Here is a 71,046-nt window from a genome sequence, read left to right as displayed (position 1 = left end):
TTGTTGCTTTCACTTTTTTCATTAGTTGCTTATTTCAGTCTATATTTTTTTTGCATTTCAAAAACATATTTCATTAATTGTTATAACCAACAGATGTAAATTCAAAACATTTCCAATTTGATTTTTCTAATGGCAAACAGCATTGTTACATACAGACGTATGTTGTTAAATTTGTAGGCTCACCGTGGATTGGTCACCCAAACCATGGGAAGTATAAACCGCTGACATTGGCCGACTGATCTGCTGGAGCTCCTTAAAGTGCGAGCTACGGCAGCCTAGCTGGCAGAGCGTATTACCTTGCTTTGCCAATAAAAAGTGCTGAAACTCACTTGCACCTCTTGCCTGCTAGTTCCGCGCCAATCTAACACTGGCAATGAAGGACAAAGGGACCTGAGAACCCCCTTGTGGATCACACAGCCATTTTGCAACAAGGACAAAGACCCTGAATCACCAATGCGAGATGGCATCTCAAGCATCCCCAGCACCAGTAATCTTCGACCCACAAATGGAGGACTGACACACAAACATGGGACTATTCAGAATGTTCCTGGAAGCTAACGACTACCAGGACTGGCCAGACAACAGGAAGCGAGCGTTGTTCCTCATGTAGTGTGGTACCAAGATCTACAAGATGGCACAGACACTGATTGCCCCAGCAGATGTGGAGACCTTCACATGGACGACCCTGAAACACACCCACTATGTGCCATCTGCTGTGAGCCAAAATGAGTTCTACCACTGGCGCCAATGGGAGGGAGAGACAGTTAACAATTTCGTTGCCAGTCTCAGAGAACTCGCCACAAGGTGCAAATTCATAAACCCAGATGACATGATGAAAGACCGAATAATCTTGGGCATGAGAGACCTCTCCCTACAAAAGAAACTGCTAATCAGGAGAGGGGTCTCATTTAAGGACGTGGTCAAAGATGCTAGAGCTGAGGAACCATCAGACAACTTGGCGGCGAACGTAAGAAAGACCAGCGGGTGCACCACACATAGAGGGAGCCCGACTGGTCAACAGAAGTCTGGAACTATGAGGAATAGTGGGACGATGCTGACGCTATCCACCATTTGTACCTGGAGAGGCAGCAGAATCCCAAGGACATGGAAGGTAGGCAGCCCTGTGGTCCAGGCTGCATGGGGTTCCACACAAAGGCGGCTTGCCGTTTCCGGGACGCAACTTGCCGCTGATGCCAGAAGAAGGGCCACATCACTGAGGCCTGCAGAGCATCCCACCCCACCCTGTTCCAGTCTAAGCCCACGGCACCACCAGGAAGACCAAACAACCCGAGAGCCAGTCAACAGTGGAGTAGATGGAGAGAGGATCACTTCCAAGCCTCCAGGGAGATAAAACCACACCACAGTAGGGCACTCAAATGCCTATGAGGGGGAGAAATACCATGCCACCATCCCCATCGAAGAGGGCCCCTGCAAAATGGAGCTGGACACAGGGTCATACTTCACCATTGTGTCCTGGCAAAGAATCAAGAAATTAAACCCCGCCGCCACCAGGGAGCTCCTCAAGCCACCAAAATCCAACTGAATGACTACCAGGGGAACTGGATTCAGGTACTGGGCAGAATGGAGATCACAGTGGTGTTCCACAAGTTCTGGGGCCGCCTACCCCTCACGGTCATCACCAGCAACCAATCATCCCTGCTAGGAGTGGAATGGTTCAAGTCCCTTAGACTAGACATCACCGGCTTACACCGAATAACAAACTATGATCTGGATCGGCTACTGGCGGAATTCACGGATGTTTTTGACAGGGGCCTAGGTAAATATACGGAGAAACCCATTTCATTTAACATAGACCCCCATGTAACCTCCATCAGGCTCAAACCCCATTTGCTCTATGTCCCAAGGTGGATGAGCAACTAGACAAGCTAATCGCTCAGGGAATCCTAGTGCCAACCGACCACGCGGCATGGGAGACTCCCATAGTCACCTCCGTGAAGCCAGATAGTTCCGTCTGCCTCTGTGCGGATTACAAGTGCATACTGAATAAAGGCCTCCAGCAAAGTGCGTATCTGAGGCCAGTGGTGCAACATCTGTTGCATTTCCTAGGAAGCGGGAAAGTATTCGCCAAACTGGATCTGGCCCAAGCATACCAGCTTTTGCTGGTGGATGAAGCCACCACTGAAGCACAGACAATACTGACCCATAGGGGGGCTTTCAAATGTACTAGGCTGCAGTTTGGGGTCAGTGTAGTCCCAGGACTTTTTCAATGCCTAATGGAGCGGCTGTTGTAAGGGATCCCGGGGGTGGTGCCATACTTCAATGACGTATTCATCTTGGGGGAATTCATAGACCAATTGATGGAATGCATGCGCGAGACATTAGGGAGGTTCCAGGAAAAGGGACTCAAAGTAAACCCACACAAATGCAAAATCGGTGTAAGGCAGGTAGAATTTCTAGGCTACTTAATATATGGGTCGGGCATCCACCCCACCAATAGCAAGGTGAAAGCGATAAAGAATGCTCCCACACCGAAAAACAAGACAGAACTGCAAGCCTTCTTGGGACTGTTGAACTTTCATAGTATTTTTTTACAACAGAAGGCCACCATTGCTGAGCCGCTCCACAAACTCCTGGGGAAGACGACACTGTGGACCTGGGGACAGAAGGAAGCCCGAGCTTTTGTGGCAGTAAAAGAACTCCTATCCACAGACATTCAGTTCAAACACACATTGCCAGTCCTGATCACCTGTGTCACCTCCCCCTCCAAAGTCGGTGCCGTCCTCAGCCACCACCTGCCAGATGGTTCGGAAGACCCAATACCTACTACTCCAAGACCTTGTCCCCAGCTGAGTGGAACTAAAGCCAAATCTATAAGGAAGCCTTGGCCACCGTAGCAGGGATCAAGCGATTCCACGAGTATGTGTATGGAAGGCGTGTTGAACTTGTCACCGACCATAAGCTCTTGCTGGAACTCCTCACTGGCGACCAACAAACCCCTCCCTACATGTCACCTAGAATGACCAAATGGGCCGTTTTTCTCACAGCTTACAACTACAAGCTGGTCCACCGACCTGGGAAAGACATCAGCCACGCCGACGCCCTCAGCCGATGTCCATTGCCAGAATTTGTGGAAGACCCTGCCCCCACCGCCCAAGTGCTGCTGATTGACATCGACCCAGCCAGCCTGGTCACTGCCAGAGACATTGCCAAGCACACACAAAAAGACAAACAGCTGCGCAAAATTCTGAACTGGGTATTGAGGGTGTGGCCGCAGGAGAAGCTGGGGGAAGAGTACCAGAGCTACCAAAGTAAGGAAGCCAAACTACATATCTACCATTAAGGGCTGCTTACTGTGGGGAGAGAGAGTTATCATACCCCAAAAGCTACGGAGGCAAGCCATGGATGCCCTACATGTGGGACACCCATGAATAGTGAGGATGAAGGCACTTTCCCGGAGCTACATCTGGTGGCCCAATATGGACAAGAACATTGCCAAGTAGATGACCACTTGCAGGCCCTGCCAGGAGACGCGACCAGCCCTGCCATGGGCATCCACTCAGGAATGGGAGGCAGCCAAGGGCCCGTGTCATGCATACATATCGACTTCGTGGGGCCAGTGGAGGGGAAGATGTTCCTGATCGTTGTGGATGCCTATTCCAAATGGCTGGAGGTCATTATCATGCCAACTACCATAGCAGAAGCCACCATCTGAGCCCTCCGATGACTCTTTGTCACCCATAGCCTACCCGACATCCTAGTCTCCGACAATGGGCCGCAGCTAACAGCCCAAACCATGGAGGCATTCCTCACAGAACAAGAAACCCACCATGTACTCATCGCAGCCTTCAACCCAGCGAGCAATGGACAAGCCGAGCGGATGATGAGATTAACCAAGGAGACCCTCACCCAGATGGGCCCCGGCAACTGGCAGTTCCTCCTTGCCCAACACATCACACACCACCCCCACGCAACCACCAACAAGAGCCTAGCCAAACTGTTGATGGGGAGAAGACTGAAGTCCAGGCTCGACTGGTACCACCCAGATTACCTCCCTGAGACCCCCCTGGACTCGGCTCAGCTGACCTGAGCATTCAGCATAAATGACTGAGTGTTTGCCCACAACTATGCTGGGTATCCAACCTGGCTGGCAGGCCAGGTTGTGGCCATCACCAGGCCGAAGTCATACCAAGTGGAGCTGGAGGAATCTGGAGGAGGCACATAGACTAGTTCAGACACTGCCTGGGGGACACTGAGCTAAGGAACCAAGATGATTGGGCCACACCAGTGAGTTCAGAGCAACCCCCTGAACAACCAAGGTCTCCATCCTGAGGAGCGTGCTCAACCGCAGGCCAGGAAATAGATGAGCAGGAGCCGGCCCAACCAAGTGGCCAAAAGGGGGAATTGCATTCCAACCCGAGCTGCGACCACTTATCTTGAGTCGAAGATGTCCAGCGGAAGGTTGGAGTCTCAGGGGCCGAGGGAACCAAGCCAGAGCTCGACTCGCGGGCCAAGGAGATCCAGAAGGTTCCCTCCCAAGCAGCCAGAGGAGCAACAGGTCCGACCGCATCGGATAAAGTCCCAGGAACAAGTCAGCTGTGCAGGTCCAGTAGGAAGCCAGCATGCCCCACCTACCTGAGGGACTATGTCACATACGTAGGCAGGGGATTGGACACTGTTCATTCTGGGAGGGGAGGGGTGTTACGTACAAACGTACGTTGTTAAATTTGCATGTTCACAGTGGATTGGTCATCCAAACCGCAGGAAGTTTAAACTGCTGTTATTGGCCGGCTGGTCTGCCGGAGCTCCTTAAGAGCCGAGGTGGCGCAGTGGTTAAAATGCAGCACTGCAGTTCAGCAGTTTGGCTGTTCAAATCCCACCAGGCTCAAGGTTGACTCAGCCTTCCATCCTTCCGAGGTGGGTAAAATGAGGACCCAGATTGTTGTTGGGGGCAATATGCTGACTCTGTAAACCGCTTAGAGAGGGCTGAAAGCCCTATGAAGCGGTATATAAGCCTAACTATTGCTATTGCTATTAAAGAGCGAGCTCTGGCATTCTAGCCGTCAGAGTGTATTACTTTGCCTTGCCAATAAAAAGTGCTGAAACTCACTCGCGCCTCTCGCCTGCTGCTTCCGCGCCGATCTAACAAGCATAGACATGTTTTACTTCAAATCAATGAAATATCAACTGTTTATGCCTTGTAGACATCATGGAAGGGCATTTCTATATAGGGAATCCCCAAATACTGCATTGCTTACTCTGGATTGCATTATAGTCCTCAAAAACTCATGATAATAATGTGATGTTCTGCATAAAGGGAAAGTTTGGGAACTATTCTTGTAAGGAAAGGAAATCATGACCAAATTCTTCTTTTAGGTTCAGGAATTAGGAGTCTCCAAAAAGAATGGAAAATTCACAATGCTGACAGGATTTAGCCTAGCAAAAGTCGCAATCAGGATAATAGCATCAGTTCAAATTCTCATCAAAAGAAAACAGTAACAACTTCAGAAGAAGCCTTTTCACAGGGGAACAAAACCTCTGACATATTAAGGGACAGAGTTGACACAAGATGTGTGTTAGCCAGGGCAAGCTAATCATGTTTGAGAAAAAAAGGTCTGATCATCAGTTTTGGGTGTGGAAATTCTTTAATTTACAGCCTTGTGTACTAGTGTGTCACCAAGATATGTTACATGTTTATTATGAAAAAGAGAAAAAACACAATGAAAAGTACCTTAAGAATAACAAATAAAGAACATTTCTGTTGAATCTTGAAATGCAGCTTCGAACTATGGGTTTAGTTCTTCTTCATTAGTCTGCGGAGAGCTTTATGCACCTCTTTGTTCCTCAGAGTGTAGATCAGTGGGTTAAGCATGGTGGTGACAAAGGTGTAGAAAAGGGAAATCATCTTGCGTCGATCACGGGAGGAGATGGACAGAGGCTGGAAATAATTGAAAATGGCTGTGCCATAGAAGAGCCAGACCACCATCAAGTGGGAGGAACAAGTGTTGAAGGCCCTCTTCCTTCCCTCAGCTGAGTGGATCCTCAGCACTGCAGCAGCTATATAGCCATAAGAGACTGTGATGAGACTAACTGGTACTAGGAGGAACAATACACTAGTAGAAAACTTTACAACCTCATTAAGTGAAGTGTCAACACAAGCCAATTGAAGAAAGGCAGGGAGCTCACAAAAGAAATGATCTATCCGATTCTGTCCACACAGAGGAAGCTTAATAATCATCACTGTATGAAGTAGTGAGACGCTGAAGCCACTTACCCAGGAGACGGCAGCCATCATGAAACACAGAGAGTGGCTCATAATCAAAGTGTAGCGCAGTGGATGACAGATGGCAGCGTAGCGATCATAGGCCATGACAGCTAACAAAGTACACTCTGTGGAGCCCAGAGCAAGGGAGATGTAGAGCTCAGCCACACAGCCACCATAAGTGATAGTCTTGCTTTTTCTCCAGAAATTCAACAGCATGTGGGGCCCAAGGCTGGTGGTGAAGCAGATGTCAAGGAAGGAAAGATTGCTGAGGAAGAAATACATGGGGGTATGGAGCCCTGGATCTAGTCTTGACACAACAATGATAGTAGTGTTACCCAGGAGGGTCATCATGTAGCAAACAAGAACAAGGGCAAAGAGCAACATCTCCAAGTGTGGCCAGTCAGCCACCCCCAGCAGGATGAATTCTCCTTGGTAGCTTTGGTTTTCCCATGAGATTTCCTTGTTCATTGTCTAAAATCATTAGAACAAGAAATGACACACAAAAGGAATCTGGTTCTAACAACTGACAGTGATCCAGCATGATCAATTGATTCCCATATTTGAAGGGGAGCTTGAATTTTGACTCCAGTAATCTGAATTAAATTTAATTAGTGCACTCTATGAAAATTATTGGAGGTGCATATTCATTGGCACTGCTTTCTCAACCATCTCATGCTTTAACAACCATAAGGGAATTATAATGTATGGTTGGAGCCTAAAAAGTTTACTCCATTTACTTTCTTGCTTCTTGCTTGTTCTTTATCAAAAAGATAGCTAATATAAGGTCATACCTGAGAGTTGCTACAATAATCAATATAAATACTAAACATCAAACAGTTTTCCAGTCCCAGAATGGATAGGGTCAAAAAAAATTTGGTGATTATATTTAAAGGCTATTTTGAAAGATGAAACTCAAATTGTCACCCCAAGTCATTGTTCTTATGCCTGGATCTCCTTCATCATAAGATCAGTGGCTTAAAGGAACTTATCCTTTAAAAAGCCCTTAAAATTAAAATATAAATAAGACCACAGTAGCCCAGTTTGTGAACCTAAGAATTTCAACAAGAAGACAGACAAAGAATGTTTATCTCATCCCTACCTAATTTGCAAGATTCTTGCAGATGCTGTTTTTCCTTTAAATGATCATTCTGATTGTGCACATTTCCAAACTGCGTAAAGGAGTATAACAATATTTAGATCTTCCTTTGAAAACAATCTCCTCCATCCATGAAAATTAAGGATAGTATTGTATTTATGTCTGCTGTTCTCCTCGTGGATACAGTCTATGAATTCCCAGATCGTCAGATACCAATCATAACACTGAGCAGTGCTGACCTTGTTTGAGACAGGACTAAACAGATTGGCAAGTGTGGTTGAGTTGGGAGTCCAATTTTGTGCAATGGGGCTGAGATTTCTTGAGATGGTGGAAGATCAAAACCCTAAGCCTCACTCTGACCTACCCTCAAGAATCCAAGGTGATGGAAGTTGCCCATCTCTTCTTGTAACTGAGCGGGCAAGGATGACTATCCTGATTAATCAATTAGTTGATTGATTGTATGCCATCCAGGGATTCTCAGTCTTAGGGATCATATAGATTTTCTACATAGGATGCTACAAAATACCTTTTTTTAAAAAATTGGTTGAAAGAGATCAATAAGAAGATGTAACAAGTCAGGGAAGGGAACACTTTCCAACCATTTCAGATGACTCTAAGACTACAAACAAGCATATAAATCTCTGTCTGCCTTTTCTTCAGCTTCCTGGACATGATCCCCAATTCTGGAAGCCATGGATGAATCTCAGCACCCTTTAGATTTTATTAGGATTTCAGGCATTAAGTATACTAAAACTCTGTGAGTCAACCACATCCTTAATTTCCATCACCATCTCCAAGACACCATCATCTGTCTTGTACACGTAGGTTTTTGTAGAAGCCGCCTTCAAATTTCTATATAACAATAAAAAAGATGTCCCAGTTAGGTCTGTTCTGCTGGATCTTCTCCCCACCTGCAACACATTTATTCCTCTGTTCAGTTATTCATTTATTTAATCACATTCATCCCATGCTAAAATCTGGAGACTCAGAGGTTGAAACAAAAATGCTTGCTGAAGTGCTTCTTGGCCAATGAAGGAAAGTTTCAGGAAAAGAGAAGACAAGATGTCATCTCCTACCCCATAATAATCACATCCACAAGGAATTAAGGAACAGGATTAGGAAATTGACAGCTAGGAGAATTAGGAAATTGACAGCTAGGAACAAGTTCCTGCAGGTTTAAAAGTGAAGGAATTCTAGCAGGTACAGAATTAAAAAAAGAGAAAACTGAAGCAAATTTTAGTGTGCATCATATAATTGTTACTGTTCACCTTTTTTTTTTCAAAATATATAGATTCCTATACAGTTTCCCCTTAAAATCCATATTTATATAAACATGCTTGTGTATGTATGGGCATAATTAGAAACCACAGTTTGTAGATTTCATTATGTATTTGCATTCCTTAATTGGGGATGAGTATTTCACAAATCAATACAAATTAAACAAATGTCTTCCTTATTTCTAGGACTATTATCAGGGCTTGTCATGAAATGTGTCTAATATAAAGTGACGATTCATGATGAACAGACACATTCAACCATCACCTTAGCAACTTTGAGTGGGTTCTAGCAGAGATTCGAACACAGGCCTCTGACTGAAGAACTGGGATGTTTAATGAATTTGGCTATAACCAATGAACATTTACATGCAACACACAGTATTTCATGATCAAATGAAACAATCAAAAACATTCAAGGGAGTTCTAAACAGAATAAAATCTATACCTTCACCTTGGCTCTTCCAGATCAGTGGTGTTCCAGAATATTTGCAGATACTGTATCTCCCAAACACATAATAATCAACCTGATAAGGGGAGAGGTGCAGTAGGATGGTAGAATCATAGGGCTGGAAGGGATCTTGGAGGTCTTCTCATCCAACTTCCTGCACAAGACAGGAGTTCTTTTTCCATCCCAGATAAACCGTTGTCCAATTTGTTCTTGAAAACCTCCAGCAACAGAGCAGTCCCAACTCCAGGAGGTAAGCTGTTCATTGATTCGTTGTTCTCCCTGTCAGATTTTATAAATATTTTCAAGGACAAGGAGGAAGACAGATTATCTCTGCCCACCTCTAACCACTTTGTGAAAGTTGTTGTAATGTTGTCACAGACTCGTGATGGAACAATTAGGAGCAAACAAAGACATCATTCCCCAGAGTCCAGCAAAGCCCAAGAACGCCTTCTTTTTGCAAATCTCACCCAAGAAGGAATAGATAACATCAGAGAAGTGGTAGGAGCAAAGTTCCTGAAAGGGAAGGAAAAAACCTGCAAATGTTTGGCTTGGGTCACAGTGATGGACTTCTCAAATGGTATCAGAAAATTGTATTTGCTATTTGCAGGAATATTATGATGGGATGTGTATACAGCCTTTGTAGCACAAAATGCTATATTGACAGTTGTAAACAACACATCCCCATAGACATTTTAATTGCTCTCTTATGTTTGTATTACATTTATGCCCACATATTTACATGCAATTACGGGTAACACATTTCTAGAAGCATGCTGACACAGTAATTCGAAAGATGGTGCAAGAAAGTGAAGGCAAGCTAAATGAATTTTATTTTTCAGCCTAGGAAAAACAACAACAACAAGGACTTAGAGGAGTCCTGATAGCCATGTTCAGATACATTAAAGGGAATCATAAAGAAGATGGTCAAGAACTATTTTCCAATGCCACAAAAACTAAAACCAGAAATAATGGATACAAGTTGCAACTATACATTTCATTCAAATACAAGTCTGTCTTTTCCCAAACAGTCGTTTTGCAGTATGCTATATAGCAGGGGTGTCAATTTTTTAATGTAATCGTTCCTTCTCTGGTTTTTTTGAAAACTTCATCTCTCGTTGTTGTTTTTTAGCAAATCTTATGTGCATTTTTTTTGGGAGTCTATGTCTTCTGGCATAATTAGTATGCACACGGTAAGCTTCATCGATGTCCCCTCTCAAGTCTTGTTCTTTTCTCTGTAAAATTTCAGTGAAGATTTCAATCATTTTTCCTTTCAGGTCTTCCTCCTTCTCTTCCGGTATGGAAGAGGTATAGGTAGAATGCAGCTCTTTCATTTTCAAGTCGGATTATTGATAGCTCTAATTCTTTATTAACTTGTTTATATTTGAGCTCCACTTTTTCCATCTTCTGATCTGTTTGTTCTATTTTTATTTCGATGTTCTGGATTTTCTGTTCATTGATTGCTAAGGCATTCTGTATCCTTTCAATTTTGTCATCCACATTTTTGATAGTTCCTTTCAATTCTCCCATTTCATTTTTCATTTCTTCATGATTTCTCCTTGTCTCTTCATGATTTGTAGTTGTCACTTCTTGGTTTTTCGTCAATGTCTCTTGTACCATCTGGAGCATCAATTGCATACTCTGCATTGTTGGTGCTGGTCCCGTTGTTCCTGCCATCGTTCCATTTTTCTCCAGCCCCAATGTGCTCTCAATTGATCTTTGATTTGAGGAGTGAGGTGTTGCTGAAATCATATTGGGTGTAGTTTCTTTCATTAACTTTACTGAAGTTGCCATTTTTATCCCCCTATTTATCCTTGCTCACAATTGCATATAAATTCTACTTTACTTCTACTTTATCAGCAATATCAATGGTATAAATAATTGTATATCTCAATATTTAACAATAATTAACCTTCCTTAATATCACGTTTCAATATCTAAACATTCCTATGTAGTATTCTATTCTGTTTTTGATCCTAAATTAATATATATCATAGATATATATTAATATAGATATCATAGCAGGGGTGTCAAACTCAAGACCCGTGGGCCAGATCCAGCCCACAGGGAGCCTGGATCTGGCCTATGGCCCACCCTGGAAACAGTGAAGGACCGGCTTGCGGTGCCTCTGACAGCAAAAATGAAGATTGGGAGGGCTGTATACAGCCCTTCCAAGTTCCATTTTTGGCTGCAACAGCCTCCTGCAACCCTCTGCCAGTGAAAATGGAGATCAGGAGAGCTGTGTGCAGCCCTCCCACACTCCGTTTTCTCTGGCAGAGGGCTGCAAAAGGCCATTGCAGCTGAAACTGGAGCCTGGGAGGGTCATGTGCGGGCTGCAGGATGTTGAGCTGGCCATACCCACCCAAGCCATGCCACTCCCCAGGGGTGGGTTCCTACCAGTTCTAACCTCTTCTATAGAAGAGGTTCCACAAATCTACAGTGCCGTTTAGAACTGGTTCCAGCTTCCTCCCCCCGTCCATCCGCACATCATCAAGTTGAAGAGTGAGAGGAGGAATTCTGGGAGTTGAAGTTCACAAGTCTTAAGGCTGTCAAGTTTGAAGACCCCTGGGTTTTTTTCTAAAGGGTTAGGGGTGCAAGGGTCTTGTAACTTGACAGCTTTAAAACTTGCGTGCTTCAAATGCCAGAGTTTCTGAGCCAACATTTTGGTTGCTAAGCAAGAGCGTTGTTAAATGAGTTTCACCACATTTTACAAGTTGGTCACACCCACCCAGTCACATGGCTGGCAAGCCACTCCCACTCAGTCACATGGCCAGCAAGCCACTCCCACAAAGCAGGCCACTCCTACAGAAGAGGTTCTAAAAAAAATTGAAACCCACCACTGCTACTCCCTCCCCCAAGGTCAAACACAACTCTGATGTGGCCATCAATGAAATTGAGTTTGATACCCCTCTTATATGGGTATTCTTGGTTAATGATGGTAATTAGGAAAGAAATGTCTGTTGCTAAGCCATGCATTTATAAAATGTGACATCGCCATAGTTCATTGCTCAGCACTGGCAATCATGGCAATCCCCACTGTCATTCTTAACTGAATTCCACTGGTCATCAGAGTAGGATCCACCCTGATCCAAGCCATTCCTAGCTTGGTTCCACCCCAAGTCTTGGTAAATTAGGATACTGCCTCCTCTGCTTTGTCCTGAATGTCCCCTATCTCCTCTCAGTGATGCTGTTGTGTCTGCCTGCCTACCCACTATCCAAAAGGGATGCCCATCCATCAATTCCCATTTAGATCTCACATACATGCCCTGCCAGCCTTTTAACCCCTAATACAACTTTGAAGGAGAAGAACCTTATTTGCAAAAGGAACCAGGAACAACACAAGGATTTGCTCAGAGTAGTTTCCGTATTGTTGCTTGCTCGTAGACAGGAGTTTTGCCAGACTAAAGCACAAATCTGCATAACTATTGGATATACTCTGTGAAAGGCTAGGGACCTTGGCTCTCTTCCTGCATACCAAAGATTCTCTTTTATCCTAGGGAGAGACCCTCTCCCTCCTGTGACTCTGCAGCGCATTTGCATAACTTGGTGTGGTGTGTAAATTGCACCTATTTCTGGACTATCCATGGTCACTCAAGCCCTTGTGACCTCCTGAATGTATTACTGCAACACACTCTTCATGGGCTTGCTATTGTTAGAAGTTAAAACCCACCCCTCTCCTAGAGAATTGAAATATTTTGGGAAATATTAAAAAGACAGAATATTTCCCCTAAAAAGAGAAGCAGAAACTCAAGAAACAGAAACTCAGCCACCCCCACCACATAACAAAGATCTCCCCTCTTCGGCTCCAGGATGATGGGATTACGGCATGGGTCTCAAAACCTGATAGTATTAGCCCTTTACCCATCTCAACACATGGCACCTGGGAAGATTACATCATCACTCAGCAAGTCAAGCAAGCCTGGGAGACAGCCTACAGAGTCCCCCCTGCATGGCCCCACGGGAGTCTGACAACCAATCAGAATACAAGCTCAGGCTCAAAGCCCAGAAAGGGCTAAAAACCAGGGACTTTCAGCATCTCTGCCCTTTTCTGCTCAGGAGCTCAAGCCATGTGATCATGTCCACCATTAAAACATCTATCCAAGCAGTCTCCATGTTTCCAGTGTCTTTTTCCCCACTTGGAACTCAACCCAGATGGACATTTACACTACAATAGCAGAGTTGGAAGGGACCTCGGAGGTCTTCTTGTCCAACCCCCTGCCGAGGCAGGAAAGCCTATACCCAGGATGGCCAACCTATGGCATGGAATATTACCAGCAGTACTGATTTTTAAATTTTGATGGTATCCACTCATTGGCACATGTCATAGGTGTGATTCATAATGAAATACAGCATCTTTTGAATTTTGAATGAATGAGGCATGGAATGTCAACCACTCTTAATCTCATTCTTAAGATAGCCATACATCTTTCCTGGAAGAAAAAATGTGGGCTACAAATATTCAACCTGCCTATTCCAGTGAAAGCATACTTTTCCGGAGGCCAAAAACATGCCCGGTTCCAAACTTCCAGAACTTCCGGAAGTCCTGTTTTTTGCCCTCCCTAGGCTCCGGAGGCCCTCCCTGAAGCCTCCTGGTGCCAAAAATGAAGCGTGGGGGATGTGTTGCACCCCCCTGTGTGCCCCCCGTGCATGCGCGCATGTCACTCATGTGCACAGCAGATCCGAAAATCAGCTGAATGGTGGAGCTGTGCTGTAAATAGCAATAGCACTTAGACTTATATACAGCTTTACAGTGTTTTTACAGCCCTCTCTAAGCAGATTACAGAGTCAGCCTCTTGCCCCCAACAATCTGGATCCTTATTTTAATGACCTTGGAAGGATGGAAGGCTGAGTCAATCTTGAGCCTGGTGAGATTCGATCTGCCAAATTGCAGTCCGCCAGCAGAAATAGCCTGCAATACTGCACTCTAACCACTGCGCCACCATGGCTCATGGTGTAGCACACACCTGCAGCTCAAGTAATGTGTTTTTCAAATAGCTGTGGGGAGGTTTCCACTTCACTTTTTCAGATCCATATTTCTCTTTTACATTTAAAAAAAAATTCAATCCAAACAACAGAGAGAATACACATAACTAGTCTTTGGATAGATAATAGAGATCTTTAATTTACTATTTGCAGCAGACATACTCAAAGCGAATTGCAATTCTTACAATACTGTGTATTTTGCATGGAATTCTGAGTGAGACGGGCAGTTAAGAAATATAAATAAATATCTATTAAATTTGCATTATATTATTCTGTTCATTTCTATGCGGTTCTTCAGTTCTGAAGATATCTTTGAAAAAGATGCAGAGGTTGGTTTCCTGAATCTCCAATTGTGCTATTATGCATACTTTCTGACCAATAACAACTTTTGGAAAGTTTCACAGTGTAAATTGTCTTTACAATAAAAGATGTGCCATATAACTGTTAAAAATGTAGAATAGCATATTATCTGTATTATGGGCTCCAATGTGACCCTTTATCTTCTTGCCCCGTTCAACTGTCTCTGGATCTCGAAGAGTGCTTGGACAAGTCGCTGCATGGGTTTTGGGGTAAACTTTTTCAGGTACTTGGTTGGAAACAAACATTATAGGCTTATATATGAACGCAGCCCCTATCAGGGGGAAAAATGAGTAGAAAATTCACCACTAGAGACAAAATAGGATTCTTGGATGGACAGTCTAGCCGCGCTTATTTTATTTTCTACTGCTCTTGAAGGGTGGCCACTCTGCGCTTCCGAGCTTGTCTCTCCAGGAAATCAATTGTGCATTCTTTCTGAAGCTGCACGTGGAGTTACATTTAGAAGCCGGCGAATGCTTTTAAATGGGCAGGGGGCAAAGGTATTATTATGATCTTTATTACCGATTATATCGATTGTGATTATGATTCGAGCGTTTGGACTTTAAGATGCAATCACCAGCTCCTCCACTCTACATTACACTTAAGATTGCAGGATATAAACTGCATGAAAAATTAAATTGCTCGATTTTTCTCATCTCAAAGAGACCCTAGTGAGAAGCAGCATTGTTCTTCTCAAAAACTTAGGCGCAACCTTTCTTCGTGTGTCTCTTACTCCAGACTTGGACGGGAATTGGGTTCCAATCCCCATTATTCTCAGCCTGTGCAGCCACATTAATGTGCTGGCCAGAAATGACGCGGTTCGTCATCCAACCCACCGAAGCGCTTCCAAACCGGAGAAAAATTGAAGTAGATGCAACTATTGTTCTGCAGAAGTAGACCATCTGCTTCTTTTGGTGACTGGGACTGCGAAATGCCAAGGCGCAAACCCCTTTTGGTCACGTTGATGAGAAACTTCATCCAGAGGCGAAGTAGCCTCTCGATGAAGAGCATTTTTATTTTTCTGCGGAAGAGTCAAGCGGCGTTTGAGCAAGTTTGGTATATCGAGAAAAGAGGGAAATGTATGACTCTGGAATTGTGGTTGAATTTCAGCTTATATTAGTCGGCCAGTGACGATCCATCATTTGGGAACATTTATCTTTGTTTCTGCATTAAATTATATGGCAAAATGTACAGTATTAACAGTTTCTGAAAAGTAAGACAGATCCACGTTAAACTAGCCAGGACTAAACATTTTGGAATATTTTTTTGAAAAATGGCTAACAGAGTTCATTTAACTGCATTGTATACAGTAATTGTTCCACTATTTACTCCAGTTTTCTCTCCTCTTTCTGGGTTTAAAGTTATACGGAAAGAGATCAGTCCCTATTTATTTGACAAAGAAGCAGACCCAAAATAATAATTTTAATATTAGAGCTGATCATGAATGATTGATTAGGGAAAGGGGCCTTTCCATGTAAGATGGGGGAAAAAACATCAGCAAAAGAAGATCAGATATTTCAAGTGGCCCTCAAAAGATTCTATTCTTAAGGTAGGGGGTGAGTAATTATTCTGGGATCACCGTTTGATTTTTATGATCATGTGTATGTGTTTTTTTCCTATAGAGCCTCTGTTTTACTTTGTAATTATGGAACAAGGAGGTTCCTGCTTTGAATCAGAACTTGATTTTTGTCCTGAGTGTGGTACTGTCCTGCCCCTGCCAGGTATCCAGGATAAGGTGATATGTCCCTGTTGCTCTTTCAACATTGATGTGAAAGGTAAGTTCTGTTTTATAAGTATATATTTTACAGGAGGATTTAAATTCATAGGTCCCAAATTTTAAACATACTTTTCAGTGCTCTTTTATTAGAAGAAAATGGTAATTACTTCTATCTTTCCCATTTGAGTTCAGTCATTTAATACTGTTGGAAGAAATATCTGGGTCCAGTTCCAAGCCAAGAGAAAGGCACTGGAAATAAAAAAAGGAAAGAAAGGTTCCCTTTGTTGATGAAGCAGAACTACCAACTACATGTGATTCTGGGACAGCTGACAAAATTGACTTTAGAGTGGTGGGTTTTATACCTTCTGGATTCCTATGGGGGTTGTCTCTATAGGCAAAAGGGGAAATGCAAATCCTAGGTGTTTAAGTTAATTTTGTCAACCTTTGACTTGATTGTGCTGCTTATCTGAAGTTTCTGACTGACCCTGTCTTTCTGAATGGATTACCAAATTTGCATTTCTAGAAACTGGCCTCCTCAGTTTCTGCTTGGGGCAGGGAAACTGGGCAGCTGGTTTTTTCCCATTTCTCCTTTAGGGGAAATATTTTATCCTGACTTTTTAATATTCCCCAAAATATTGCATACTTCTGTGGGTGGAAGGGGGGCTTCCCACAATATTTCTGCACTTGAAGCAATGAATAGAATCTCAGTTTAATGTACTATTAGGGGGTGGGGTTTCTTTACTGTAATGAATATCCATTTAAGTTGGAAATTATTCGTTTTCTGTTCAAATATGGAAATACAGTCTTTATTCTGAGTCCTTAATTGCTTAATTTTTCAAAACAGCAGAAGAGATTAAAGTACATCGTTTATAACTAGGGTATGTTATTTCATAAAGAACATCTTTGAAAACAAAAAAAAAGATACTAAAAGTGGTACCCTTGATTTAGAAAAGTAGTTGTCAGAGAGAAGTTGTAATTTAATCCCTTTCCTGACATGTTAAAGTTGTTGGAAACAACAAAGCTTTAGTGATCATGTATTCCACTCTAAATTGTGAGAATATAAGGAACATTAGATGAAATATAAAACCAGTTTGGTATAGAGGCTAAGGCACCAGCCTAGAAATCGGGAGGCTGTGAGTTCTAGTCCTGCCTTAGGCATGATGCCATCTTGGTGACCTTAGTCCAGTCCCTTTTTATCAGCCTTAGGGAAGAAGACAAAGGCAACACACATCGGAAACCTTGCCTTGGAAAATTGCAGAGACTTGTCTAGGCAATTGCCAGGAGTCAACATTGACTTAAAAGCACAAAAATAAAAAAGAAGAAATCGACAAGGTTGAATTAATGAGCACTTTAATTATTCTTTGTACATTTTTTTCCTTTGCATAGATTTTGAAAAGAGAGTCATCCGTACATCTGTCACATTCAACAAGATAGATTCCTCTTCCTTGACTGCCGAAGAAGGAAAAGAAGTTAAGGGTCCACTGGTGAGTGAATAAGAAGACTATTTATTGGTTCCATTAAGCATCGTACGCATGATGGTGTCAATAGGCAAATAATGTAAATTATATAATTTGTGACAGTTTGCTTTATTTGCATAATTATGTCACCCTTGCATATGACATCTGGGTCATCCTGTGGTGACATGGGAAATAACAGACACCACTGTGCCCCCATCAAACATTTCAAATAGGGTTTGACTATATTTTCTGGAAACAATTTTAGAAATATTCAGTCAATCTGGAATAGCTGCAGAGGGGAAAATGAACACAAGGGTAGAAATGAATTCCTTTACAGAGAAGTCAAGTCAGCTTGGCACGTTTACCCTTGAGGAAAGACTAATATTTTTCTTAGATTTTTAAAAGCTGCATGCAGAAGGTTTACCCAAGATATAAGCTTGTATAAGGTCACGTTCAGAGGGATGGGGTGGCTCAGTGGCTAAGATGCTGAGCTTGTCGATGGGCAGTTTGGCAGTTCAAATCCTTAGCGCTGCGTAACGGGGTGAGCTCCCATTACTTAGCTCAGCTTCTGCCAACCTAGCAGTTCAAAAGCATATCAAGATGGCCACATGACCATGGAGACGGCTTCGGACAGCGCTGGGTTTGAAATGACGAAAAGCACTGTCCCCTAGAGTCAGGAATGACTAGCACATATGTGTGAGGGGAACCTTTAAGTGGATTTGCAGCCTGTAATCCTAGCCAAAGGATTTACGGGAATAAGTCCTCAATTGTACCTTAAGGATTCTGCTGTACCAGCATCAGAAGGTTTACTGAACGCTTATTTTGTTCATTTCAATCTTTTCAGATTGACAGAAAATGTCCTCAGTGTGGGCATGAGGGCATGGCCTACCATACTCGACAGATGAGATCTGCAGATGAAGGGCAGACGGTTTTCTACACCTGCATCCAATGCAAGTAAGAGCTTGTATATTGCCCCTCTCCGTCTGCTTATGATGACTTGATGTTTTACGTTAGGTCTTATTTGTGTTGTCCCAGTTGTATTGTTTGCTTGTTACAGGACTCAACATTAAATGTAAGGATTATCCCTTAAGACCGCAAACAATTTAGGATTTATGTATTTGACTATTTTTATTCAGAGATTGTCTAAATCTATACAAATCTCTTCAGGAATATGAAACTTAAGTTTTCTGATTCACCAGTAGAAGCTGTGATTGTGGTCCTAAAGGCAGAGGTTTTTCTGTGGTAGCCTCATAACTGATGATACTCCGTGATGGGAATTTATCTGAGTTCCAGGAGGACTTTAAAAACTTAATTTAATTTACAAGTCATTTTAGCACATGTAGTCCTCACTTAATGACAGTAAAGCAGCCATAAAGCACAATGTCATGTGACCATGACCCTTAGTGATGGAAATTCTTGCACTCCTTGTTGCTCTTATTAAGTGAATCACTGCACGTTTTATAGTAGGGGCTTCAACAGGTTGCCATTTGCAACCTCTTGCTGGCTTCCCAGTTGACTATGCTTGTAGGAAGCCAGCAAAGAAGGTTGCAAATTGTGATCAGATGACCATGGGATGCTGTGATGTCATAATTTGAACTGAGCACCAAGACCCACATTTGCAGCACCATCATAGGAAGACTACATACACCGCAAGTAGGATAACTGATCATAACTACCACTCTTGTTCATCTCCAGTACTCATCTGAGTTCTTTTCAAAGATAAGTATTGAGGATACATTTGATGATGGCTCCAGATTTTTCTGCACAATAGGTCTCAGATGAGTCTTCATTCTCTTGCCTATTCTGCTTCTGAAATCATCTAACTTGTCAGGTTATTTAGATGATGTATAAAACAAGTGGGAGAGTTGTATAGATGTTACAACATTAATCACTGCCTGTAAAATGATTGTACATGAGTCATTAAATGATCCAGCATCAGCAATTCCATGGAACTACATAATACATCTCAAGAGTATTGACACCGTCTATTCTTTAAATCCTAGGTTCCAGGAGAAAGAAGATTCTTAATCATGTTTGCCAAAATGTATGGAAGACAGTACTTAAAAACTCCAAACGTGAAAGAGAATTATTTTTGGACTTTTTATGAAGAGACTGTAACATTCTTAGATGCTTTAGAAGCACCTTGTTTAAAATGGATGAGTGGCAGCTGATGACCAATTGCACAGTTCAAATGGAAATGGAAACAGCAAAAACAGGACTGGACAAATGGCCTTGTAGACTTCAAATCTCATTTTCCTCAACTGTTTTTATCAGTGAAAAACAGTAATCAAAACATGCTGAGTTGCAGGTTTCTCTTTATTGCTGCTGTTATGTATATTTATATCCCTATAAATTCATGTTTTTATTGAATTGTGCTGGTTCCTCCTGCTACTATAAGCTTCTGAGTTTTTTACAGGACAAAGGGCAAGAGAGATCTTCCACTCTCCTTTGAATATGTTATGGTTTTATTCACGCAGCTCTGAATTCTGTTTCAAAATGGAGTAAGAGGAGTCTGTGTGGGTGGTTGCTTAGCAATGCAATTGTATGATTATACTTCTATATTTTGCAAAAGGATCTGATTTTTCTGGTTCTTGGGGAAATTGACATGAGTGCATTAGCAAGTAAGTGATCATGATAGGAATAATTTTTAGTCTTTCTTGGGTTCCTTTTGGACCCGCCACCAGATATCATGAAGAAGCTATGCCAATTTTTGATTTTTGTTAATGTGGGTCTCAACACTGCCTCTCCTTCAAAGAGATGGAGCTGCTTCTATAGTTTTTAGATATTGTACTAACTATAGAGGAATAGAAGGCATTATTCAATCACTTTTGCCTTTATTGAGACTTTTCAGGCCATCTGCATCCTCCATACTCGATGTTTGATGTCCAATCTTTTAATATGATTTGAACCCACGGGCACTTTGTGACCTTTAAGTTAACTTAGCCTTGCTGTCAGTAGCCTAGAGGAAAGGTAATTTTATAGAAGCCATGCAATTAATACCTTCTCTTTTATATGCCTTCATATTAGCAAGTTTTCTGATTTGGGACAAATCCTGTTAAGCAGTTGAACACCCACCATCTAAGAACAATCTCAGTAACAACCAAACCTGTTGCATAGTGACTCCTACTGGTCAGTAGCTAACATAACATCAAAGCACCTTGAAGATTCGAAAATGGTGTGAAGAGGCTTTGCTGAAAGTTCATTGCAGTTGGATAGCGTAACTGATATGCAACCTTCACCTTTTGAATAGTTGTGGGTCCTTAGTACCTCATATCACGGTGCTGTCTTCTATCACTCTGTCTCTTAGATTTCCAAAATTTGAGTTCTTGATCGGATTCAATATGACAGAATACTGGGAACTGGCTTGAATATTGAAAAGTGGTAGGGTTATTTTATTCCAATTCTTCTCCAAGGCATGAACTTTATTCCAGTTCTTCTCCAAGGCATGGACTCATAGCACTCTAATTGGGAGGAAGGACAGAAGCATGCTCTTTGGTGGTGTTGCATAATTTAGTCGTTTGGGGAGGTGGGCATCATCTTTTCGACTCATGCACTGGAGTGAATGCAAAATACAGTTACTATCTCTGACTTCTTCCTAATATCTTAACTAGAGTTACCAGACTGATAAAGCAATTTCTTAGTGGACTCTTGAAAATGCCACTATAGTTTTACTTTTTTTTAAAGTTTGGACTAGTTAGTTGGGGAATAGTTGGAAATCATCTCAAATACAAGTCACAAATATTGTAGGAAGTGGGTGATTGTCTATTAATGGGGGAAAGTAGTTTGAATTCCAAGTCAGCAATTTGCCTATAACTACTGGCTTGAAGTATTGAAATATTGAAAACTCCAATGATAATGATGAAAAGAAAGTTGTCACTTATTCTGAGATAGGTATAAATATTATATAGTCGTGGTGATACTCTACACATCTAAATGAAAGGATCTTCTGTCAAGGATTGCCTGCATTTTGAGATTCCATAATTGCTTCACACCATCTTAGACAACACAGATCCTTAGTGCTGTATGGACAGATTGTCCCTAGCAAAAAGTGTTCCTTAGTGGACCCTTTGGAAATTTACTCTAATGCAAAAGGGATCGAATCAGAAACTAGCATCTTCGTCCTAAAGCATCTTTAGGCAGCCCTAGAGAAGCTAGTGCTTAAGGGGGCAGCTTTTATGTTTCCATAAACTGACAAATGAAATCCTTTCTTTTTTTTTAATCCAATTATGTCAGGTAAATATCAGGCTACAATGTGAGAATTTGAAATTCTTTGATACTTTTAGTTTTAGACTAATGATGAAGAATCCTCTTTAACATTTTAACCCTTTAATAAACATTATGAAGTAGGATTTGATGAGTCAGCATTTCTAAGGCTGGAACAGACATTTAAAAGGCTATAGGGTTCTTTGTCATCAAACTCCAGACAACGCTCTTTAACAGAACTCAGCTGTTCTAGTGTATTTATTCATCAAACAAAAATTACAAATTCAAACAAAATAAGAAAATAAAAATGTGACTCTTCATATGGAATGAGGTTCCCTGGAGTTGAGTTAGAATTAAAGCTGTGAAAGTTAATGGCTGCTACAGCTGAATCAGATAAAATACTCCAGACTTCCATAACTCTGTTATACAAAAACTAAGGTCAAAGCTTTGGGGCTGCCGTAAACAAAAATCCATGTTTCGTTGAATTCAAAACTAGGATTATTTCATGCTGATGATCATAGATCAACAGAGTGGAAGCAGGGGTGAAATTCAGCAAGTTCTGGAGAACCACTAGTGGAAATTTTGAGTAGTTCCAAGGACCGTCAACTGGCTGGCCCCAGAGTGGGGAGGGAATGGGGATTTTGCAGTATCCTTCCCCTGCCACGCAGGTAGCAAAAAAAAATTGAATTTCACCACCGGTTGGAAGGGATGTTGTAGGTCATCTAGTCCAACGCCCCCACTCCCCCAAAGAGAAGACTACACCATTTCTGACAGATGGCAGTCCATCATTTTCAGAACCAAGCCCCGCCAACACGAGCATAGGAAAGCCGAGGATAGCTGAAAAGAAACCTCCCGTCTCTTAACGCCCTCAGCCGGTCCTCCTGTTTGGGCGGGTGTGTGTGTGTGGACTAGATGACCTATAAGGTCCCTTCCAACTCTGTTAATCTCTTATCTAGGATTCCTTTTTCGCACACCGGAAGTGAGTCTGGAATCTCCACGGGGACCGGTTAAAACAACGCACAGGCACCGGAAGTAGGAAGTGGGAATCGACGGCCGCTCCCGCTGCCAGGGAGAGAGGCGGTGACTGCAGCGTGCGAGTTTGGGTGCTGCGGCTGAACAGGCGCCGGGAGCTCCGCCGAGAGTCCTGGAGCGGGAGGCTCCACGGATATTCTTCCCTCCCGCGCAAAGCAGCTCCATCCGTTGGCCGGACTCTCCGGGCATCTTTGCCGCAGCATGGCCGAGTCCACTTCTACCGCGGGAGCCACCACGACCGTCACCGAGACGGAGGTGATTGAGCCGGTGAGGAGAGCGGCGGGGGTGGGGAAGGCTATTGGGGTGGGGGGGGCGGAGGTGCAGCCGGCGCCATGGCAACCATGATGACGATGGAGGAGAGGGAGGAGCCCCGCCCGGGGAACCTCGGCGCCTGCGTTTGCCGTGGCAACCACGAAACGGGTCGGTGGGCTTCGGGGGCGGCGAGCAAGGCCACGATGGAAGAAGGGAAGGCTTGCGATCAATGGCTTTAAGTAGCGGAGGAGGGCAGGTCTTTTGTCAGGTAGCAGCGGTTGGCTCAGCTTGAAGGTCTTGGGTGGAAGAGCATCTGGGCAGCAGAAGAAGCCTTCGAGGGTGGCAGGGAGAGAGCGAAGCTGCTCCCCCCCCCCAACCCAATTCCTGGAAACGCCTGGGCTGCCGTGGGAATCGAGGCCCGGTCAATGTGGTCCATATGGGGACGGGAGCCCTGTCCAGAGTTTGAATCTTTTAATTGGGTTTGCTTTAAAAAACGGAGAAGAGCCTAATGCTGGGAAAGATTGAGGGCAGAAGAAAGGGACGACAGAGGATGAGGTGGCTGGATGGAGTCACCAAAGCAGTGAGCTTAAATGGGTGTGTGTATAGTAGAGGATAGGAAGGCCTGGAGGAACGTTGTCCATGGGGTTGCAATGGGTTGGACATGACTTCGCCACTAACAACAAAAAACGGAGCAGATTTGGAAATGGAAACTTCTGCTTCATAATATGAATTAGCTCTGGCAATAAGCCTGTAACAGAGATTCTCCAGGTGATAGTTGTCCCAGAGGGGTTTTTTTTTTCAGGAGGCAACTAGACTTTTTTTTTGTCTTTTGAAGGTGTTTCGCTTCTCATCCAAGGTGCGTCTTCAACTCTTGACAAGATAGTGGGGAATGGAAGGATTTATGTTCCTTGCAGACAGCTGGTCATTTGCATCCTTTTAGAGGGTCCTTGAACCTCTTGGAGGTTTATCTGTGTCCTCAAGGTCTCTACAGATTTTTAGAATACAGATACAGACTGAGAATCTCTACAGACTTTTAATTATACAATTTGGGATGAACACCCTTTGAATGGTGTGGGAGTAGGAATGGATTTCCAGAGGAAAAAATGCAGACTACAAGAATATTTGCACTACTCAGGTGACCCTGAGGACACAGATAAACCTCCAGGAGGCCTCAAGGACCCTCTAAAATAATGCAAATGACTTAGCTGTCTGGCAAGGAATATAATTCCTTCCATTCCCCACTATCCTGTCAGAGCTGAAGTAGCTTCTTGGATGGGATGAGAAGCAAACCATCTTCAAAAGAAAAAAAAACCTCAAGAAAGTCCAGTTGCCTCTTTAAAAAAAGCACCTTTGGGATAGCGCTAGCAATAGGACTTCTTTGATACCGCTTCACAGGGTTTTCCAGCCCTCTAAACAGTTTTAGAGTCAGCTTTTTGCCCCCCAGCCTTCTGGGTCCTTATTTTACCTACCTCTGAAGAAGCATGGTTTGAATGCTTCACAAGCTAAGAATGCATACGTGCTAAAGGCGTCCAAAATGAATCAGATTGATTTGAAGTTCTCTGATTCAGGGAACTATTTGATCAAATAGATGTTTGAATTTAGAAACAAATTTCATGATAAACTTAATTCAGAGATTCAGCTGAACCCCTTGTGAACTGAATCAGCCAAAAGGAGTATGTGTACAGGCCTATTGATCAGAAGCTTTGGTGTGATCCAGTAGTGTTGCTAGTGCAATTGAAATTATTTCAAGGATGCACATATTGGGGTTTTGTTGTTGTTTACATTTATCAACTGCCTTCAAAGACATTATTTATATGATGTTTACTTCTACCTTGGATATTGCAAGAGGCTGAGAGAATTTGACTCATGATCATTTAAACCACCTATAGTATTTTTTCAATTATAGATGGTCCTCAACTTACAACCGGTCGCTCATTGACCAAGTTACAACAGATCTACCTACAGTTATTTAGTAGTAAGATGACATTGGTTTTGTTGAAAACTAGCACTTCTTTTTTCTTTTCCTTTTCTTTCTTTTTCTTTTTCTTTTTTTTTTTTTTTTTGCAAAATTGTGCCCATAGCGAACCATTGGTTTGCTTAATAACCAGCAAAAAAGGGCAAAAAAGATTGTAAAATCAGGTTGGTCATGTGACAATTATGTGACCGACTCACCTTGCAACTTACAACCATGATGGGCAGGTTCCATTATGGTTATAAATCAAGGACTGCCTATGAAGCTCAAATGATAGGATATTTTTTTCAAAATTGTGGATGATTTTGTAGATTATTGATGAATAGATAGATACTATCAAGCATGTATATCATTTAAATTTTCTCTATATTAAGATACAGTATTTTGTTTTAGGAAGAAGGACTGTGATAAAATGTCCTGATGTGATTGTTAGTGGATATAATGTTGAAGTACCACATTGTATTGTTTCAGTGCTGCCCATTTAAATGTTTTTCTATTCGTGCTCTTCATAAAACCTAAGAGCTCAATCAATAGAATTCAATTAAGTCTTGGGTTCTCTACAGACAGCTCATATTTCTGCCCTAGAACCTGTTAAAATATAAACTCTAATAATTGTTTCAATGTATAATGAAATGTTTATTTCTTTCATCTCTTATGCAAGTTAATGGCATAAGTTATGGTGGTATAGGTAGGGTTTGATCAGAAAAGCAGCAGCAATTAAACTTTGAAGTTGCCCGCAGAACTATGGAGTTCTCTTTACTGGCAAAAATAAAGAGTTTCCCCCCCCCCCCCCCTCAGGTACAGCTATGTAGAAAATATTCCGCAGAATTGAAAATCAAGCTGTTGTATATTGAATGGAAAATTCTTTGATTATCTGTTTATCAAACCCTCTTCCCAGGAAAATCGTAGTCTCACTATCAAATTAAGAAAACGAAAACCATCCAAGAAGGTGGAATGGTCAAGTGACACAGTGGACAATGAACACTTGGGACGGAGATCTTCCAAATGTGAGCACTGCCCTTCTCTATCATTGTTTCTTAAAGTTCTTCCTCCTTACTTATATTTCTCCTGATGTGAGTGCATCATCCAGGGTGCACTACTTGAGGCCAACTCATTTTTTACATTTAGATTGTTGGCTTTAGGGTTACTCTCAAGTATTCTTAAAGGCCACATGACTCTTCTGTGGACTGGTCACCTTCTCTAGCAGACAATATCGAAATGTAAGCATAGGTAATGAAATCAAGTTCCACAGTGTACTGACAAACTAGTGGAAATAGGGGGTTCCTGGAAAAATAGGTGGAGTCCTGTATCATCATATATGTTAGCCCATCCTGGTCCTCTACTGGGAAGCCACTTGCTATCATGGACATGTTCCATGGTTGTTGTTTTTTATGTTTAGAATATCACCTTAAACTTCAGTTGGAAATGATAAGCTTTGGGGACACCAAGTTACTTATGACATTGTAGCCTGGAGAGGATACTAATTGCCTCAATTAACCATAGGTACTTAACAGTACTTACTGGAAATTGGATGAGAAGGCATCTTGTGATGATCACAGGAGGATAGAGATATTACTATAAGAATAAGTGAATTAACTGGAGAGATGCCATTTGTCCTATTTCTAATTACTCCCTGCGGGTCCCTGGCCAAATAAATGAGCAACAAGAAGAATTGCTACAGGAGTCAAGCCTGGTGTAGAGTCTCTACTTTTCCTTGGTGGCTTGGCTATAAAGAGGCTAAGAACTTGCTGTATCTCTTCCATCCCGGCATGAAACATGTGTCAGAAAAGTGAATTATTTGCTCCTGGCTGCTGATCTGATCCCTATAGATCAGGGGTCCCCAAACTTGGTAACTTTAAGACTTGTGGACTTCAACTCCCAGAATTCTGGAGTTGTCTGGAGAATTCTGGGAGTTGAAGTCCACAAGTCTTAAAGTTGCCAAGTTTGAGGACCGCTATAGATTCATCTGGGAGGGATAGAGAGAAATGTCCCGAGTTTGAAGAAAGTCTGCATAGGCCTTTCATTTTCCAAAAGTGGGAATTGCTGGTAGATAAAGTGAGCAAGTGACTCTTCCTTTGTCTCCTCTCCCATTGCTGTAATTGCAGTTGGATTGTTGTATTTCTGTGCTTATCTCTCTCGTGTTCTCTTCCTTCTTCACTGTCTGCCATTTCCTTCAATTCCTTACCTTCATGCATCCAATATTTCCACTTTGTATATTTAACTCATTTTTCATTTTATTAAACACTGTCCCATGCCATACTTTCCTCACTTTCCTCTGTGTTCACAATGTCTCTTTATTCTTCCTGTGTTCTCTTTTTTGGTTTGTTATTCCACCTTCTTTTTTATGTCCACAATGTATTTGCTTCTGAGTCCTTTTTATCTTACCTTCTTGCCATTCCTCCGCGCTTCTTCCCTTTCCTCAACACAGGCTGCTGCATCTACGAGAAGCCCCGGGCTTTTGATGAGAGCTCAACAGAGAGCGAGGATGAGAACGATGACGGCTGCGGCAATGCCCATTGCATCCGAGGCCACAAGAGAAGCCAGAGGGGGAAGGCACAGTCTAAAGCAGGAGATGCTGGACCAAAGGAGAACAACTCCAAGAAGGCGGAGCTACCTGATCAAAACCACGCTGGGGCCATGCAACACTGAACCATACTTGGCCATGGGGCAGAGAAGGAGCTCCTCAACTCTCCCCCAAAGGAGGACTGACACTGCCCCAACTGAGGCGAGGGATGAAAAGAAGGGAAGGCCTATACCTCCAGTTCTCAGCTGTCTTGTGCTGCCTTGACTGTGGGTAAGGGGGAGGGAGGGCACGCACACCCAGCTCCACGCCTGTCTTGTGTCAGTGCTGCTACTGTTGTCTCTATCCATCTGTGGCTGGTGAGTCTGTCTGATGCCACCCATCCTCACCCTACCCAACGAGGAATGTATTGACAGGACCTTCTTGGGTACTGTGGCTGATTCTCCCCCCACCCCCCTGCAACTTAATTAAATATTTGTTATCAGTGATGAATATGATGGGGAGTAGGTCTGCTTTGAGAAGAGCAGTGATGGAACTTCAGCCAAGATCTTTTCTCCTTCCCCTTGTCTTCCTCAGTATTTCTGGTTTCTTTCTTTATTACAGGTTCCTTTCCCATTGGTCCTTTTTTTTAGCTCTGTGTAAGAAACCTACAATCCACTGCTTGCATTCTTCTTGTGTGCTGAGCCTGCATCACTTTCATTGTCAGCTCCACTGCCTCCCACCTGCAGACTCACTCATGCAAAATCGCTCAACATAATGCTGCCTTAAAGATGCAGTCATCAGGTCTCTCCACTCTCTTAGGCTCCTAGTTCCTGGGAAAGGGTAGGTGTTGATGCCACCTCATCAATGATAACACGACAATCTCCATTTGTCTTCAGGTATCTTCTTGAAAGGACATTCCCCCCCGCCCCCGTGCTTTTTTTTTCTTATATAGACGTCTGTAAGAATTCTTAGTAGTGGGAACGAAAGGAATGGAGAGGGTACAAAGGACAGGGGAAGTGGTTGGAAACATTGGGAGTCTTACTGATTTGGGGTTGAGAGGAATTTGAAAGATGTAAAAGAGATGAATGTTGTATTCAAAGGCACAGGCTAATGTATGGACTAAAAAAAAAAGTTGGGCCCAGTCTGAAAACCTACAATTGATGAAATCCCCATGGTCACCTTGCACAATCCCTGTTATATTCCATTGCTTGGACAGAAATTCATATTAAATACGACCTTTCTTGAAACCACATGGGCTCCCCAGGAGCCTGAGGAATGGGACCTTCTGTTGCATTTGATTATTCTGGCTGCCTGTGGTTTGATGTGGGAGAAGAGACAATTGTACATTCTCAACATCTCTTTCCTGCGTGTGATTATTTGAGCACCCTGCTGATATAAAAAAAAATCACATTCCACAAAAAAATGTTCACAGCAGTGTAACCTTTTGGACAGATAAGCAGACATGAGCTCAATTTAGTGAGCCTTACAGCAGGCATGTTTCTTAGCCACCACGATGAACTACTTTTTTCAGAGATTAAAGTTGAAGGTGCATGATCATTCTCAGCGAAAACCTTTAAAATATTAGGAAGACAATCTTTCTCCTTAGTGTGACATTATCCCCGTTAATTTTTGCATCATTTATTTGCCGAAGTGGGTTCTTGGCTTAGGGAAGAAGTCTGTGCAGGAAAGTTTGGGTTTCAAAGAAGCCTCTTGTGTTTTGTGTTCTCAGCTAGATAAAATTTGGATTACAAAATAACAGAAGAAGGCTGGACCTCCTGGCATTTTGTGATAAACCTCATACCTAGCCACTATTTTTAGGCAAGTTGCATGGCACAATTTGGTAAATATTGTATACTTGGTTGAGCTTATGGACTTCATTATGTGCTCTTTGCTCCCCCCCACACACACAAACACATAATGCAAACTGTACAGATGTGTAAATCTGAGCAGGTTAGATAAGCTTCTATATTAGTATTACTTTTTTTTCCCCACCAAAGAAGTAAGATATGTATTTGCTCACAATCACCTGACATCACCTGTGCCTCCATGATCGGTATATTTAATAGCTAACATGTTGCAAAACAGAACGTTGGATTGGGAGAGTTCAGTGGGACTGGCCCAGCAAACATAAGAATTGCTGTATAAAATATGTTTACAGGAAAGCACATAATTAGGCAAAATGACTGGGAGGTCATTTAGGCCGTTTCTTGTTGGCCTTATTGGAAAATAGAATGTTCATATTTTTTAAAAGCATTAAAATATATAGCATAGATTCATACATTTGAACTAAAGCCTTGGCTTCCTGGATCCTTGCAGTAACCTAAGTGCGGGGCTGAATTTAAGCAACGCTACCATCTCAATATGCACTATATATAGAGTGTCAAATTTTGCATATGACTTATTTGTGTCAATTTTTCATACAGCAATTTAATTCTAGTTCATTCAATAAAAGTCATGCTTGGCAGATAAAACAAGCTGCCTGCATATTTCTGAGGGTGGCGGCCTTAACATTAAATATCTTAATAGAAATTACATGCATAGTATTGTAGGAAATTGGTGAGCATTAATATTAGGAGACCAGAAACTCAAAGAGGTTTTTCACCCTCTCAATTTGTAAGCCTTCTTACACTTTCCATTTCAACAATTAAGATTTTGCCTGAAACCCTGAGTTAGGATTGTTTCCATTTTAAAACATTCCTGAAATAGCTCTAATCTAAAGTACATTACCGTGAATGGCCAGCCAAAGTCACTGGTTATTTGAATAACCCATTGTTTTGATGATTTTGCTGCAACTCTCCCTGTTGCTGGGAATTGCTGGGTGTTGTAGTCCTAACATTTGGAAGGCCCCCTGTTTTGAAAAGCTATTCTAGACTGTCAAGCTCTTGCATCCTGAAGTGCTGAGCCTGTGCCAAAGTTAATGGTTTGAATACTTAAATTGTATGGATTTTGCTGGTTGGCATGTCAGATTTGTGTTCATTTGGGATGTTTGGAACTCTGGGAAAGCTGCCTTGAGCTTCATGGAGAAGCAGAATATAAATATACTGAAGAATAAAATATCTGTTCAATGAATAATATATAAAGTTCTTAAAATGGATGTCCGTCCGAATATAATGCTTTATCTTGATCTGGTAACTAAGGTTTTAAACCTTTTCCTAAGTTAAGGATGGGCAATCCGATTCTCAGCAGCAGCAGGTCCCACAGTATGAAGGATTACAACTTCCCTGTTGTTTCTGCATAGTCGCCAGCAATCCAGTAGAAGATTCTTGCCTTACCCCTGTTCTGGCTGTATTCAGATGCTCCTCTTTTAAATGTTTGTGCATTTTAGCCAGGAAAATGTTAGTTTGCTTTGCCCATTCCACAAGGCACTAGGAAAAATGTGTAGTTCACTCACAGATCACGAATTTTGTACGGAGAAAACCCCAAAAGCAAAAGCCTCCAGCACAAAAATGTGTGTATGGGAGGGGGGGGGGGGATACATCTTATTATTTTTTTAGACCAAAAGGGGGAGCAAGGTCACCAGATAAGCATAGTTCTAAAGGAGAATTTTACAAGCATGTGGAGAGTAAAGCTATACATTGCTGGGATAAATGTGTTACAACATGAGTTTGTTGAGTAATTCATAGTTTCTTAGTTCACAGCCCAAGCCAAAATCAGAGAAGACACAGTATGGCTTAATCCCTTGTGTAGGCCTCTCTGGAGACTCTTGGCTAAGAGAGCTATATACCACCTCTGGGATCAGAAGGAGCACAGTCCTGAAAATTTAATTATTGGAAAAGCCACACATCCTGCTTGAAACCTTAAAATATGTGTTTTCTAAGAAAAAAAGTTGGGCTGGATAATTTTTGTTGTGCTGTTGCGTTTTTATAATGTGGCAGGAATTTCAATCTCTGGGGTCAGCCTCTCTGTTGACCTCTTTGGTTTTGGATCTGGTGCTGCTTATAAACAGCTTGGTGTGCATTTTGCACTTTAAGAATCTGAAATATAAATTCCGCCTCGAGCATAAAGGTCTGTTTTGCATAATTGATTCTACAACGGCTGACTTGCCTAACTCTGGGATTAAGTCTTGTCGGAAAGCAAAAGCTGTGCAGTCATCATATATGGCTCTGTTTTGAACAAAATATACTGTGGATTCAGCAGTGATCCAACATACATTGCGACAAAACCCCTCAATTTTAACCGTGGCAGGTTGTGCTTTTCTCTTTCCCTTTTTCTGGTGTTTCTTCCCTTCTTCACAGGGAAGCATGATCATAACAGCAGATGGATGCCAGCTGCTCTTTACTGTACATGTGGTACTCCAGAATGGCAGGACAAGGACGCTTAACTCAAAATGCCGCAGAGGATTCAAGTATCTCGATGCTACCCAGCCTCTCTTCTGCCAGAACATTGTTATCCATCAGGCGGAGGCCAGAGAGCCAATTATAAAAAATAACATCATTATTACTCAAGATCAAAATTACAGCGCCTTCTCACATTAGCAACTCGCCTAGATGATTCACAAGCTTAAAACTAGCATATAAGTGGTAATTCCCACTAAATAAAAATACAAACTTTGGGACACACGTAGAAAAAGATTGGGCTACCAACGAAAGCCTGGATATCCAGCTAGGTGGAGATCAGCCATTGGTCCTGTGATTTAGTTGAACCTGCAGACATTTAGCAGCTCATCCCTCCCATTTCTGTATCTCACAAATCCTTGGCTCAAGTTAAAATGACAAATGATGAGGCTCCCGAGTCTGCTCAAATTCATGACCATTCAGTACAAGGGAATTGGTGGTATGGGGAGAATCCTTTAAAATTCCTTACTTTGAATCTTTTGAGCAGATGTAGGCACAGAACTCTGGAGTGGGCCTGTTATTTATGGCTGTCAGATACAGGAACAAAAATTAAAAAGAATTAAAAACTGGGAGGAACACTTTTCCTGTGAGACTTCAGAAGGTTTATCAGCCCTCTCCCACTTCTTTCTTTTTGTTCCTTCCATGTCCTTGATAGGGTGCTCTGCTCAGCTCCAGCTGGATTCCTTTTAGTTTCCTATCTTTTCTTAATAAAATGATACTTTAACAGCTACAAAAACTACTGCTGAAATTTTTACCTGCCTACTAGGTAATACACGAATATACTACTTATTCATCCATGGGATTTCTAGATTAGTCTAATCATATCTGACCAACAAAACTCCAGCCTTTCTGTTTCTCTGCTGCCATCTGATGGTTATCCAGATTCCTGCCTCTCAAATACACTAGTACAGAGAGTCCTTGACTTATGACCTGTCACTTAGTGACAAAACTGCGTTAGGGGTCACAGGTCCGCACTCTGGGCACTCAGCAACCTGGCTGCGTGTGCAGTCATTTCAATTGTTCCGCGGTTATGTGATGCATGTTTTATGATGGATTTTTTTTTGCTGAAATCTACTTCCAGTTTTTGGCAAAACCAGCCCATAGCAAACCATTGGTTCGTTTAACCATGTTTGCTCAATGGCCGACAGAAAAGTTGTAAAATTGGATCAGTCTAATGGGTGGCCCTGATTTTTGACTGTGTCACGACTTTACAACTGTGATAGTCAGGCTCCATTAGTCATAACTCGAGGACTACCTGTAATATTCTAGAAACAGTTGTTGTTTAAAATGACAAGGGCTCCCCCCACCCCTCCATGAAATGGGTGGTCGTTTCGAGAGAAATCTTGAGTGTTTTGCACAAAACACATCACGTCTTTGCATTCTCCAAGCAGCCTCCATGCCAACATTGGATGGAAACTGGCTGTGCTACAGTAATCAGCTTGTCATCTGCCTTAAAATACATCATTCCCGCATGCTGAGGCAGAGAGACCATGCTCATGTAGGAACAATTACATAGGTATTTGAACAGGCCCCAACTTCTGGGATGTATTTGAAGTTAGGCTGTGCCTGAAGGGCCTTTTAGAAATGCATCATAATTGAAGGAGAAGGTGAATTTGTTACAGGAGGTTTTCCACTTGTTTTCCTGCACTTGAAAGTGATCTAAGGTCAAGGCTCCCTGAAGTTGAGCTCATCTCCTGTTGACTCTGGGCGCATTCATTTGTCTTGGCATAGGATTGGAAGGAGGGCTTTTTTGTTGTTGCTTTCTTCCTGAATGTGGTTTTCCTTCTCGGTTTAGCCTCTAGCCCTGGGGTTTCTAGTGGTCTCCCATCCAAGTATTAACCTGGCCTGACCCTGCTGAACTTTCTGGGGTTAGCCACGGTTGATTAAGTGCTGCCACTATCTGCTGTGCTTTCCCATATTTAGCAAACCACAGCTCCCATAAATAGCAGGCATTTGCTTCTGTGGACCAGCCCCTCAATAAATGTTTGCATTAATCCAGCTGTTAAACAGTTTCCTTTAAGTCTAGATCAGAGGTCAGCAACCTTAAACACTCAAAGAGCCATTTGGACCCATTTCCCATAGAAAAGAAAACACCAGGAGTCACAAAACCTTTCCCGTGCCTGATTATTTTCTGAGCGGCCATAAAACTAGCATATATAGTTGAATTAAAGATTGTTTTCTTCTGAATCTTGGATTTATCCATGGTTGGCCTACCAGGGGTTGAAAAGCTCAATAAATCACGTGCCGGTGTGTGTCACACATTGGCAGTTGTGATGCATATTTTGAGCGACGGAGCTGCACAAGAGAGATGAAAGAGCCACATGCGGCTCTGAGCCGTGGGTTGCTGACCCTTGGTCTAGGTCCGTGATGGCGAACCTGTGGCATGCAGAGTCATTTGTCAGGGCACGCGAGGCATTGCCCTGTCAGCTGGCCAGTGCCCATGCTGGCCAGCTGGCTTCGGCCTTTTGAGGCCATTTTTCACCCTCCGAAGGCTTCCTTGAAGCCTCTAGAGCGTGAAAAACCAGCCCTATGGGCAAACCAGAAGTTCAGGAACATACTTCCCGTTTGCTCATAGGGCCAGTTTTAGCCCCCTGGAGCCTTCAGGAGGCTTCCCTGAAGGCTCTGGAGGGCAAAAAAATGACCCTATGGGCAAACCGGAACTCGTAGGGCTGGTTTTAGCCCTCTGGAGTGTTCAGGGAAGCTTCCTGAAGGCCCCTAAAGGCTCCGGAGGATGAAAAACAGCCACACGGAGAAACCAGAAATCACTTCCGGTTTGCTCGTAGGGTTGTTTTTTGCTGTCTGGAGCCTTCAGGGAAGCCTCCTGAAGCCTCTGGAGGGTTGAAACCGGCCCTACGAGCAAACCGGAAGTACGTTCCCGAACTTATAGTTTGCCCATAGGACTGGGTTTTTTTGTGCTCCGGAGGCTTCAGGGAAGCCCCTGAAGCCTCCGGAGGGCCCCTTGGGGTGGGGGAGACTGTTTTTGCCCTCCCCAGGCTCCTATAAAGCCTCTGGAGCCTGGGGAGGGTGAAAAAAGCACAGCAAAAATGGGGAGGGGGGAACACTGGTTGTGCGTGCATGCACACTGGGGTGCACGTAGCATTATGGGTGTGGCACGCCTGCACAAGACCCCCCCTGCATTCCCCCCACTTTTGGCACGCAAGCCAAAAAAGATTCGCCATCACTGATCTAGGTTAACCCCACCCACCCCCGTATTGTTTACATGAGAAGATGACGATGGTAAATCAAATCAAATATATTGACTGGCTTCACACATTCTATTAAACCATAGTCTCTTTTAATGAAGAGTTCTTAAATACGACACAAATGACTAGGTTCATGGCATTAAGCCACAGTCACACCAACCACATTCTGGCTTGGCTCAACTGCAGAATTACAAGTGAGTTGAAACAATTCCATATTTACATAGCTCTGTAGAATGAACGCCTGCTTTCTTTGTTTCTTCATCTACCCAGTTTTAGCAGTTAAACGGTTACAAATGATTGATCGGCTTTCTAGAAGATCTCCAGTGTGTTTAGCGACAGCATCAGGCTGGACACCTTTGGCTTTCCTAAAAGAATTGTGAAAATGTCTTGGTAGCTACTGCTAGAAATACCAGGGGTGGCGATGAAGGAAAAAACTATGTTTGCACAATCAGAGAAAAGACTATTCTTCTTTTCCAGCCCTATTTTTGTAGCCTATTCCCATTTCCCATTTTTGCTATTGATACTCCTCGACATAACGACCACGATTAGGACTGGAACTTCTGTCACTAAGCAAAGTTTACAATCTCTTTGCTGTGATGCTTAAGCGAATCACCCAGTTGTTTTAAGCAAACTGGGCTCCCCCACCCCAATTGACTTTGCTTGTTGGAAGCCAGCTAGGAAAATCACAGATGGCAGCGATGTGATCCCAGGACATCACAACCATCATAAATGGTGGCCAAGTCCCAAAATTCTGGATCATGTGACTGGCGACATTGCAACATGAGTACAAGGACTGATTGTCAATCACTTTTTTCACTAAACAAACCGATGTAAGTTCAAGGACTACCCCTATTGTGTCACTATTAGAAAAGCTGGAGCACTCCAAAGATGCCAACATTTCTAATCAGTGTTTTGGAATTCTGACCTCTTGTATTGTTCTGAAGATTGATTGATTGTCCATGTTTGGAACCTCTTCATGGCTTACATCAAGGATTCTATGTCCTACACAGTTGATATCAGGGAAGGAAGTGTCAAGTCATTTAAATGCTGTTCAAGGATCAACTCCAGAGCTTTCTGGAGATCTTCCAATGATTATTATTGAAAATCCCAACCCAACATCTCTTGCAAGAAGATGCCCAAGTTGCCATAGTGGTCGGGCTTTTGATTTGCTCTTGGTTTACATTCAGTCCGGTGCCATGAAAGACCCAAATACATTTACAGTCAAGCACAAATTAAAAATCACTCTATTATAGATAAAATAAAAACGATCCAATATTAACTATGTGATGTTGGTGCAGTCTCCTTATTCGTGCATTTTGGTATTCAGTAGGGGAACAAGAAAACATGTTAATTCATTTTAAAATAAAAAGGCAAACAAAGGTAGAACACTTCAGATAGCAATATCATAGGCTTATATACCGCTTCATAGTGCTTTCCAGCCCTCTCTAAGCTTTACAGAGTCAACATATTGCCTCCAAAAATCTGGGCCCTCATTTTACCGACCTCAGAAGGATGGAAGGCTTAGTCAACCTTGAGCCAATCAGAATCGACCTCCTGGCTGTGGGAATGCAGAGTTAGCCTGCAATACTCCATTCTAACCACCATGCCACCACTTTCGGCAGGATCTGGCTCAACTTTATAGAAACTGGTTGTGACATTTCTTTCGCCCAAGTCCTAAAGATTCCACCTCTTGATGGTTTAAGAAATGATTGTACAGTAATCAACAAATGTGATTTTCATACCAAAAATACTATCATTTTTGTAGCGGCTCAAAGATCGGCATAGAATGGGTTTGTGAATAATACTCAGCTAGCATTTGTTCTTGTTTGCTGAACGAGCCAGTCTGCTAAACAACAAACAAACCAGGTTACCACCAATCCACCTTTTAGCGTCCTTTGTGTACAAAACTAAAGTAAAGAACAGAACAGCTTTGCCTCCTGGGGTTGTGGGTGCTCAATCGATGGAGGGTTTCAAGAAGAAATTGGACAGCCATTTGGCTGGGGTAGTACAAAATCTCTTGCCTTGAGTCGGATTAGAAAACCTGCAAGGTCCCTTCCAGCCTTGTGATTCTATGAACGCAGAAGGTGGAAACACCGTTTTCATCAGGAAAGGAGATGAAGGAAAATGACCAGTGAAATGAATTCCAGGAGTGAAATGGTAGACAACTAACTCAAGAAGCTCAACCAAAGAAAGGTCCACTATCTCCCCTAACTCAGGAGACCTTTAACACGGAGCTTCCTCCTGCCCTGGGCTAGAAGGTTAAAGAAATATTGCCCACAATATTCTGCTAATTTACAAGAAAATTACACACGTTACACCTTTTTCGCTGACTGGGACTGCTCTTGGAAGCTGTGGCAAAGATGCACTGATTGCCATACAGGTTTGGTAAAATGGCATTATACACCTTTCTCTGTTTTGGAGGATTGTAGCTTCAATGCCCTGGTGTCCTATCTTTGCCTGTCATCAATTCCCTCTCTCCAGATTAATTTTCATTCTAGATTCAGCAGCAATGTAAAAAAGCAAAACCCACAGAAGCTTCCTTCTGTCATGTCGCCCACATCTAGTGGCATCTGGAGGAGGCAGAGAGGGATTTTTCCAGAGTGCTGATTAGAGCTTCAAAGTCTTGGCCTTAAAAAGTAAAGGCATTTCCATCCAAAAATCTGGTCTGCTCAGTTATAGGTGGAACTAGCGAGCAACTTCAGTCCTGAGATTTGGTTGTACTGTTAGGCTTCTGTTGAAGTGGGTATGAAAAAATGAAGTCCAGAGGTTTCCAGGCATCGACAAATGACATTTTTCTCAATGTATCCAGAATTCAGGACTGACTGGCAGCCACATTAACTTCTCCATCCCTTCCAGGCAGTGGGTTTTGGAAAGAGCTCTAGTTGACTGTTCAGGTGAAAATGGGTGGTGAAGGTATCCAAACATTAGCTGTGTAGAGGGAAAAAGAAAGTATAAATTGGAAAGCATGGAGACTGCAACCTTCACATTATTGTTTTGTAGCAATGTCTCAGTGGAGAATCAGAGGCTGTTTATAAGTTGCCCTTTGGCATGTAAGCTGATGATATGACACATTCATACCCTGCTAACTTGCATTTGTATCTAGGTGAAGCTGGGTTAATGTTAACCTTGTTTTGCTTTTTAGTAGCTTAGTGTTATGGTTCAATATATTAGGCTGTTGTGATATCACTTGGTGTTCCCAGGACTGACAGCCACTCCCCAGCCAAAGAAATACACATAACACACATTGCAAGGAGAACCTTACTAAGAAGAGGTGGCCATTGTATCAAATAGCCATGATGGCAAACCTATAGCACACATGCCAGAGGTGGCACGCAGAGGCCTCTTGCCAGCTGCTCTTCACAGGTACTGGGGCGCCGGAAAATGTCCAAAAGGAAGGCCGTTTGCCGGGCCATTTCTGGGGCGGTTTTCAGGGCATTTTGGGGGCTGTTTGCCAGGCCATTTTCAGGCTGTTTTTCATGCCGTTTTCAGGCCATTTTCGGGCCATTTTTGGGCAGTTTTCCCAGGCCATTTTTTGGGTGAAAAATGGCTCAAAAAACTGCCTGAAAACAGCCCCCAAAACTGGCATGCATGTGTCGGCCAGCTGGTCTTCGAGTTTTCGATGCTCCGGTGCACGCACATCAGTGGTGGGTTGCAGGCAGTACGCCCCGGTACGGATACCGTTCCGGTACAGTGCTCCGGAGGGCCCATCCGTACCTGATCCATAACACTAAGCTACTAAAAAGCAAAACAAGGTTAACATTAATCGAGCTTCACCTAGATACAAATGCAAGTTAGCAGGGTATGAATGTGTCATGTCATCAGCTTACATGCCAAAGGGCAACTTCTCTTATAAACAGCCTCCTTATCTGTCTTTTAAGGCTTCTGCGCTTCTGCGCATGTGCATGGCGCATACAGCACCTGTGCGACGCTCTACGGAGCAGCTGGAGCATCATGGAAGCTTGCGTAGGCGCTAAAATCCATGAGCGGGCTGCACGCATTCATGTGGACGCCGCCAGGCCCGTTCCAACCGTATTAGTTGGAACGGGATCCAGAACCCACCACTGACATGCATGCACACACATTCCAGTCTGGGCATTTGGTGCTGAAAAGGTTCGTCATTACTGACATAGGCAAATAATTCCTCCATTATTTCTCCCTATCCATTTGGAAAAGTTTTTGTTGTTTTGGAAATTGTAAATGATGCTGTAACAAGAAAAAGACAAACCAGAAGCTGTGAGCTGAAATGGAGGTGTGGGAGAAAGACAATTCAAAATCAACCTCTGATTAAAACTGGAATATGTAGGAAGAAAGACTTTTCAGGTGCCATAGCAAATTGACACAGAGGTAATACCTCTTCAAAATCACCCATTCTCTAGAGGAGTGGTGGTGGTGGTGGGGATAAGAACTGCACTTAAGTTGATTGGGGGTTGTTTATTTAAATCTAATTTATTGTTTCTGGTATCTACTATCTCTGTACAAGCTCAATCACTATGTGTTTTTATGCCACTTGGAATCTTTTTCATCAGTTTTATTTATTCATGCCACTTGGCTTACATCCTGCATCCAATCATTCACTGATTGTGACAGGCTTGCATTCCAATCATGTGTAAACAAGGTTAAAATAACAAATGGTAATAAATAATATAAGTAATAACATTCTCATGTCCAGGAGTTGTGCCCTATATATTCCACTTAGATCATTTCCCCTTGAAGGCCTGTTGAAATAGCCAAGGTTTAATAGCTTTTATGTTTGAACAAATAAAGTTGTTCTATATTTTGATTTTCTTCATCACTGAATGCTTTGTGAGTAAGTACTCAAGGTTAAAAAGTAATGCTGACATTCCCTCCCTTTTTAAAACAAGTTGGATTCATTTTGAGATTGGTCTATCATCTTCCCCAACCAAGAAAGGGAAGCTTGATTTTTCTAGCTCCAATCTCAATGTTACACTTTTGTCCCACTTTTTGCCAGCTGTGAGGCCCTATTTCTCTCACATATAGGTAGTCCTCATTTAGCAACCAAAGTTAGGACCAACTAAGTGAAACCACAACTGTGCTAATTATGTTACTTCAGCTTTCCTATTCTTTACAGACTTGTAAAGGTCGCAAATCGGAGTGCCGGTTGTAAAATTACAGTGGCATCTCCATTTTAGCTGCAAATAGTTGCTAATCAATTTGGTTATTAAACAAGGACTACCTGTATTAGACAGCCATTTATTTCAAATGGTAGGGTCTTCTGCTTGAACATGGAGTTGGGCTAGGAGATCTCCAAGGTCTCTTCGAACTATGCTACATGTTCATCCAAACCGGTAAGAACTGGCTGAATACCAGCACCTCAGTCAGAGCTGAAGAAGCTTCTTAAAATCTTGTTTATTAATATTTCCAGTTTCCACAAAAGATTGCACATTTTTAGAATAGGATACTATAGATTTTAGCTTCACTTGTTAAGGCTGTATGACTCTTGTGTATTTTAATTACGTGTATTGTGTTTGTATCCCCTTTTCCCTTTTGAGTTGTTCGCCGCCCTGAGTCCCTCCAGGAGAAGGGTGGCATACAAATAAATTAAATCTTAATCTTAGGTGGGTGATGATGTTAACCCTTTCTGCTGGAGACCTGGAGAACACTTTTTTCCTAGTTGAGGGATTCATAGCCACATCCATTTTTATTTTACAAATAGCTATGCTACCAGGAACTGGTGGAGTTATGATCTAATAATATCTAAGGATTCAAATTTGTTGATAATACTGAGATGAACAGTCTGGTAGATATCAAGCACTTCCTATATACTTAATTGTAAGGTAAAGGTAAATGTTCTCATATACATGCATGCTAGTCGTTCCCGATTCTAGGGGGCAGTGCTCATCTCCATTTCAAAGCCGAAGAGCCAGTGCTGTCCGAAGAAGTCTCCGTGATCATGTGGCTGGCAGGACTAAACGCCAAAGGCGCACAGAGCACTATTACCTTCCCACCAAAGGTGGTCCCTATTTTTTCTACTTGCATTTTTACGTTCTTTCCAACTGCTAGGTTGGCAGAAGCTGGGACAAGTAACAGGAACTCACTCCGTTACATGACACTAGGGATTTGAACCGCTGACCTGCCAACCTTCTGATCGACAAGCTCAGCGTCTTAACCACTGAGCCACCGCAACCCACTTAGTTGTACAAAACTGTAAAAGAAACCCTTCTAGAATGGGTTCACATATAGCTAAGCAATTATGTGGATTGTTGTTGATGTTTTAATCACTGGATGTAATGGTAGGTGAGAATGACCTCGGGAGACAGAAGGAAGAAACACTATTTAGACAACAGTCTGATGAACAATGTCTGAGTTCGAAGGAGAGGTGAGGATGGAGAAAGCATCTCAGAAGGAGCCCTCCCTACTTTTGGAGAGAAAAGAAAGAGAGGAGAGAGGTACTTTGAGATTTGCAAGCTTCTGTTACTATAACCTTACAATAAAGGCAGTATTCTTGACTGAACTAACCCAAAGGAAAGGGCTGACATCAGTTTTGCAAATCTCAAAAATAACTCTTCCCTCCCTTGCTTTTATTTTCCCTGGATTCAGATTTCATTTCAGAGGTCCTTAGTGTTATCTGAGCTTGGTTGTTTTCTTTCAAGAAAACAGCTCAGAGAGCACCAAAGACCCTTCGTTTCAATCCCCAGCTTCACATATTCTCCTTTATACCGTAGGTATCAGATTTCATTTATCAGACTTCATTTATCAGACCATGGTTGAGGCTGCAATTCTTCCTCCTGTCTCCCAAAGGCATTTTCACCTTACATTTAGTACAATGTGTGAAGGCAGCCGTTATAACTTGGAAGCTGCAATGTATGCCTTGCTTGTTGTGTCAAATATTCATTAAACCATATTAAGCAAATTATAGCTTATATGTGATGCATGAATCAGATCTAACCTGGCATAAGAATCACCTAACTGTAGAGAAGGTTACCAGTTGGTGCATGAATCAATTGTTGGGTTCATATGTTTTGCTTTAAGTACGATTTATAGAATACTTACAATGTGTTAAATTGTTTGCAAAGCACAATAGCTGAACTCATACATCATGCTTAGCCAGCACCAACAAATCACGTGATATTTTAGCACAATGTGTGAATCCTGCCCAGAGACAGTGATAGGTTATTGGTGTTCTGACTGAGGCTTCCCAAGAGCATGAAACAAACTCCTTGTCCCGACAAAAAAACCCCTTTTATTAATTTATTGTGAATTCTGCTCATTCATAGCCGGCAAAGTCTTTCAAAGGAGGATTTACAGTCACAGACCTGATCTGGCTTGGAGAGCTGCCAGGCCGATATCTGCAAAACGTGGCAAGGAGTCTTGGAGAGTCACAAACCAATGAAGCAAACTAATTGTCTCCTGCAAACTCCACTCACCTTTCGCTCCTCTTTTATTTCCTCTGGGAGGGACCATTCATCATCCATCTGTGGCCTTACTCCCAAGTCCACCCCTGTTCTTTAGCTGTTCCCTTCGTCTGGCAACTCTGCACATGCACACACTGGGAACAGGCTCTAGCTGTTCCTCTGTCTCACTGATGTCTTACTCTGAAGGCAGCTGATAACTGGCATACAGCCCTGGCCCCATCTCTGCCTCCGACACAGAGCCCTCATCAGAGCCTTCCCCAGACTCCAGGACTGGCCCATGGTCCTCCCCAACCTCCTCACTGTCTGAATCTGCTGCCACCTCTGCTGGCCACTGGCAGGCCACAACAATTGCCTTTGGATGCAGACAATTCCAGATTCTGCCTCTGGAAACTCGCTCTAGAAAAACCCCATGTGATTGGTAAATAATATTTTCGGAGTCATCTGAACCACAAGATAGGCAGCAAATAAATTTGATAAAGAAACTATGGAATACATGAATTAATCCCCAACCCTGCAGCTTTCAGCTAGAGAAAATGTCTGACCTGTTTTAACGCAGCTTTGTTTGTTGTTTCTGTGTTGCATTCACTATTCTGGCCTTGCTTCTTTCCAGCCATCAGTCTTCGGGCAGGAAGGCTTTGCCATGTCACCATAACTATATGAGAAATCATGGAATAATTCAGAGACAGCAAAATTACTTACATTCAAAATTGAGGTGTGCCTCCTGTATCTCAGGATGAGTGGCTGCACTGTGTTTGGCATTCTCTACTGAAAAGTATCTTTACAAAATGCACACAAAATCTCTGGGAAGGTGTGTAAATCTTGTTCTCTCATTTTCTGCTAGTAACTCTTTTTATGAAGTAATAGCATAAATGTTGGATTTTTTTTTCAGAAAGTATCCTAGAGATTCATGAAATACTGGCTTAAAATGCTCACCATTTGGGAAGTATAATAAGTGTGGCATGCAGAATGAAAAATCATTTTAGATTTAAATTCACGGAAACTGAAGGAAACAAGAGCCAGTTTTAACACATTGAGCCTAGAAAATAACATTGGTGGAAACGCCTTATGACCATTTCTTCACCATTAATTTGTAAATGCCACAGAGTCATCCAGCCACGTTATAGTGAGATTTAAAAACATTATTATTTATTTATTACATTGGTATAGCACGTAAGATGATACTGTATAAATCATTAGTAATGAAGAAAGCTATTATTACAGCATCAGTATTTCAAGACCAGAACAATCTTGCTTATCTCTGCTAGATTCTTGACTATTTCTTTATTTAAGAAACACATCTACTCTGAAAAAAGTTTCACCAAGTTCAAAAAGACCTATTCCTAAATAAGATGATAAGAATATACTGATGTCTTAGGAATGGGGATAATGGATGTTGAATTTGGTTTTTTATGTTTTGTTTTGTAAAAAGTTCAATAAAAATTACTTAGTAAGAGATCATAAGGATTCCACAAAAATCTTTTAACTAGATATGTTGCTTCATTTAAACTCTGTGCCACAATACCATTGTGGTGGTGACTGGCATAAGACCCTAAACCATATGTAACCCTACAGCCTAGGTGTGTATCAGGGGTGGGTTCCTGCCAGTTCTAACCTCTTCTATAGAAGAGGCTCCACAAATCTACAGTGCCGTTTAGAACCGGTTCCAGCTCCCTCCCCCTGCCCGTCCACACATCATCATGATGAAGAGCGAGAGGAGGAATTCTGGGAGTTGAAGTCCACAAGTCTTAAAACTATCGTTTGAACACCCCTGGGTTTTTTTTCTAAAGGTTAGGGGTTCAAGGGTCTTGTAACTTGACAGCTTTAAGACTTGTGTGCTTCAAATGCCAGAGTTTCTGAGCCAACATTTTGGTTGCTAAGCAAGAGCATTGTTAAATGAGTTTCACCACATTTTACAAGTTGGCTACGCCCACCCAGTCACATGACTGCTAAGCCACTCCCACTCAGTCACATGGCTGGCAAGCCACTCCTACCCAGTCACATGTTTGGCAAGCCACTCCCACAAAGCAGGCCACACTTACAGAAGAGGTTCTAAAAAAATTTGAAACCCATCACTGGTGTGTACACATGATTACAGCCACAATTTAGGCTAATATATTGTATGAGTCTGCATGTTCCTCAAGACTTGGCTATACCATCAGACTTGTGGGATGTGGGTTCTCAGAAGATGGGGAAGCTTCTGCAATGGCTCCCTGACTGTGGCTAATATTATTTCTTGGTCTTGAGTTTTTTAGTTTTTAATAATGGCTGTTTTGATATATTGATTGGTTTTCTTTTTTTAATTACCTGTTGTACACCACCCAGAGTCACGTTTTTGTGAGATGGCCATACAAATATGAAAAAACAATCAATAAAATAAATGAATCCATCTGATGAGATCCAAGTTTTCCCTTCATACATCGCGGACCACCTACATAAATTCAGGGATTGAGGGGGGTGGGGGTTAAGCCTGATTGATGCTTTTGTAAGGTGGTTTTTTTTTTTCAAAAGAAGAAGGAGGAGGAGTGACTCACCAGCTGCAGAATTCTCGGAAGCTTTCCTAGGAAGAGACAAGTAAAGAAATCAGCATTAGACAGGTAGGGTAATGAGGATTATTTTTGCACACCTGTTGATGAAGTCAGGCAAAGCCAAATATAGAGCTTACGGGCAGATTTCTTTGGGCCGACAATAGCTTCCCCTTATCTGGCTATATTGAACCAGAGCTTCCCTTCTACCATTGTCTTTGCAAAAGGTGGAAGGGTGGGGGGAAATGATGTAGAACAACTGCTGTTCAAACATATTGAAAGGTGAAAACCAGCAGCACAAGTTAGAACAGCAATAGCACCTAGACTTATATACTGCTTCACAGTGCTTTTACAGTCCTCTCTAAGCAGTTTACAGAATCAGCCTCTTGCCCCCAACAATCTGGGTCCTCATTTTACCCACCTTGGAAGGATGGAAGGCTGAGTCAACCTTGAGCCTGGTGAGATTCAAACTGCCAAACTGCAGGCAGCTAGAAGTAGCCTGCAGTACTGCACTCCAACCATTGTCGTACCACGGCTCATATAGCAATAGCACTTTGACTTATATACCGCTTCACAGTGCTTTACAGCCCCCTCTAAGCAGTTTACAGAGTCAACCTATGGCCCCCAACAATCTGGCTCCTCATTTTACTGACCTTGGAAGGATGGAAGGCTGAGTCAACCTTGAGCCTGGTGAGACTTTAACTGCCGAACTGCAGTCAGCTGGCAATCAGCAGACGTAGCCTGCAGTACCGTATTCTAACCACTGTGCCACCATGGCTCATCATAATAACATGATGATCATGCATACTAGAGTGATTCAAAGTGTTGGACTAGGATTGGAGAGACTCAGGTATAACCCCTCTTCAACTGCAGAAGCTACCTGAGTGGCTCTGGGCTGAGTCCCATCTCTCACCCCAAGGACCAAGAGGGGTGAAGGTATTGAATGGAGTGGGTAGATCAAGTCTCCCCTCAGCCATGGAAGCTCCCCAGAGGAATGGGCCAATCACTCAAGCTCAACCCATCTCATTTTACTGAGCTATTGTGGGAACTGTATACTTTTCATTTGTAAACTGCTCAGAGTCGCTTAGTGAGATAGGTGCTGTATACATTTGATTATTAAGTAAATAAATAATTACTACTGGCGGACAGGCAGGAATCTAACAAATAAATGCTTACTAAGTAGGTAGCCTTATTAATAGTAAACAGACAAACTCGTAAAGGAGGACAGAGCTAACTAACAGATGACAGGAACTGCATGAAATATATCCAGGAACAGCAGAAATACTTCCAAGCAAAAGTTCTTCCTTTGACACTCAGCAAATCTCACCAGTATCCAAGTTGGCTACTGAATGGAATTAGTTAACCAGACAAGATGCCTGTTTGACATAAAAGAAGATAGCTGCATTCTTACCCAAAGCCTTTTTAAACATCCCATCTAAGCTGGGAACTTAATTCCCAAACCATTTGCAGAGCAGTAATTGGAGAATGCTGGAGTAGCATAGGGAAGTGCATAATTTTAAGAAGCCATTTTCAGGTTATGATCAGGTCAGACGCATCCTAGTCCTGTCTGCTTTCTAGTATGGAAAAGCTCAAGATAATCCAAGCTGGGCCTGGTAAAAGCTGGAAAGAGTCTGTTTCTTGAGCTCTTTGTGGAAAGATCCATGCTGCAATTCTCTAGGAGTCCTTGGTGTTCTCTCAGCTTGATTGTTTTCTTATAGACTTTTTCTTACCCAAACTGGGTAACATCATCAGTGTTAGTAAAGAGTCAGGTATGCTCTCAGTTTATATTTTAATGGCTTGCCTGTCAGTGTTGGTGGAGATGGTCTTAGAGATTCTTTTGTTGGATTGTTTATTGTTGGCTTGTTTGGCAGTTCCTTGATTAAAGTGTTGTTTACTTGGTTGTTGGTCTGATGTTAGAATAGAATAGAACAGAACAGAATAGAACAGAATAGAATCCTTTATTGGCCAAGTGTGATTGGACACACAAGGAATTTGTCTTTGGTGCATATGCTATCAGTGTACACAAGGAGAATAAAATACATTCATCAAGAATAAAAGATACAACACTTAGTGATAGTCAAGGTTACTAATAAGCTTTCAAGAGCCAAGGTGGCGCAGTGGTTAAATGCAGCACTGCAGGCTACTGCTAGATCAGCAGGTCAGCGGTTCAAATCTCACCGGCTCAGGGTTGACTCAGCCTTCCATCCTTCCGAGGTGGGTAAAATGAGGACCCAGATTGTTAGGGGCAATATGCTGACTCTCTGTAAACCGCTTAGAGAGGCCTGAAAGGCCTATGAAGCGGTATATAAGTCTACTGCTATTGCTATTGCTATAAATCATACTGGTAAACAAATAAAAACAATATAAATTGAAAGATACAAGCAACATATAGTTATTTGAGTGCTAATTGCTGATAGGGAGGTGTTGGGTATTTTTGTATCCTTTTTTTTGCTTGTTGATTGTCACTTTTGCACAGTATGTAGGTGTTTTTCAATGTGACTATCGATAGCCAATTTGTCAGAGTATGCCAGGCTGCCAGGAATTCTCTAGTGTTTGATCTAGGATAATTATAGTTTCCCAGTTGAAACTCTGGTTAAGTCGGTCTATATGTTGTGAAATTAAATTAAGTTTTCATCATATCTTCTGACCTGCTAATCTTCTGCTTGATTGTCCTACATAGTCTTTACACTATATATGAAGATGACTCCTGTTTTTCTTCTGTGGCTACTGGGTCTTTTGTTTTACTTGGTATGTTTAGGAAGACTTTAGTTTGTGTAGCTTCTGCTGATTCCATGTAGTTGTAATAGTCTGATGGTGGTTTCTGAGATGTTTTTGGCAGTGTTATCCTTTTTTACGGGTTGTGGGGGCTTTGCCATATTGGGTTAATGAGGACATTGCATGGACATCCATTTTATTGGAAGATGTTGTATAGAGGATCTATTTCCTTTTTCTACAGTTCAGAGTTGCAATGTGTTTGTGTTCATCTAGTTCTTAACAGCTTCTCTTGTGGGAGGTTGCGTTGTTACTTTGGAAGTGGAGCACTTGATTGATGTGGGTGGTTTCTTTGGTACACTTGTATTTCTAGTTTGCCTTCGTAGTCTCTGCCTATCAGGATATCCAGGAAGGGTAGTGAGCTGTTTTGTTCTTTATTGGTGAATTGGATTCCTTTGAAGAGGTTGTTGATGGTTTTGTGGGTAATCGCTAATTGGTCCTTTTTTTATTATGGTGAAGGTGTCATTTACATATCTGATCCATATCTGGGTTGTATTTGTGGGAGTGCTATTGATTACAGACATTGTAACATGACCTCCATTATGGGTCTTGAAAGCGGTGATCCCATAGGTGTACCTTTGATATGTTGATAGGTCTATCCATCAAATTGAAAGAATGTGGTAAGGCAGATGTTAGTAAGATCCATGATCCTGGGTATTTCAATCTTTGTGTATTTGGTGCCATGGTGCCATGTTGTCATAGATTATTTGGCTAATTCTGAGTCTATGGATGTGAAAGGGCTGTGATATCAAATGAGAACATTATTTCATCCTTATCTATTGTCATAATTTTCATTCTTTGAAGGCACTCTAGTGGAGTATTGATGGAGTGTTTTCTTCCCTTTGTGAAGATAATTCTCTAAACATATCATTATAGCTTCCAAATTAACAAGAGCAGAGAAATTATTACAAATGAGGAAAGCCGAGTGACCTACAGAGGATCAGTTACAGTTTCCCCCAAGTCCAGATCAATCTCACTTACTGGTGTTTTGTAGTAAAATTTATTTATTAAACAAATTTATATGGCCACTCAACCCACCCACAGGTGACTCCTGGCAGCTTATGATCTTAAAAATCACAACATAAAACCCATAAAACCCATAAAACCACATCCTTTGTCCAATTCAGTGTAGATGTGTTGAGTTCCTATCATTGGTTCTGATTTATTTTACTTTTTAAAAAAGACCCCCTTTCCCAGTTTTACATGCCCAATTCCACAAAAACACATTGGCACAAATGTTATATATCAAATGTTAATTGTTCATTGTTTTATTCTTCTCAGTTACATATGTACAAATAATAAAAATATTGTATCCCCAAGGTAGAAATTCCATCTTCCCCCCTCCCCCTTCTCCTCCTGTTTTTCATTTATTTTAGTAATGGAGGTAGAAAGGGATAGTTAGCTTTCATTTATTTAATTAAAAAAATCTTCCAATATTTTTGTGTTCAGAGATCTACAGTTGTTTTCGATTGAAGAAGTTAAAAGTTATCCGCGTAAAAAGCCTGACTAATCAGTATTCGAGTTAACATATGCATTCAGGGCAGACTTTCCAGTCTGAGCACTAATATAACAATGCATTAATAGTTTATTACTTATTTATTAGCCATGACTCCATCAGAGCTCTGGGTGGCACACAGCACGAAACGATTATATGAAACAATACCTTACAAAAGTTACTAGGTGGACGAGAAATCTGTAAGAATACCCTAATGCCATTTAAGGAGACGGCGTCTCGATAAATATTGGGAATAATTTCATACATGCAAATAAAACCATTCCATGTTGTAACATTGCGAAAAGGAGGAAAGCTCCACATACTTATGCTAGCCATGATTGCATTTCCAACTTCTAAAGAAAATCTATATGCCCTACAATACTTTACTGATGTAGGAAATGAAACTTGACCAAATTGGATTCGCTGTGCATCTCAAAATGTGCCATTTCTGATGAGATTAGTTCCTAAGCAGGCAGTCGATGTCCCATAGAAATAATTCAGGTACATGTTTCCCCAATGCCTTAGGCTGCAGTGCTAAATTTAAACCTGGCTCACCTAATGCAACCAAATCACTTTGAAGATACAATATAATTTCATTAGCCTGCAAAAAAACCTAAATAGTATATACTGGGCCTCCAGCAAAGCATCGGCCCTTTGCTGAACAGCCCCGAGCAAAGGCAGAACCAGAGCTCATATACCCTTAACTACTACAGTTAGTGTTTGACCTACAACCACCACTGAGCCCAAAATGTATGTCGCTAAGACAGTTACGTGAGTTTTGACCCATTTTAGGACCTTTCCTGCCACAGTTGTTAAGTGAATCACTGCAGCTGTTAAGTTAGTTAAGTGAATCTGGCTTTCCCATTGATTTGGCTTGTGGGAAGGTCACAAAAGGCGATCTCATGACCCCGGAGCAAGGAACTATCATAAATTCATGCTGCAGGTCAAGGATCCAAATTTTAATCACATAACCATGGTGGTGCTGCAACGGTCATATGTGTGAAAAACACACTTTTTCAGTGCCGTTGTTAACTTTGAATGGTCATTAAATGTCCATTAAATGGAAGGCAAAGGCCAGATTTTAAAAAAAGGTAGACACTGTATACATTACAGCATGATGTTGGAATGCTTTGGAAAAATTCATCTGGATGACCTTACTATTTACCCTTCCTTATAAATCAGCATAGTAGCTATAATAAACAATTTGCTTTACTGGGCCATAGGTTCCTAACTCTTCTTCCCCTTGAAGGAGTATATGAATCAATATGAATCTATATTGTATACTGTCAGAAATTAGTTGCTTTCTAACCTAGCAAATTGGAACCTTAATACTGGATGGCATTACTGCAAATGTTATCTCTCTGCTGTGTCTCCCTTCTATTCTTGGCTTCAGAGCTAGGCACATTCCTAAAAACATAGAAGAAATTGTTACACGGCCGCATAGATAAAGGAACCAAACTAGTAGAAGAAATTGTTACATGGGAATATCAAACTGTATAGATAAAGGAACCAAACTAGGGAGTTTCCCTGGCTCATAAATCCTTAAAACATTCTGTTGAAAAAACAACTTGGCAAAGGGGGGCTGCCACCCCCTACACAAGGCTATAGGAATACTCCTTCGACAAGGTAGACAGAGACAGGAGCTTGAACAAAAGAACGCTTTTAAGATCACATTGGTAACAAATCTTTGTCTCTGATTGGATAAACTTTGTTTCTATCTGCTTAAAATGTATATAATATTCTGAGCCATTCTTGCGTGGTGTGGCTATTCCTTACATGCATTTTGTTTGTATGTTTTGGATATAGTTTTGTCACCCAGCTTTTGCTATGGCCATAAATAAAAGTTGATATTTTTTGCAAGCCTCGTCTCGTGTCTCACTCTCTTTGGCATTTCAGTGGCTCCGGGAAACTGCTGGAACCTTACACCCTGTAACATGATCAATTCAATTTGCCTACAAAGGGATTTGCAACATCTCTGGAGGGTGACGGCATTTCATAGACTTGGTATTGAATGTGTCAGGCCTGGAAGCCATCTTGGGCCTTGAATCTTCAGGCCTGCCACATTTAATGCCGTGGGAAACTGGGAGGGGGGATTGCATAGAGCTGGGTAGATATAAAGTCAAAATAACATTCCTTTCTCCGAGAGTCAAGGTCACTCTGCCCTGCACCTAGAGGGGTGTGACTGGGGAGTAACTCCAGTTAGGACAGTGTATTGAATGGACCATGTAATGGACTTGTGCATGCTGGGGCAGGGGCCTGGACATTCAGTTGGGTGGGGCAAACCGGGAAGCTTTCAAATTCGGGTTTTTTTCCAGATGTGCCAATATGACATCTCTAATAAAATGGAACTTTGAGGAATGCCCAGCCTCGGAGTCTTCTTTTGTTGGGGGGGGTGGTACTTGGAGCCCTGACAGAATACAGCCCCCAACTGTATTGGGTCTGGGGAGCACATCTTTTTGGATCATACCCCGAAGTACTTACATTTGATTGGCCTGCTGCCATGTGTGCCCTAGAATTTAGCTTTCAATCTGAGGTAAACAAGAAAGCCAGACTTGACTGTAGTGGAAATGGATAATATAGTTTGTTTGTTTGGTTTGGGATTATTACAACATGCTATCTTAGGCACTGAGGTTTGTAAACCATGAATTATAGCCTAGTAGTGAAATTAGTCATAGCTAAACAAAACATGGTTTTGTGCTGTCAAAGCCCAGGTTAGAGGCTTGTAGGTATGTAATGCATGTTGTTAATTAAAAACAAAAAGTTAATTTTAGGGTTTCTTTTTAGTTTTAGGATGTGTGGGCGATGAGCACCACAGCATGTGGGGAGGGTGGAACTAACACTTTCCATGACTATGGAGCTTCTCAATCATCCAGGTATGAAGAACTGAAGAAGCTTCTTGAATGAGAAGCAGAATGTCTTCAAAGGAAAAACAAAGTCCAGTTGCCTTTTGAAAAAGCACTTTTGGGATAACACTTTCATCCTCTTCTTTGGTTTCAAAAAATATCTCTTCTCCCAAAGCTTGTATCTACTCTATGAAAATACTTTTCAGCCTGCGAGGAATACTTCCTTCTCCAATAGAGAATTTGTCCCTTTAAAATTTACACACCATCCGTACATTGAAGAGATGCAGCATTTTCCACACCTGCCTGTCTATGGAGGCACAGAATTCCACCTGTTGAATTTCTACCTGTCTTGGACCATGCCTGGCACAAAGCTTTGGCCATGACTCAACATGCTGATCTGGCATCCTAGGTGTTGTGCGTTCCCGAGAATTGGGAAGGTCTGGCTGCAGTCCAGCTGACAAGGGAGTAATGTCAGCCATGGCCTTGATCCACCTTACTTAATTTTTGGACTCTGAGTGATCAGTCACCAAAAAGGGCGACACCCTTGAGATCCTTCCAATCAGCAATGCACGTGCCCAGCTCCAGCTGCCGCCTCCCTTGTATGATACCATCTTCACCTCTTTGCTTTTTCTGCAGGATCTTTCAACTGTCCCTATGAAGTCATCTCCATCCAGCTCAGCTGCTAAGAATTCCGTATGTCAGGTATCTAAATGTTTCTGTGTTCCTTACGCTACTCACAAAATGATGCATTGGTTTAGGAAGCTGAAATGGAATGATTGGGGAATGAGAAGGAATACAGAATATGGAGGTGGTGATAATTCTCCACACCTAATTAGCACAAAGCACCAGGGTGTGCATACTTTGTGGCCAGGCCACAGCACTCCCTGTACTTAGGAGTTAGGCTAACATAATGACTGTTTTTCTCACTGCATGTGGCATTCTTTATTACACAAGATATTTTCCCTCCTAAATGTGCCTATCTAAGATGTTCTTGCTCATCCTAATAACTTCATGGATTCTGGGCACTAAGCTGAAAACAGATGGTCAAATTAAAAAGTATTACCTGAGCTAGGGGAGCTGGAAAGGTGGATGGACATAACCTCAGTTATAGGTCTGCCTTCCCAAATGAAAACACTTCTAATTATTCCAATACCCCCTTTGCCAAGCGTACTTCAGATAATGCTACCATATCTGAATTGTAAACTGGGGGCCTAAGAGACAGCAGCAAACAAACACCTCATCATTGCCTTATAGTAGCCATAATGACTTCTGCAGTCTCTTTCTTTAAAAGGTAAAGGTTCCCCTCACACATATGTGCTAGTCGTTCCCAGCTCTAAGGGGTGGTGTTCATCTCTGTTTCAAAGCTGAAGAGCCAGTGCTGTCTGAAAACGTCTCCATGGTCATGTGGCCGGCATGACTAAATGTCAAAGGCACACAGAACACTGTTACCTTCACACCAAAGGTGGTCCCTATTTTTCTACTTGCATTTTTTACGTGGTTTTGAACTGCTAGGTTGGCAGAAGCTGGGACAAGTAACGTGAACTCACTCTATTACACGGTGCTAGGCATTTGAAGTGCCAAACTGCTGATCTTTCTGATCGACAAGCTCAGCGTCTTAGCCACTGAGCCACCGCATCTCTTTCTTTGAGGAGCCCCAAAAATGTCAGAGATGTCTCCCTAAGCTGACCACAAAGGAGCAGGTCCCAGTTGATGTTGATGTAGTTTGTAAGAATTACATTGGAGAAATCTAACTGTGGCTCTTTCATGTTTTCACTCACAATGACGGTGATCCCAGTAACTGAATCTCTATGTAAAGGTTTGGTCAACAGCAATGTGGTAGATGGGAATCCCTGCCTATCATCATGCAGTAAATCTGTTCACCATCTTTATAGTATCAGAAGTATATAAAGTTGGCCAGATAATTGTGACTACACACCACATCAAATCATAAATTTCAACCCATTACTTTTAAGGCTGTATGAAGGCCTGGGCCCCAGGATTAGTTTTTGGTTCAATATCAGGTAAACCTTCAATGCCAGATAAACCCAGAAACTTTGGTTGAATAAACTATAATAAAGACGACCTTGCACAAATGATCTGGTTGCCCACGCTTAAAAACAAAATACTAAATGAAGATGGGCTTTAGCCTGACTCACCAAGGCATCTGGATCAGTCATGGTCTTGTGAAACCCCTTAACAATTTCAAGCCCCTGAAATCCATGCTTATTTATTTATTTATTTATTTATTTATTTATTTATTTATTTATTTATTTATTTATATTTATAAAATTCATTGGCCACCCATCTTACCATTACTCTGAGCGGCTTACAATTACATCTAAGTTAAAACATGAAAAGTTAAAATCAAACATTAAAACCAAGGACACATAGGGAAGATGGGGGTGGTGGAGGGGGGGAGAATGGGATATTTTATTACTCAATCAACCACCTCCACTGCGCTATTCCCCCACTGGGGCCCCAGGCCGACTGGCACAGCCGTGTCTTTAGGCCCTTATGGAAAGATAGGAGGGTTGGGTCTTAGCAGTATTTACATTTAATGTGTTTCCCTGAAAATAACACAGGGTCCTATTTTCTTTTAACCTCGAAATAAGCCGTTGGCCTTATTTTCGGGGAGGTCTTATTAGTTTTGAGGTGCAGAAGGCAGTGAGTGTGGTCACCTCATGGCTGCTGCTGTGTTGCAATATTTTCAGGGAGGGCTTATTTTAGCACATGCAATCAAAAACCCGATTGGGCTTATTATATGGGGAGGTCTTATTTTCAGGGAAACAGAGTATTTGATCAATTTTGGTAAGACAATCACTTGTTGTGATAGATAAAGAAGTCATATATCTATTGAGAGAAATATAGAGTGCTTTAATCCACTTTCTGTTCTTCATGTCTTGGGCACAGTATCAGAGAGGCAGATTACAGGACCAGAAGTTGAGAGGAACATACAAGAACTGTTGTTCCTCTATCTCCCACTACCACTTGTCTCTAGATTGCAAGGTGACATCCTTTCACTTCCCCTCCCCCCTCCTGCCCACACAGCTCAGGACAACACAAAATAGCTGCTTTTACACATTGCAGTGAGAGACAGGAGGTCAACACGGGCTTAACACAGTCCCATAGCAACCCAAGATGATACCATCAAAATTGTGTGGGAAAATGGGTTGAATTTCACTGATATTGGGACATGGTTTTTTTTTCCAATTCAGGTTTATTTCATAATTAAGGGTGGAAATATAAGAAATCTAATCTAGCTTCATTTGTGGTGCAAACCCAGCCAATGAGGTTTGTTTCGGATCACCCCATCTCAGTGTAATATGAAATGAATAAACTTTCTGAACTAGTGTTCCCTTTCCTGCTGTAAATTCAAACTCATATCTTGCTTGTACATCTTAAGTGTGTTACGAAGGGGCCATATTTTGATACAGCAACTCATCTATTGCAAAAGTTTTCTTGTTTATCCTGCTGGCTGTTATCACTGCTTAGGAAATTATAATGAAACACATATGATATCTTCTCCCTTAGACTGCTCAGAGGAAACAGATAAAACGTGATGATAGGTATTATCCCAAGGGAGGACAGACAAACTACAAGCTGGTTATTATTCAAAGGTGGTTAGTATAAACACTGGGGATCCAAAGAAAATCCTATCCATGAGTTCCATCAACTCTTGTCTCTTTGGCAATAGAGATGCTCTACATGTAAACACCCAACAAGGGCTTCACTACATGCAAAGATCCTGATATTCCTTTTCAGGGAGGAGCATCTTCATAAATAGGAAGTAGAACAGCTTTGGCCTATTTTGAGACTCTAATGAGACATATTATCATGCTGTGCTAAAGCCTTATCATGTTAGATTATTCAAAATCGAGTGCAGGAAGATAACTTTGCATTTGCACAGTTTGATTTATTGAAATTAGACACCATCGGGAGCAGGAATGTGCTGGGACTGCTGAAAATTTAAGCACCAACAGTTTGACTTGCAGGAGATGTTGGTTCTGACTGAATAGATGAGTCCAGCCTGGCACCCTCGTGAGGTATTGAACTTTCTCTAGGAAGCTCAGTGTAATGGAGTATCAAGGTGTCTAGTAACAACTCCACTGTCACCCATCAGGCTCCCTGCTCACTTCACAGCTTACATTAAATAAAAAGGGGTAGCTGGTATAATGTAAAATACTACCCTGTTTCCCCCAAAATAAGACGTCCCCAGATAATAAGCCCAATCAGGCTTTTGAGCGCATGTGCTAAAATAATTCCTCTCCCAAAAATAAGCCCTCCCCAAAAATATTACAACACAGCAGCAGCCATGAGGTGACCACGCTTGCCGCCTCCTGTACCTCAAAAATAATAAGACCTCGCCGAAAATAAGGCCAACAGCATATTTCGGGGGTCAAAAGAAAATAAGACCCTGTCTTATTTTCAGGGAAACATGGTAGCCTCCAGGAAAGACATAATTCCCAAAAGTTGCAATCCCCAAATGGGCTCTATAAGCTTAATTCATAATAATGCTGGATAGCTATGCTCCACTGCTTTATTTGGGAATATGATTCTTGTTCAGAAGAGGATAAAAATGAAGCAGGTTGATGGGGATTGTCTTGTGGTTGGCTAGAGGCTACCAAGGTGGCAAGTATAATTCTGAAAGATCAATGTTTTGCAAATAATTTCATTCCCAATAATACACCTTATAGGTAAGGGCTTCTACAACACAACCTTAAAATTCCAAATATGCCCACTGAACCCGAAAATGTTGGGGTTTTCTCCTGCCATTTTCCTAATTTTTTATATTTACTATTTCGGTATTTTTATCTACGTGTCCAAGTCCCCATTTTCCAATTTTTGTTTTCTGCCACTTGAGTTTGATCCAAGTGAGTTTGATCAGTCTTCATCCATTCCCGAAATCTCCCATCCCACTCTATCCTCTGCTGAACCTAAGTTCAATCCTTTGGTATAAATTATATTCCATTCCTTTTTTAAAAAGCAACTTATACATTTGGCATTCTTTGTCGAGAGATGGCCCCAAACCACTGCATTTATTCTGCATGGGCAGATGAGTATTAGATATGTAGAACATCTCTAGAACAAACAGCCCGAGGAATGCTAATCTTAGCTGAATTTTCAGCTTTCTGCACATGCTATTTTGTCAGACCTATTTTTACCACCTATCTTTCCACTTTATTTCTTTCTGTTGTCGACTTTTTGTCTTTCTCACCTCTGGCAGCTACAGGGAAACCCATCATATTACTAACCTCATGAACACCCTGAAAGGATTCACAGATTGTGCTGCTCCATGGTTTGCTTAACAGCAGTTTATTAAAAGCACAATTTTCCCATGGTAAACAAATCATGGCTTACAAACTATAGTAATAGCAGCCACATAACATGTGATGGCTCGTTGGTCTAGGGGTATGATTCTCGCTTTGGGTGCGAGAGGTCCCGGGTTCAAATCCCGGACGAGCCCTTTTTTGGGGTTGCCACAAAGAAGAGGGAGTCAAACAGTTCTCCAAAGCACCTGAGGGTAGAACAAGAAGCAATGGGTGGAAAGTAATGAAGGAGAGATGCAATTTAGAACTGAGGAGAAATTTCCTGACAGTTAGAACAATTAATCAGTGGAACAGCTTGCCTCCAGAAGTTGTGAATGCCCCAACACTGAAAATCTTTAATAGCAGTAGACTTATATACCGCTTCATAGGCCTTTTCAGGCCTCTCTAAGCGGTTTACAGAGAGTCAGCATATTGCCCCCAACAATCTGGGTCCTCATTTTACCCATCTCGGAAGGATGGAAGGCTGAGTCAACCCTGAGCCGGTGAGATTTGAACCGCTGACCTGCTGATCTAGCAGTAGCCTGCAGTGCTGCATTTAACCACTGCGCCACCTTGGCTCTTTAAGAAAATGTTGGATAGCCATTTGTCTGCAACGGTATAGGGTTTCCTGCCTAGGCAGAGGGTTGGACTAGAAGACCTCCAAGGTCCCTTCCAACTCTGCTATTATATTATTAACATGCAATGAAGGACTGCCTGCAGCTAATTTCAGCCATTTGTCTGAAATGGTATAGGGCAGCAATGGCGAACCTTTTTGGGCTCGTGTGCCATAAGGGGAGAGACTGCAGGGGGGTCGTGCGCAGGCGTGTGGCACCCATAATGCAATGTGCAATCACCCCAGTACACATGCGCGCATGAGATGAACTCCCCCCCTTTTTTACTTTCTTTTTTCGCCCTTCCCAGGCTCCAGAGGCTGGGTGAAAACACCCTCCCCCGTCCCTCCCCCGTCCCTCCGGAGGCTTCAGGGACCTTCAGGAGGCTTCCCTGAAGCCTCCGGAAGGCTTAAACCGGCCCTATGAGCAAACCGGAACCAACCTTACAAGCAAACCGGAAGTGACTTCCAGTTTGCTCAGAGGGTCGTTTTTAGTCCTCTGGAGGCTTCAGGGAAGCCTCCTGATGGTCCCTGAAGCCTCCAGAGGGCTTAAACCAACCCTATGAGCAAACCGGAAGTCTGTTCCTGAACTTCCGATTTGCTCGTAGGGCTGTTTTTTTTCACTCCGGAGGCTTCAGGGAAGCTCCTGAAGCCTCCAAAGGGCCTCTGGGGGGGCTCTTTTCACCCTCCCCAGGCTCCTATAAAGCCTCTGGAGCCTGGGGAGGGCCAAAAATGGCTTTAAAAAAGGCTGAACCCAGCTGGCCAGGATGCGCCTTGCATGCCCTGACAAATGGCTCCGCGTGCCACCTGTGGCAAGCGTGCCATAGGTTTGCCATCCCGGGTATAGGGTTTCCTGCCTATGCAGGGGGTTGGATTAGAAGACCTCCAAGGTCCCTTCCAACTCTGCTATTGTATTGTATTGCTAAATCCAGATTCAACCGAACATGTGAAACCTACCATGTTTTCCTGAAAATAAGACTGGGTCTTATTTTCTTTTGACCCCTGAAATAAGAGCTTGCCCTTATTTTCGGAGAGGTCTTATTATTGTTGAGGTGCAGGAGGCCCCTTAACTGTGGCCTGCGGATCAGATGATCCAGAGAAGGGCGGACGTTCTGTCTGTGTTTCTGGTACACTCTTGCGTCGCTAAAAGAAGGGGTGTGGTAGCTAGGGTTTGCAGGAGTGGCATCCGCTAGGCCATTCTGCATGGATGGCAGGTCCATGTGGGGAGGGCAGATGCATGTGGGGCGTGTGGGGCATGTTCCCCCCTTCCCTCCCAGGAAATGGCGGGGACCACCTCCACATGAGGTTAAATATTTTAGGGGAGAGCTTATTTTAGCTCATGCACTCAAAAGCCTGGTTGGGCTTATTATCCAGGGAGGTCTTATTTTGGGGGACATATGGTATAAATAAGTCTCTCTTACCCAACTTAAAAGACCACTACAGGGGAAGGGATTGCTGCCTCTTATATAACTGACACAGTGGTGGGTTGCAGGTGGTACACCCCGGTACAGGTATACCAGAGCCTGCCCGGAGCACTGGGTACCGTTCCGGTACGGTGCTCCGGAGAGCCCAGCCACCCGCCCTCGCTCCTTACCTGTCTTTAAACTCTTCAGGGCTTCCGCGCACGGCGTGTACAGAGCCTGCATGACGCTCCACTGAGCAGCTGGAGCGTCGTGGATGTGTCGATGAATGGTAAGACGTTTGTGTGCTGGACACCGGCCCTGTTGCAACCATACTGGTTGCAACGGGATCCGGAACCCACCACTGAACTGACAGCACTCTTTTTGGTTGGTTTTGATTAGATCAAAACCTTCTACCTGACCTCATTGAAAGTGAGTTTCCAGGGATTTCACCTACAACCTTCTATATACAAATGAACCTGCCACATATGAGCATTAGCAGTTGGGGTGTTTGTACTTAATAGCAGAATAATTGCAGTAGGCGGCTGTGGAACCTCTTTATAAACCAGGATCTAAGGACAGGGATTTGGCTATGGGCAATTTCCATTTCTGCTAGAATGGAGATATTTGGGGGTTCAATATCTGGAAGGCAACTTGTTGTCCACCCCTAATCTAGGAAGGGAAAAGAAAAGAAAGTTTCCTTTGAATCAAGCTCAGGTAATGGACAGTGTTTACAGATAAGGGGATACCCTTTTTAAAAAAAATTAGCCACTGAGAGCTGCAAAACACATGGTAGAACCTCACTGGAAAACTGGTTCTTTAAGACCAGGGGTGAAATCCAGCAGGTTCTGACAGGTTCTGGAGAACCAGTCGCGGAAATTTTGAGTAGTTCGGAGAACCGGCAAATGCCACCTGTAGGTGGCCCCAGAGTGGGGAGGGAAGATTTTGCAGTATTCTGCTCTTGCACCCACGCCAAGCCACGCCCACAGAACCGGTAGTAAAAAAAAATGAATTTCACCCCTATTTAAGACCCTTATCATAAATTAATTAAGGAAGCGATTTAGAAGACCACACAACTCCAAAACACTGATTGGTGTACAGCATTAAAAATAGTAAAAAACAAGAAAAACAAGGGGAACCCCCACCCCAAAGTATAACCAGACACAGAGTCCTACTAACAGATAAAACCCTATAAACGGGCTTAACACCCATCAATACCACCAAAGCCTGGGAAAGAGCCAGGTTTTCAAGGACTTCTTAAACAATATCAAGATGGAAGACATACAAGGAGAGAATTTGTGTCATTTGAAAATATTATTTTAAATAAGGTTATTCTTTTTTTAAACAAATGACATTGAGGTATCATACATCTTGGAGCCTTCATCTATTTTGCTACTATTTTACCTGTTTTACTATCTTAAAACAGATAACACGAAAACATTAGCAAAGATATCATGGAGTGGGAGTTGGACCCAGAAGCTACACAAAAGACCGCAAGAGATGCATATAGGTTATGGGTTGCCAATTCCAAGATTAGAAAAAACAGTACTGTTGTCTGTTTCAAGCTTTGTTAAAAGCAGAACCCAATAGAAAACTAGATTCATAATATTTTGTTCTCTATAACTTTGGAAATCCTTTTTTTGTCCCTAAATATCTCCAAATTGTATGCCTCAATTAACCTGTTAATTATTCCCATTTGGGGATTGAAACAACAAAGAATTTAATGAAGAAACGGAGAATGAAGTGTAATGGGGAGCACTTGAAGGCTAGGTTTCAAATCTCCTTCCAGGCATGAGGCAATCCTCTTATCCAACAAAATAGCTAGCTAAGCAACCTAGACTAAAGAAAAAGGATTTTTATGGCATCCTGAAACATGTTATAGCTGTTAATAATGTGACGGTATTGCGTTCTCAAGTTTTAAAGATGAATATTCAAAAGCAAGGCCAATTTAATACTTCGTTCTCAGCAAAAGAACAATGGGTGATATTATTCCTCTAGAAAATGCAAGCTCTTACTAGCTCTTGGGACAATTGACTCCAAGGTTCAATAGACAGACTTGCTTTGGAGCTGCTTGTCCCACAGCATTGAAACTCCTTACAAAGCGGATCACAAAAATACAAAATACCAATAAGTAATCATTACACACATCAATAAAATAATCACCAAAATACAAGCTAAACTGGGGCCAGGCAGGTGGCTTGACTTGTGTCCATGAAGGTTCTTCAGAAAGGCAATCCTAGAGCTAGGATGGCTAAGGAGTGAGAGGAAGACAATGACAACATCCGGTTGCTGTCCTTGGAAAACAGCCCAGTTTCAGCTAGGTTACCATCCCTAGCTTGCAACTCCTACCCTCAGGTTTCCCTGATACTTAGTCTTCCTGGAACTGCAAGGTAGCTTTTTCTCCAGCCTCCACCTTGGCCATGTAGGAGAAGGTGAAGTAAGAGGAAAGGAAGGCTGTGTGGATAGAGCAGATAAGATATAGCTGGTTTAACCGGGAGAAGATGAATCGGATGAAGGCAATTTTCACAGCACAAGGTTCTTCCATTATAATTCAAGGTGACAGCCAGTAGCCTTTCTCTTTCCAATGATCTTCTTTGCCATGTTCTGATTTTATTAAGCTTGTGATCAAGAATGTCATTATCTTGTCAGGTTACCTCTTCTTTTTTAACCAGTCGATGCAAGTCAAAAGCTGCCAGGCCTTCCCTTTCAGGAAAAAGTAAATCCAAAGTAGAAATCAAGATGAAAGAATGTTGTAAATGAAACTTGAGTTGGCAAGCAAACTAAGTTCATTACCAATGCAAATGGACTGGTTACACCAGGGAGCATGAATTAATAGCAGACTTTGCACATCCATAAATCCTTGCTGGGGCACATGCATGTCCTTGTGCAAGAAAGCAAATCATACTTTTAATTCTGTGTGACTGCAGCCTTGACTTCGTACATTATGTTATGTCGTGGCACGACATAACCGCGAACGTCAAAAGCGCGCCGACAACACCGCGGCGCTAAAGCCGCAATGTCAAAAGCGCGCCCACAACAGCGCGCTGAGAACAGTGCGCCGACAGAAGCGTGATTTAACTTAAGGTAAGGTTTAGGGTTAGATTTAGGGTTAGGTTTAGGGTTAGGTTTAGGGTAGGTTTAGCGTTAGGTTTAGGGTTAGGTTTAGGGTTATGTTACAGCACGCTTCTGTCGGTGCGCTGTTGTCGGTGCGCTGTTGTCCCGCGGTTTTGACGGTGCGGTTTTGTCACCGCGCTTTATTCACAGGCGCTTTAGTCTACCGCGGTTTTGTGGTGGAACCATGTTATGTATCTAATACATTATACTATCAACAGAAGAAAGAACATTTGAACATGACTCTGGAAGGATTTATACATAGATATCCATTTTGCATTGTTTCTCTTTTTTATTCTGGCAATCATTCCTCTTCTATTTGCCTTCTTTTGTCTGTTACGGTAATCTGTTTCTTCCATCTTCACTAACCACAATGATTCTTGTTGATCTCTGTTCATTCTTATTTTGACAATTGTAAAAGTGTTTTCCACTGAGGCATGCCTTTCAGATTGCAATCATATGAATAAATATAAGCCATGCCTCATTTCTGAGGCACCTGCAGTTCTAGTACAAGATCTGTCTTGAAAAATATTTAGTACTACTGCTCCATAAATGCCTGTTCTACTCATTTCTTTTGCAATTTGTGGGGGTTATTTTCTTTGTAGGAGGTCTATCAAAGGTAGTCCTAGGATTGCTAACCTCTTGTCTTGACCATGTTTCAGTGCCTTCAACACCAGCAGCGTAATGTTGAGTTGTGAAAAACGTTGCAGCATTGGTAGAACAATTACAGGCCAGATAACAAACCCACATCATGATTGTAACATGACTTTATTGAACATGTTGCAGAATCATCGTGAGCTATGGTAAGAATGGAATATACAAGACATGCAAGTGTGGAGAAATCCTGCTTCTTTAAACAAGGATGGGAAACTTGAGGTATTCTAGCTATTCTGAAGTAGTTGATTATCTCTGGAGGACATTGGATTGCCTATCCCTCCACTAAAAGATTGTATTTTTTAAAAAAAAAGATACGTGCTTAGTTCATTTCTATTCTGCTTTTCCTCTAAGGAGCCCAGGATAGCACCTGTAGCTCCTTGCCATTAGTTCATCCTAACCCCAAGAAACCAAATAATTTTCCTCCATTCCTTCTAAATCTGGCTTTTGGTTCCCATAGTCTTAGACATTCTTGAATCTTTTGCATGTAAAGGGGACAATCCTAGGGAGCAATCCTGACATCTTCTGCATGTAAAGTAGGAGCACCAACATTAAGCTACAGTTTTTCCCAATCTTTGGAGAAAGAAAACCTCATCTGGTCTATGCAGTTTGGTGGGCAGCTTGAAGTATATTTGGTAGAGCTCTTGCCTTACAATCAGGAGGTTGTGAGTTCGATCCTAGGTAGAGGCAGATGTTGGGTCTCCTGCTTGGGCGGGGGGTTGGACTAGATGACCTGAGAGGTCCCTTCCAAGTCTGTTAATCTATTACTTCAGCAAAAATGCAATGTAGAAGAGAAAGGCCAAGCCCTATTCCTAACAGCACATCTTCCGGTGTCATCAAATCCAGCTTCAAGTGAGGCCCTCAAATAGTCAATTACTTTGTGAATGTTTTTCTTTTGAAAAAGGTTTCCCCCCCCCCCAACTTTTTATGTGGTAAATGGGTTGATAAATCAGCACCATGAAATTTGGTGGGAAAATAAGATCAACCAAATGAGTACAATTTCAAATGAAACCAATAAAAAAATAAAAATAAATAAATCAAATGGAACAACTAGCTTTCAGAAATCATGAGTGCTCCATCACTTGAGATTTTTAAGAAAAGACTGGACAGCCATTTGTCTGAAATGGTCTAGGGTCTCCTGCTTGACCAGAGGGTTGGGTTAGAAGACCTCCAAGGTCCCTTCCACCACTAGATTGATTGATTGAGTAAATCCACTAATGTTTTGCTTTGTTATATTTGAGCAAGTCATCATCATCATGATACCACCTCAGCTTTCCCTTAATGCCTTAATGCCTTCCAATGTGTGGATTATAAAGGGCAACACTGACTAGTAAATGATGGGACGGTGGTCCAACACATCTCGAGAGCATCAAGTGATGCGTAATTGTCTTGATATACTTTATTTTTCATTAGTATATCCATAAGCACAAATTCAGTTTTTGCATCACCGTTCATGAGAGGAAATAACAGACATCTTCATGATACTAGCAAGAATATAATTTTATGATTTCATTCACACATAATCCAACAGGCAGAATACATCCATGTCTTTTGGAGGTCTTCTTCCCTCTCCCTCTATATTTTAACAGGATTTTTTTTTTTACCAGTATGGTGCTTTCAGATGTGATCAATACAATTCTGACCATCTCTAATCTTCATAGGATTTGCAGTATCCATCATTTCCAGGCATATGAACACCTGGCTGGGAAGATTTCTCCAAGTATTAGGACCACAGGCAGATTTTTTTTTTCTTTTTGGACCTGAGCCTTGGTGCTTAGAAAACGCTTCATAAACTAAATTACTGTCTAATTTCCCATTGTTTAAAGCGATATAAATTTCTGTGGCTGGCTTCATTCTACATTAAGAAGAAAGATTGAAGTGGAAATTGTGTATGACTATGACTATAGGCCACTATAGCAAAATGATGAGAAAGCAAGCAAATTCTAACAAATTTTAACGAATGCTTCTGAAAAGTCTATTTCTCAGTATCGTTTTCAGATAAAATTATTCTGGTGTATGACCTGAACATACCACACACTGTATATTCAACTTCCAAACCCAAATCCAATGGGAAGGAGTGCCTATGGAGCACACACACTGCGTAAGATCGGAGCTCCTCTTCTTGGCATTCTCCTAGGCAACCTAACCTTTTCACCCACGACCTACCTTTTCTTTCTGGATGCTGGTTGTGGGCCTCCACCCTCCACGGCGGCGCTTGGACTTTGGGGCAAGGGGTTCCTGGGCTGTCTTGGCATTGAGGTGTTGGGTGATCTTGACTTCGATTGCCAGCTTGACGTTGGTGCGCAGGTTCCTCCTCTCAAAGACTTTCTTGCATTGCGGGCAAGATATCACCCGAGGGCCATTTCCCTTCATGGACTCCTCATCCCAGTAGCGAGTGATACAAGCCCGGCAATAGCTGTGGTCACAGTCGAGGATCACTGGGTCCTTAAAGTGACCCCTGCAGGCCGGGCAGATAGCCGCTCTCTGCAGCTCAGCCACCAGCCCTTTGCTTTCCATGCCGCACGACTGTGTCATCCTTCGGCTCCTGTGCTCTGGTGCCAGCTCAACACCGCGCCTCTATATAGGCAGGGAGGAGACCAGAGGCAGGTTGGGGAGGAGCTTCTGTCCGGCAATAGGTAAACAGCCTTGCATAACCATCCAGTTCTTCCACTCCAGGGACTTGTGCCAAAACGTGGCAGGCAGGAACTGCCGCTGGGGTGGAAGACAAGTCTGTTTTGCTGTTAGAAAATAACACGCCGTGTGATAAGTTACGGCTGGGAACAGGGTGGGGCATGCAGAGCATCGGGCTAATTTTGTTTGGATTTCTGACCACTGCAAGGACCAGCTGAACCTCCTCCTGAATCCCAGAGCTTTGCAGGTCTGCTCTGGTTTGCTCCATCGATCTCAATTGCTCTTCCAAGGAGCCCTTAACATCAGCTTGTAGAAAGTTAACACCCGCCCCTCTTCTTAGAGGAATGAAATATTTTGAGGAACATTAAAAAGGCAGAATATTATACTGTATTCCCCTAAAGGGAGAAATGGAGAAACATGCTCTTGGAAAGCAGCCCCCACCTTTCTTAATAGCCCTCGGCAGATGTCAGCACTTAAGAGATAAAGAGATAGATAGCTGTATTCATAGGTAAAATACTGCAGGTAAATACTGCAGGCAGAAATCCATTCAAGACAGGATATTTTGAAACAAAGGCAGAGTGATAGGATTCGCCCTCACTCAAGAGTATCCCATCAAGATATCCTATCCTAGTGGGTGGATCAGTGGCTAAGTGGCTAAGATGCTGAGCTTGTCAATCAGAAAAGTCGGCAGTTCAGCGGTTCAAATCCCTAGTATAGGTTTCCTGCGTGAGCAGGGGGCTGGAGTAGACGATCTCCAAGGTCCCTTCCAACTCTGTTACTTTTTTTAAAAAAAATATCCAAACCAGGACAAAGCCATTAAGCCATAATAGAAATTGCCCAACCTCCTTTCAGAACACAAGCCCCTTCGTTGCATCATTTCAGTTGCCCCACCCCCAAGCAAACTTCTCAGGCAACCTACAGAGCCAGCTATGACCCCTGAATAGCCCCATGGGAGTCTGACGACAGCCAATAGAATACATGTTGTTGCACAGGAACAGGAAGCTCAAGTTCAAAGCCCAAGAGAAGGCATACCCCACTCTCAACTCCACGTGGTCAGCTGTCCAGAGCCATGTGCTTGGTGGTTCTGTTTCACCATTAAATCATCTTTCCAATCAGCCTCTATGTTGCCAGTGTCTTTCTCTGGAACTGAACCAGATGGATATTTCTTCCAACAAACTCTATGGCAAACTTTGTGCCCTCAGATGCTGCAGCTCCTGAGATACATTCTGAAGCATTGTCCCTACCTGGTATCCTTCAGATGTGTTGGGATGGCAATTCCCAACATTTCTAGACTCACCAACATCTTCATTTGTTGTAAGAACTATTTTTGAAAGGATTCTTCTTTCAATGGTTATCTAACCATTCCTCTTAGCTATTGGGCTTAAGGAAAACAGAAATGATCACAGAGAGAAAGAACATTAGCAGAATGAAACTTCCTTTTTTCACTTGGAAGCCACGAATGATATCCTACAGAATTGTCTTCCCCAAACACTGTGGTTTCTGGGTGATGAGAGTTGCTGTTTTGGAAGACATCAGGCAGGGAAAGACCCCAAAGCTCAAGGTTAAAAGTGTGTGTGTGTGTGTATGTGTGTGTGTATGTGTGTGCGTGCGTGCGTGCGTGCGGGAGGGAGGGAGGGAGGGAGAGAGAGAGAGAGAGAGAGAGAGAGAGAGAGAGAGAGAGAGAGAGAGAGAGAGAGAGAGAGAGAGAGAGAGAGAGAGAGAGAGAGAGAGAGAGAGAGGGAGAGAGAGATTACACCCCTGAAAAAATGTTGCAGCTAGAGACTTCCCCATCAGGTAAAACTGCCCCTGATCAGTCAAGAAACAGAAGTGATGAGAATTGTGGCTACACCCTGCAGTGTAATCTGATATCGTTCTAGGAACATCATCTGATGGCACCAAACAAGAAGCCCCACCTAAGGTAGGTCTTCTCCCCTCCCTTGTCAAATTCTTGCCTTTCCCCCAGCTATTTGGCAGTTGCTGTATTGTTTGTTCTGCCTATAGTATGTTCTGAATTCAATAGATCAGTTGAAGAATTTGCAATTCAGCACTGTGGAATTTTCTCTTTGGAACAAGAGCTCCTTAAAACATTCGAGTGTTTTACTCCTCACTTCTACTTTCTGGCCTTTCTGGTTTCTATTAGAAGCAACAAAGTCTTGCTCCCTTCTTTGGCATCTCCTGCTCTTGAAATGTGTCTCCATTATTATTTTTTTCCTCTTCTGCCTTGAACCCCTTTCCAAAATCCTCCCCCCCCTCTCTCTCTTCCTACAATCCTCTTCTCAATATAGGTAGACCTTGACTTATAAGCCACAGTCGGGACCAGAAATTCCTTTGCTAAGCAAGGCTAGCAAGGTTAAGTGAGTCAGGCCTGATTTTATTACCATTCTGTGCCACGGTTGTTAAGTGAATCACTGGGGCTGCTAAGCGAATTCCAAGGTCATTAAGCGGATCTAGATCCGCCCATAGACATGTCAGAAGCCAGCTGGGAAGGTTGTAAATGGCCAGGATGCTGCAACAATTGTCAATACACATCAGTTGCCAAGCAATCAAATTTTGATCACGTGACTGCAGGGATGTTGTGACAGTTATAAGTGATGAAGACCAGTTATGTCATTTTTTCCCCTAGTGACTTTGTAACGTTGAACCAGAGGTGGTATTCAGCCGGTTCATACCGGTTTGGGTAAACTGGTAGTGGCGGCTGCTGGAGGCTCCGCCCACTCACCCCTACGCACTGTGCGACCTTCTGCGCGTGCCCAGAAAGTGGCTTGAGCGCGCTCACATTTGCGAACCGGTAAGTGAATCCCGCCACTCTGTTGAACGGTCACTAAATGAATGCTTGTAAGTCAAGGACTACCTGTAACCCTTATGTAAACTTTAGCTGAGTCACTGCCTTCCCAGACTACCAAAATACAGCCGATTGGTTTATTTTGCTCACATCCAGCTCTTGATCAGGGCTTCCCAACCAGGACTGCCCTCCAGATGAGTGAGCTTCGAAACTCCCAGAATTCCTCAACTGGAGAGAATTCTAGATATGGAAAACTATACATGGTTAGGGAAGGTGGTTCTTGGCTAATTTTCTCAAACGTAGAAGCTGCTGCGTGGGCTGATTTCCAACGTGCACCATTTGCTACAGGGAAGATGGCGGCGATCTGGAGAACCCCTGGGGTTCACTCCATTTGGTTTCAGACAAGCCAGCTTTCCCCAAGTTTATCTCAAAGACCTCGACCACGCCCACCCTCCAATTCCACCCACCACAACAGCATCCGGGACACAGGAGGGTCCCCAGTACTGAGTTCATGTAGACAACGGAAGAGACGCAAACGAGGTGCACAGAGCAGATCTTCTAAACGTTTCCCCCTTTAACAACAGGGAGTGTGTGTGTGTGTTTGTGTGTGTGTGTGTGTGTGTCCTCACCGAGACCAGCTTGCTGGCTTGCCAAGCTCCCTTGCTTGCATCCCCGTGTCCATCTGCAGACAATCCCAGTTTCACGGCAGGAAGGAACCTGCAATAACATTTGCTCACAACATGACACCACCAACACCGATGGCTACCGGGAGTCTCCCAGAGCGTTGTGCCTTTCCACAACTCCACCTCCACCTCCTCCATCTTTGTTAGCGGTATTTTAGGGGCAGGACTTCTCATTCTTGCTGAGATTTCTCCTCTGATACGCATAAATATGCATAGAGCCTTTGGCCTACCTTGGGACAGTTCTACCACTGGTGGCCCCCGACTAGCAACCACAATTCAACCCTAAATTTCTCATTGGTCAAGTGTGTTTTGCCCCATTTTACGATCTTTCTCGCCACAGTTGTTAAGTGAATCACTGCAGTTGTTGATTTGGTAACACAGTTGTTAACATGGGGAATCTGGCTTCCCCCCCCCCCTTGACTTTGCCTGTCAGAAGGTCACAGAAGGGGGTGACCCCGGGACATTGCCACTGTCATAAATATGAGTCAGCTGCCAGGTGTCTGAATTTTACTCTTGTGACCATGGGGATGATGCAACAGTTGTAAGTGCGGAAAAAGGTCATAAGCCAGTTTTTTCCAGTGACTGTTGAACAGCTCATTAAACAAACTGTCGTAAGTCAAGGACTATTTGTATTTGGCAGCGTGACTCTCTGCCTTCAGTGGTAACTGAGACACCTCCTCTGCCATTTCTTCTGAGTACTCACATCATAGAGCCCACTCTTCCTTAAGCTAGTCTGCTGCCCTTAAGTACAAGGAATTATTTATTTTATTTTATTTTAGTTGTCAACAAGTACAAGGAAACAAGTACGAAAATATATGAAAAAAATGGCACAAATAAAAGGATAAAAATAAGCAAAACATAGCCATAAACACATAAAAAGAGTACCATATAAATGGGACAGTAGGACAGGGATGGTAAGCATGCTGGTGCGCTTATGTGTTAGAAGATTTAACTATTCTTATGAATGAGGAGCAAAAATTCCCGAATTCTGGGAGTTGAAGTCCCCCTTTATGCTTTCTCATCAGTCCTGCCAGTCCACTAAGTTTCTACATATCATTGTTTCTCAACCTTATGAGCTTTAAGCTGTGGGGACTTCAACTCCCAGAATCCAGCTGGGGAATTTTGGGAGTTGAAGTCCGCACTGCTTAAAGTTCACAAGGTTGAGAAGCTGTGTTCTACACAGACTGGGAAAAGATACCATGTTACGGAACATAACTGTGTAATCCCAGATTTCTTTTTCCTCCCACGATCAAAGGGGAAGCGGAAGGAGAAGAGAAGAGAAGCACTGGGAAGTTAGGAGAAATGGTGTCCAAATATCCCTGTTAGCAACAAGTATGCATATCAGTGGTGGGATTCGAATTTAACAACCAGTTCTCTGCCCTAATGATTTCTTCCAACAACCAGTTCACCAAACTGCTCAGAAAGTTAACAACCGGTTCTCCTGAAGTAGTACGAACTGGCTGAATCCCACCACTGATGCCTATACAGCATTCATAACCAATCCATACCAACTTTCAGCTCATTTAACATCCTGGACCTGTGCTTGAGTGTGTCCGCAGGGGAGGGGCTGAGGGGAGCCAGCCCCACCTGGCCCTCCAAAGAGCCAAAGGATTGTCCCAATCCTCAGATCAGGACCCTTTTGACTTTCCAGAAAGCAATATGCTTTTTCCGCCAGATGTCAGGCCAGGAAATTAGACAAGCTTAGTATAAGGTGTGGTCCGTGTCGTGAGTTGGTTATGGGGTGCCTCAGTTGCTGTGTTATTATTTCAATTGTGTTCGTTGTTTTGTTTATAGAGGTTTTATTACCTTG

General features: G+C 42.6%; 4 protein-coding genes and 1 non-coding gene across 6 annotated transcripts; 3 read left to right on the top strand and 2 right to left on the bottom strand.

The window, feature by feature from the left end:
- Positions 1 to 5,752: 5,752 nt before the first annotated feature.
- On the bottom strand, positions 5,753 to 6,691 carry LOC106550291 (olfactory receptor 2G3-like). Its single transcript, XM_014068174.2, has one exon. The coding sequence runs from the start codon at positions 6,689 to 6,691 to the stop codon at positions 5,753 to 5,755; it is 939 nt and encodes a 312-aa protein (XP_013923649.2).
- An 8,014-nt stretch (positions 6,692 to 14,705) lies between these two features.
- Positions 14,706 to 19,907, top strand: POLR1H (RNA polymerase I subunit H). Its single transcript, XM_014068176.2, has 5 exons — positions 14,706 to 14,881; positions 16,004 to 16,156; positions 17,485 to 17,582; positions 18,400 to 18,509; positions 19,559 to 19,907. Exons 2-5 carry the CDS (start codon positions 16,027 to 16,029, stop codon positions 19,581 to 19,583), a joined length of 363 nt encoding a protein of 120 aa, XP_013923651.1. The 5' UTR covers positions 14,706 to 14,881; positions 16,004 to 16,026; the 3' UTR covers positions 19,584 to 19,907.
- A 2,882-nt stretch (positions 19,908 to 22,789) lies between these two features.
- Positions 22,790 to 28,027, top strand: PPP1R11 (protein phosphatase 1 regulatory inhibitor subunit 11). 2 transcript variants are annotated; one of them, XM_014068180.2, is made up of 3 exons: positions 22,790 to 23,057; positions 25,913 to 26,021; positions 27,443 to 28,027. In XM_014068180.2, the coding sequence occupies exons 1-3, from the start codon at positions 22,992 to 22,994 to the stop codon at positions 27,661 to 27,663; spliced, it is 396 nt and encodes a 131-aa protein (XP_013923655.1). In that variant the 5' UTR covers positions 22,790 to 22,991; the 3' UTR covers positions 27,664 to 28,027. The 2 variants fall into 2 exon arrangements, with proteins under 2 accessions (XP_013923655.1, XP_087564714.1); XM_087708588.1 differs by lacking the exon at positions 22,790 to 23,057 and adding an exon at positions 23,168 to 23,310.
- A 9,501-nt stretch (positions 28,028 to 37,528) lies between these two features.
- Positions 37,529 to 65,986, bottom strand: RNF39 (ring finger protein 39). Its single transcript, XM_014068179.2, has 4 exons — positions 65,307 to 65,986; positions 44,959 to 44,984; positions 42,970 to 43,079; positions 37,529 to 37,982 (listed from the first exon to the last, which is right to left on the bottom strand). The coding sequence occupies exons 1-3, from the start codon at positions 65,673 to 65,675 to the stop codon at positions 43,013 to 43,015; spliced, it is 462 nt and encodes a 153-aa protein (XP_013923654.2). The 5' UTR covers positions 65,676 to 65,986; the 3' UTR covers positions 37,529 to 37,982; positions 42,970 to 43,012.
- On the top strand, positions 57,452 to 57,523 carry TRNAP-UGG (transfer RNA proline (anticodon UGG)). The gene has a single exon. It is a non-coding gene; the product is annotated as a tRNA-Pro (tRNA).
- Positions 65,987 to 71,046: the final 5,060 nt, after the last annotated feature.

The sequence above is a fragment of the Thamnophis sirtalis genome, unplaced genomic scaffold, assembly GCF_051295495.1.
Source record: "Thamnophis sirtalis isolate CommonGarterSnake01/CBP01778 unplaced genomic scaffold, rThaSir2_p1.2 scaffold_3, whole genome shotgun sequence".
Classification (NCBI taxonomy): Eukaryota; Metazoa; Chordata; class Lepidosauria; order Squamata; family Natricidae; genus Thamnophis; species Thamnophis sirtalis.
This window is presented reverse-complemented; position numbering and strand designations above follow the sequence as displayed.

Bases quoted from the DNA above. Each gene is read 5' to 3' on its own strand.
- RNF39 (XM_014068179.2), bottom strand. From the start codon at position 65,675: ATGACACAGTCGTGCGGCATGGAAAGCAAAGGGCTGGTGGCTGAGCTG. The intron at 44,985-65,306 runs GTAGGTCGTGGG...GTCTCTTCCTAG, and splicing joins CCAGCATCCAGAAAGAAAAG to GAAAGCTTCCGAGAATTCTG. The intron at 43,080-44,958 runs GTGAGTCACTCC...TTTCTCATATAG, and splicing joins TTCCGAGAATTCTGCAGCTG to TTATGGTGACATGGCAAAGC.
- PPP1R11 (XM_014068180.2), top strand. From the start codon at position 22,992: ATGGCCGAGTCCACTTCTACCGCGGGAGCCACCACGACCGTCACCGAG. The intron at 23,058-25,912 runs GTGAGGAGAGCG...CCCTCTTCCCAG, and splicing joins AGACGGAGGTGATTGAGCCG to GAAAATCGTAGTCTCACTAT. The intron at 26,022-27,442 runs GTGAGCACTGCC...TCCTCAACACAG, and splicing joins GGGACGGAGATCTTCCAAAT to GCTGCTGCATCTACGAGAAG.
- POLR1H (XM_014068176.2), top strand. From the start codon at position 16,027: ATGGAACAAGGAGGTTCCTGCTTTGAATCAGAACTTGATTTTTGTCCT. The intron at 16,157-17,484 runs GTAAGTTCTGTT...TCCTTTGCATAG, and splicing joins TTTCAACATTGATGTGAAAG to ATTTTGAAAAGAGAGTCATC. The intron at 17,583-18,399 runs GTGAGTGAATAA...CAATCTTTTCAG, and splicing joins AAGAAGTTAAGGGTCCACTG to ATTGACAGAAAATGTCCTCA.
- LOC106550291 (XM_014068174.2), bottom strand. From the start codon at position 6,691: ATGAACAAGGAAATCTCATGGGAAAACCAAAGCTACCAAGGAGAATTC.